A 64,774-nucleotide genomic window follows, 5' to 3' on the forward strand; every position below is an offset into this window, starting at 1 on the left:
AGACTGAGGTTTGCCCCATGGCAGGTGTGCAGTGAACACCTGTTCTTGCCCAAGCCTGAGTTAACCACACCAAGGGGTTTGACTGTTCCTTCATCTACTCTAGTTCTCCAAACTTTTACCAGCAGTTCCTAACTTCCGGGTCGAGTTTTGGACATCGGGCATACTAAGATACAAAAAAAATATAATCCCTGTCTCAAGGCATGCAGTCTGAAATTCCTAAAATTGTTGTTTGCCTGACCACTCAAATATTAATACCAGTAGTGATGATGCTAATAATAATACTAAACACTGTGTGCCATTTATTAAACAGTTCTCACATGCAGGCTCCATGCTGGACACTGCATATATGTTGTTTCTAACACTAAGTACAATCCTTTGGGAAACTGATGAGGGAGACTGAGGCAGGAAGAACCGACTGACTCTAAGGTTCTGCTGCGCTAAGTGGTAGAGCTGAGATTCCAGTCCAGGTGCTTCAGCTTCTGAGGAAGGTTTCTCCCTAGGCTGCCTTCACCGCACTCATCCCCAGTCTTCCCCCAGGGCATAAAGCTTTCCAGAAAGGCTGGCATTTTCATAGGACCTCATTCAATCCACACAACCACCCTGGGAGGTAGGGACCTTGATTGCCAGACCCATTTTCCACAGGAGGGAACAAAGAACAGGTGAAAGAATTTTTAGCTGTAGCTCAGCCAGTGAGTTACAAAGACATTACATGTCTTAAGATCAAATACAAGGCAGCTCTGAGGCTGCTGCTTGGTGAGAAGCCTTTTGCAGAGGCGAAAAATATGTGCAAACAAAACCAACAGCTTTCTTTATGTTCCCCAAAGTTGCTAAAAATGCCTGCGGGTTTGCACACAAGCAGACGCTGTGTTCACAATGCGGTGTGGCTTCTGTCGTTGGCTCTGGCAAGAAGAGACCTGGCAGGTATTTCTCACATCTTTGTTAAACATATATACCGACAAGGGAAGGAGTTCCAAGGTAGTCCGGGGTGTGGATCTCTGCCAAGTCTCCTTTTATTTGTTGTTAGATTGGGGGGTTGGGGGGAGACACTTCACGGATAAGCCCACGATCCCGAGAGGTAACTGTGGTGTGGTGAGAAATGCATTCCTCATACTTGGAGTCAGACAGTCCTGTGTCCCAATCCTGATTCTTTTACCCGCAGGCCCACGTGACCTTGGTCAGGTTGCTTAGCCTCTCTGAGCTGACCTCAGCTCTACCCATCTGTAAATCAGGCAACCCCTTCTGCAGGAGTGTAAGCGCCCCGAAGGTAGGAGGATTTTTGTTTTGTTTTGTGTTTGTCTGTTCTGTTTCTGTCTTCCGGTGCCTAAAACAGTACCTGACATGGAGTAAGTGCTCTTAGTAGAATGAATGAGTGAGTGAGTGAGTGAACGAATGAGTTGCTCTCTTGCAGGGTGGTTGTAAGATTGAAATAAGATCATGAATACGAAATTACTTTACCAACTGCAAATTGCTATACAAACATGAGGATCTATTACTATACAGAACACGGTCTGGGTTCTATCAAATACGTGTGTTCAGGCAGTCAGTGATTGCTTGGTGAGCTTTTCCTTGGGTCTGGCATCAAAGAAATATGAGACTGGCTTCCTTCCTCCAAGTGCTCATGGTCTAGGAGGAAGATATACAATCAAGTATAAGTCAAGCACTAAAATACAATACAGGTGAGCACAGGGTGCTGTGGGAGCAGATAGGAGACAGTGACTGATCCCACACTGGAAAGGGGTGGGTCAGGGAACTTTCTGGAAAAGGCGTTCTAGGACAGTTCCAATTTCAAATCTGTTGTCAGAGTTTTTCCCAGCAAACTTAGGCCTTTGGGCCACTGGGTGTCCTTATGACACACTCTCACCTCTCATACTGTCATTTTCATTATAGTCACTCCCCGACATACAATTTCTCTTGTTCCCACTTGACTCATTACACTGTTGGGCAAAACCCCAACTCTGGTTAAAGGTGACTCTCCACCTACTCTGCTGTTGCACCTGTGCGTTAACCATGGCCTGAGAAAAACATCTAAACACGCTAATTACTGCCTGGCAAGCTGCTCTCATTCTCTCCAGTCACTGTCCCGCTCTCAGCTGTTTCAAACTTTCTCCTCCACACTTCCTTCCCCATCATCAGCTTCAGCTGAAGACCTTACTTCCCGCCTCCCTGGAGGAAATAGAAGCCACCAGGAGAGAAGCTCCAGGTGCTCCCAACCCTGTCCATCGTGATGGAGCCCTGGGTGGGCTGGCCTTCCTCTGCCCATGGGCAGAAGCCTAGAGAGACTTCTGGAGACAGAGGACACTCCTCACCCAGGAAATGGCCTCCACCCCGTCTGGAGGTGTGAGAGAGAGCCCTCCTGCTGACTCACAGGGCACCTGGCAGGGTGAGGCTCGGGGTGGAAAGGTTACCGAGGGGCAGAGAGAGTCCAGTGGGCCAGGGCAGCAGGTGAGGCCTCAAGGATGTGGGGGAGCCTGTAGGTGGACATGGAAAGACCGCGGGGCCTGGGGCTGTGAGCGGCAGCCTCCGGGCCGTGGTGGGGAGAAGAGCAGAGGCCACATCTTCCCAAGTCGGAGCCCGCATACGGGGCCTGACTTTGAAGGCAGTGACCAAGAAGCACCTGGAGGAGGATGCTGGTTTCTGAAGAACATGACTGATGCCGCCCAGCATGATCTCTGCTACAACAGAATTCTTCACGTAGCTATTAACGTCATTGTCCATTCTCCTGACAAATCCTCACGAGAGGCCGTAGCAAGTGCCTCCCTGGGTGAGACCACGCAGAAGGCGCAGCTTCTTGCCTCACAATGAACAGAGGCAAACCAAGCCAACGGACGATTCATTCACTTACCAGACACTGACTGCACGCTACGTGCGGCTGGCAGTGAACGAGACTGTCCTAAGCTCCCATCCCACTGGCATGGAGCTCACATCCCAGGGGGCTGCCGGGGAAGCAAGTGAGGGAAGCACCCCATGTGTCAGGAAGGTGCAGAGCCAGAGAGGAAACTAGGGCCGAGCGGGGCAGAGAGCGTGGTGGGGTGAAGGTGTACATGGGGAAGAGAGGGGCCAGGTAGGGCCTCCCTGAGGAGGCAGCCTGGAGCGAGGATAGAAGGGGGAGCCGGTGAGCCCCTGCACAGAGCCCCTGTTCCCCTGGAGGGGAACACCCCGGAAGCAGCACAGAGCAGGGCGGGGACTGGAGTCTGTGGGGTGCCAGGGAAGGACATAGGTCCCACACAACCTTATGAACTATTATGCCAACTCTGGCTTTCATTCTGATTGTGACAGGAGCCACATGGAGGGCTTGAGCAGAGGAATGACATGATCTGCCTTATGTCTTAACAGGATTTCTTGGGGGCTGTGCTGGAAACAGCCAAGCAGGATGTGGATGGCAGCAGAAGGATCCTCTGTGAAGACCTCAGTGATAATCCAGGTGAGGTGGTGGCCTCAGATCAAGGGTAGGAGGGCTGCTAAGATACATGGTCAGACTGACCATCTTCTGAGGAGAGAACCAGCAATATTTGCTGCCAGACTGGAAAGCAGCACAAATGGGAGAGAGGAGTGGAGATGAATCCAAGGATTTTGGACCTGAGCAAACCGAAAGATTGAATTGTCATCAATTGAGATGGGAAGATGGCAGGTGAAGCAATTTGGGGGTGTTCGCTGACGGAGGACTGATGGTGAACACATTTGATATGGATGCCTAAGGACATCCCTGTGGAGATGAGGAGGTGTGGAGTGGGTGAGGCTGGGCTGGAGACAGACCTTGGGGAGCTGACTGTGTGCAGTGTATGCATGGTACTTGAGGCCGGGAGGCTGCAGGAGGTCATAGAGGAGAAGAGGGCCAAGGACTGTGCCTTGGGCCTCCTGTGCAGGGTTTTCGAAGGCAGGAAAGTGGGGAGGAACCAGCAAAGGAGACTGAGGAGAAGCCACCAAGTTGGGAGGAGAAGCTAAAGGCTGTCAGTCCTAAAAGCCACCCTTAGATCTTCACAGAGGAGGAAGTGCATGGTGTGTCATGCTACTGCCTGGTTCATTAAGATCCAGACTGGGGCTCAGTCATTGGCTTGACGGGGAGGACTCACTGTTGACTTTGGCAAGAGCACTTTTGGAGGAGGGTTGGGGTACAAGCCTGACTAGAGCAGTCAAGGTTTTGGAGGTAGGGTGCATATTCAGCTCTTTTGAGGAGCTTTGCTATAAAGAGGAGCAAAGCTGCAAGGTGGAAGCTAGGGGAGGATGTGGGCTCAAGTGTGTGTGTGTGTGTGTGTGTGTGTGTGTGTGTGTGTGTGTGAGCCAGCATGAGCAAGGGAGCATGTCTTCATGCTGATGAGAATCATTAAGCCTAAGAGGCAGAAATGGATGATTCAGACCAAAAAGGAGACAATCGCTAGAGCAATGGCTTTGAGGAGGTGAGAAGGGATGAGATCTGCTGCCAAGTGGGGAGTAAGTGTTTGCGAAGAGCATAGACGTGCATCCATCGTAACAAAGGAGAGGTCAGTGTAGAGGGGCCAAAGGGGCAGGGAGGTGCATTCTCAGCGCCTAGCACGGAGTAATAGAAACTGACACTTGTGTGGCACATCTTGTGTGCCAGGCACTGCTCTGAGCCATATATATAAATATATAAACTTCAAATTCTCATAGCAACCCTGGGAGATAAACACTGTTGTGCCCATTTTACATGACGAGTACCGAGGCAGAGCGATGTTAAGAATGTTGCTGCAAATCCCACAGCTGGTAAGTGGCGTGGCCTGGCTGATGACCACTATTCGCTGCCATGGTACAAGTGAAGGGATGATGGAGGATTGGGCAGGTGAAGAGAGGCAGATGGTTTTGGTGAGTCCGGGGCTGGCCTGTACTAATTGGTTTGTCCCTCAGAGATGCCTGCCCATTTGCAAAGCACTTTCCAGTTATGACCTACTGAGTCAGCAGCCAGTATAGGAAGAGGGTGGGGCTGGTTCAAGCTCCTGTCCCGGCCTTCATACGCTCCGGAAGGACAGACTTCTCCCTGCTGCTGCACATCTTCCATTGACACCAACAGGGAAGATCGAGATGTTTCCTCTCCTTTCTCTTAGAGACACCCCTGGGATTCTGAGCACCTGAGTTGCCACCATCCTCAGTATTCCTGATTCAGAGAAGGGAGGGAGATAGGAATTGGGGTGGCAGTCGACCTACTTCTGACGGTGGCTGGCCGACAGACTGTGACCAGGCCACCTCCATCTTCTGGGCCTCCGCTGTGAAAGGCAAGAGAGGCTAGGATCATCTCTTACTTTATGGACTCAGGTCCCCTCAGCATGCAAGTCATGGGTACCACTGTATGCTAGACAAGCACAGGGCACTAGAAATAGGACAATGGGCAGAAAGGACCCATCCTGACTTTGTGGAGATTGTCATCTATGAGGGAGGAGAGGAAGACTGACAACCACGCAACTATAAACCGTAATACAAGCCTTGAAGGAACATTCTGGGGTGCTACGAGAGCACCTTCTCCTAAGCGCTTTTGTAATTTTCAGAAATCTGAGGCCTGACCCATAAAACAGAAACTGTCTTTGTTCATTGTTCATTCATTCATTTCTTCAACAAATTTTAATGAGCATCTATAGCAGTGGCTTTGCATTTTACATTCCTGAGGAGAGTAGAAATTAAGGCAAACAGAAAGCTATAACACAAAATGGGACTGGGAACCAGTTATTTATTCCACCAAATTGAAATCTGACATGTGCTGCTGTGTGCCAGGTCCTAGGGACACAAATGTGAAAGGGTGGGAAAGCCCTGAAAATTCCCTGAGGATCCACGGGAGCCATGTATTTGGGGGTGAGGAGCAAGGTGGACTGGGGTGAGAGGTTTGAATTTGGCCTTCAAACCTAGAGGTTTGAATTTGGCCTTCACCACACAGGAGCCTAAGAATCAAGGGGGAATTTTGGAAGATTCTGTAACCTTAGTTTTCTCATCTATACATGAAAATTATATTTCTGAGCAGGATTCTACACTGTGTTAAGCACTGGGCATGCATTATTTTTTTGGTCCATGAAACAATCTTATGAGGTACATCCTTTTCTATCTCCATTTAACTGATGGGGAAATTGAAGCCCAAAAAGGAGTAGTACTCCTGACATCACAGGATTGTAGGAGGCCCCCTTTTATTATCTTAAAACTTAGGATAGATGCCTGACAGAAACCTTGGGACCATCTAGCAGAATGGTCTCCAGACTTCTCTGATTGCTCCTCCCTCTAAATAATATTAAACATGTCCTCGCTCATCATATTTATTCAGACATAGTTGTGTTCTACTAGCAACCTAAATAGCACACGCTGGTAAAGACCAATGTCTTGGATCTTGAATAAAATTAAATATACATAGATTAAGGATTAAAGTACAAATAAATAAAATTGATACTTGCCCCCCCCTCCATTGAGTCATTGAGCACGTGGAGACCACTCATCAAGATTGTCTCATATGGGAGGGCAGTGGTACCCAAGGCCATGAAACTTGTCCAAGTTGCTCAGTTAGGAGACCAGCGGGGAGATTTTTGCCCCCGTGCAACATTGGACAATGTTTGGAGACCTGTTTGGTTATCACAACTGGTCTATGTGTAGGAAGAAGGAGGTGATTTCTGGTATCAGGTGGGCAGAAGCCAGGGATGGTGTTAAACACTCTTCAGTGCTCAGGACAGCCGGCCCAATGTCAGCAGTGCTGAGGGTGGGAAACCCTGGCATCGCCCCTGAAACTTGGATTGAAATTAGGCAAGTGAGTGGTCTCTGGGGCCCAATGACCTGAGTGTACACCTGGGTTCTACCACCGGCTGGCAACTGAGGGCACATTACTTACCCTCTGACCTCTAGGTTTTTAGCTGAGAAGGGGGTTGATAATAGCACAGTGGGGAGGTGGTGGCCAAACCGAGATTCCTCTCTTAGGAAAGGCCAAGGGCTAATTCTCATCTTGTTCTCCCACGCCCTTCTCCTCAGTGGTCTCTACTTTGCAGTGAGGCTGACTGATTGCCCAGGGCCACCAGGAAGGGTCAAGACAGCTGGGAGCCCCAGAAGCACTCCACATGCTAAACATCCAGTCTAGTAGGATTGAGAACTTCCAGCACACACTGGCGGTCACTTCAAGATCTGAGGCAGTATCCAGGGTAGGGCGTGAGCTTGGGGTACTTGTGGAAGGGGTAAATTCAGTCTGCACTGCCTCCTCTAGCCCCACTGCCTGTCTGCAGCTTGCAGTTCCACCTCTTGGGAACCTTTCCCATCCTTCCTTCCTTCAGACACCATGATGCAGAAACAAGAGTCCTGGCCATTCTTGACAAAGACATGTCACTAGACCCTGGTGATCAGTATTCCAGTACAGAGGGGCACCAGGAAGGAGCTCAGTGGTATCTGTGAATGGAGGGAGGTTTGGGAAGAGGCACCTCGAAGGGGGTTGATGGAGCTACAGGGTACCCCAACCACCACCACCATGCCTCCACGGCCAGACTGTCAGTAGACTACAGGTGTCCTGTGGTCAGGGACTTCTCTTTTTGTTCCTGAATGTAGCCTCAGAGTCTAGAACGGTGCCTGCCACATCATGGGCACTCAATACATATTTTTAGGGTGAAGAAAGAGTGTTTTGAAAGATGACTGGAAATTTGCCAAGTGGGTCTGGGAGGGAAGGGAAGGGCATTCCAAGCACAGGGAATAGAATGAACAAAGACAGACTGATGATAAGAATTTTGAAGGATACAGGAGGAAAGCATGAGGGTCTTCAGTCCATGGGGCCCATGGGATGACACTGGGGCTGCTAGGAGAGGCTCTGTATGTGTATAGCAAGGCATTCACAGTTATCTCAGGATTGGAGAATTTGGGGCAAAGTAAGTGTAGATTAAGAAGTAAAGTGCCTGGAGAGATCATGACAGCACTCATTCAATATTTACTGAGTACATATGAAGCACTGGGTGCTGTGCTGGCCTCTGTTCTTAAAAGGTTATTGAGCTAGCCCAGAAGAGAGGCAGAGGGGCCCAACACAGGGGCAGGAAACTCGGGAGACAGATGCACCCACTACTGAGCACTTGCAAATGTCCCGATCAGGGGTGGGGATGGGCCACGAGGCAGAAGGACCAGTCAAAGAGGACTCTGTGGTGTTAAACCAGGGGAGCTGCCCGAGTGCTGGCATTACGGCTGAAAACAGAAGCTATGGAAAGAAAAGCATGGGTTATACTGGACACCATGTGACCTTGGGCCTGTACCTTCTGTGAACTTCAGTTTTGATTGTTATTATTAACATTACTGTGATTATACACCAGGCAGTTACTGGCAGCTCTATGTACCCATTTCATTTAATCCTGTAACAGTTCTGCCAAGGAGATGTTATTTTACCAATGGGGAAGTTAAGGCACAGAAGTTTCAGTGATTTGCCTAAGGTCATAGAGCTAGTAAGGGGCTGGAAGAAGTGGTAATAGAATTGATCCCAGGACAACTGACCCCAAACCCATTCCTTTCTCCTTCCATGCAACTCAAAGCAGGAGGCCTTAGGTGCTGGCCTCCCAACCTGCCTTAATCCTGAGATGGCCACACAGCCTTTTGGCAACCATCCAAGGTCCCTAGGCCTGAGTGGGCATAACAGGGCTGAAGCCCATTGCAATTGGATACACACAGTGTTGTTCACAGGACTAGGTTATTCCCCACAGACTATTTCTTCAGTTGAGGCTTAAAAGAAAGCAGGTTAAAGCCAACCTTCGTGCTTTAATCAAGACACTCAGCCTAAATGAGGTGGTACGAGTCTCTAAAACAGGGGTGATCGTAGTACATTCCAGGATCATGAGGAGGGTTAAGTAAGCATTGCATGTAGAACACCTGCTTTGTGCCTCTTACATAGTAAGTGATAAATAAATACAGGTACAAGGCAGTGGATGGGGGTGGTTGGGTGGGGTACATGGCTTCCTGGTGGTGGTTTGACTGGATAGGGACCTCAGCTCCATCTCAAATCCTACCACCCAGATTACCTGCCCTGAGATTGGGGGTAGATCCTTACCTCTTAGTGCTTGGTTTCTTCACCTGTAAAATCAGTGTAGTAACAGAATCTATTCAGCAGAACAATTGTAGAGACTAAACAAGCAGAGGTGAAAGACATGCAGAGCACTTAGAATGTTCTCTCTTACCTCCTTCCCCGCTACAGTTTTGGATCCTAAGAATCCCAAAAGAATCCTGTCTCATGTTCTCTGAACCTAAGCACCTGCCTGCCAAGCACTTGCTGAACGCAGGCTTGGATAAAGAGGAATGGAGTGGCTTGAGAGGAGGCTTGGATTCATTCTTTTCTCCAACATTTCACTGGGTGCTGAATTTGTATCCTGTCAGGCACCTAGTGCTTGGGGATGCCTAATTAAGTAAGAGATTCCCCAAGGAGCTCAGGGTGGAAAACAAGCAAGACAGGAAGTCCGTCAAGAGCAGTTGCAATGGAAGCCAGAGGTCATTCCATGGCTGCCCAGAGGAGGGCGAGTTTAATCCTGCCTGAAGGGGCAGGTGGGCTTGTGACCTCCTGGCAAGCCTGGTCTATTAGCTAACAGGTGGAAGAGAGTCAAGAATTCTAGTTAGGAGAAGAGCATTTGCAGATAACTGAGTGTTAGTACATTCCCTTGCCCGGTTATTTGCATTCAGTAAGAGGAAGTTGTGGGTTTTATTACCAAAATGATGAAGATAATGATGTCCTTGAGAAGGACTCAGCATGTGGAGGTGGGGGAGGGGAGAGCCATGGGAGAGGAAGCTGAGAAAGGGCGATGGGGGGCAGAGTCTGGGAAAGAAAGGCCCCAGTGAGCCAGGTCAGGGAGCTTGGGTTTTACCCTAGAGGCAACAGAGAACCTGGGTGAGGGTTTCAAGCCAGGAGAGGCAGAGGATTGGGGCTATTCTAACAAGATCATCTTGGAGGCTGGGTTGAGGTTGGGCTGGAGAGAAAAAAGCCTGGGGTCTGGGAACACATCTGGAAGGTAACTGGCAGCACTGCAGGGTGCCCCACCAGGGGGGAATGCCCTCCCTTTTTTTTTTTTTGGTGGGGAGGCCCTTCTTCACCTGGGACTTGACCTGAGCTGTGTCACATCCAGGCCTTAGTTCTATCAATTGAGAAATGCACATGGTGGCATTGATCTAAGTGTCTGAGTCTGAGAGGGTGTGATGTCTGCCAACCTCTCAGTTGTGTCCAGGGATGGAGGTCGGCAACCTAATCTCCTTTTCTGAGGCCCCGGGGAAGCCAGGGGGCCAGGATCCTGGGCCTGGATGTGGTGGACAGAAGAATGGCCCCTCCAAACACATCTACATTCAAATCCCTAGAACCTGTGAATACGTTACTCTCCCTGATATAAAGGACTTTGTAGATGTGATTAAGATAAAGGTCTTGAGATGGGGGATCATCCTAGATTTTCTAGGGCCTCCTAAGCGGGAGACACAAGGGCCTGAGTCAGCAAGAAGAGATGTGAGGACAGAAGCAGAGATCAAAGAGAAGATCCTACGTTGCTGGCTTTGACGGCGGAGAAATGGTCCTTGAGCCTGGGTTGGTGGGTACCTCTGGAGAGTTTCTACTCCCATGCAAAGAAAGGGACTGTCTCCTAGATCTCTTCCAGAGAGGACCAGCCCTTGCTAACACTTGGCTGTAGCCCAGTGAGGCTGATTTGGATTTCTGACCTCCAGGACTGCAACAGGGTCAAGCTGTGTGGTTGTAAGCCACTAGGTTCATGGTGATCTGTTACGATGTTTGAGCTTAGACAGGAATCCAGAAGACGATGGTCTTCCCCTCTTACGTCCTTCTAGAGCTAGGACTAGGGGGAGGGAGGTCATTGAGGAAAGGTCCAAAGCAGGTTTGTTGACAGAGACTGGAGTAGAGGGTGAATCGGTGAGTAAAGAACAGTGTGAATGCACAGTGAATTGTAATAGCTGACAGGGACAGAATGCTTGCTCCGTGCCAGCCTTTGTGCCAAGCACTCTTATGTGTTATGTCCTTTCATCCTCTCAATAAGCAGGAGGAAACTGAGGCATAGAGGATTTAAGTAACAGCAATAGCAGGCAGAGCTGAGACCTATACCAGCCTGACACCAGAGCCCATGCTCCTGACCTTGCACTGTCCTCTAGGACGAGCCAGTGGTGGTGGGTATGCATTGTTGGGGTGTTCCTTGAGTGGAAGCTGTGTGGCCAGCAACCCAAACTTCAACCCACACCTTCTCCCAAGGTGTGTCGTATGTTCCCTTTTCAGGATGGTGCTAAAAGAAGGGGGAATTTCCCTGGCCTATAGTTTTCTAAGTAGTGCCTGTCGTGTGTATGTGTGTGTGTGTGTGTGTGTGTGTACGTGTGCATATGTGTGTGTGATGACTGGAGATTTCCAGAAAAGGGAAATGACCCAGGATGAGATATCAGGAAATCAGGTGTGTCTGGGTGGTATTTGACCCTCAGTAGTTCTGTGGCCTTGACTTCATCCTAAGCTATCAGAGTAGGCAAGGATATTTTACAGATGGGGAAACTGAGACCCAGAGTAACTTGTCCAGAATGGTTTTTGTTTGAGGTAATTTTTTCTACCCACAGGAGGCTACTGACAAAAGAGGTATGATGCTTGTGTATAATCACGTTCTACGGTGGTGTCTGGTGCAGCTCTCCTGGCTCATTCAGAGATTAGGGTAAGAATTCTCAGTTTAGCCACTGTACCTGGTTGAGTAACCCTAGACAAGTTACCTAACCTCTCTATGTCTCAGTTTCCTCATCTGGAAAATGAGGATCACTTATATAGAGCACTTACAACAAAGTTTGGCAAAAATATAAGTTTTGACAGAGCATTGAGTGGGTAGGTGTACAGGGCAGATTCTGAAGTCACTAGTTAGTGGGCAGGTTGCTCCTCCAACAGCCAGATCAGAATAGAGAGACCAAATGGTGGCCTGAGAAGACTAGATGGTGTGACCTTGACAATGTCACACAACTTTATCTATACAGAAGCCTGAAGGGCTGCTCAGTGAGGAGTCAATGCCAGGTACCCTGTGTGCTGTTGGTGCTCAGCAAGCCATAGCTGTTGTTGGTGATGATGGTGGTGGTCGTGTTTGGTCCTTGGTTCTGTCCCTGCCTTCCAGGGGCTTCCAGAGACAATACTGTGCTCCCAGAAGTGGTTTGGTATAATGGGAGGGGTGTGTGTGTGTGTGTGTGTGTCAATCTGGGCATAGTATGGTTCTGGCACCACCTGACTAACTGGTGACCCTGAGCAAGTCCACAGCCCTGTCTGGGCACATCTGTCTCTGTGGGAATGATGAGCCTTCTGGCTCTGACTTCAGGTCTAGGATGCCAGGCCCCTGGAGGAACCTGGCTCATTTACCTGCTGAAGTGCAGAGAGACAATAATGATAATACCCAACCTTCCCAGATCAGGGACCACTCAACTGGCTCAAATTGGGTGCTGGACTTCTCTGGTTGTCTTCCCCTCTCCTTAGTTCTTCTCCCCAGACATTGCATAGGAATTCAGAATCCTAAAAAGAGAGTTTGCTCATATCTGGTTCCACCTGTCCCTACAGGTGGGTGGGCGGAAGTGGAGTAAGGCAGCCAATGTGGAGGGAGGGGAGGAGCTAAAGGGATGCCTGCCTCCAGGAACCATGGGTTGAGCCTCCTCTCTGGTCTCCTCTTTCACTTCACTCTGTGCAACCCAGAGACACCCCACAAATGATCGTGCCCTCCTGTAATGACCATGGCCACTGGTCATTACAATGACCACCCCCAGGTATAGGGAGTCAGACAGTATTCCACTTGGGGGCCTCACCAGACCACTGAGGCAGGAATGACCAGCTGGTCTCACCATGGAGGAAGCAGTAGACCATGGTAGTTTCTTGCTTTGCTCAGTACCACACACATACTCTGACCTGCTGACTCCAGAGGTCCTGCTCCATTGACTGCACTGCATCCTGGCCTCTCCCTCTCCTTCCTAGCCCATCCCACATCACGCCCCTCCTGCTGGTCCCACAGAGCCCCTGAGCTTTGGTCCTCTCACCCCCAGTTCGTGTCTCCTACCCCTGCCTTGCCTCCCCAAGCGCCTTCTTTAAGGTCCTGTTTAAAATTCCCCTCTCCCCTCTTCCCTTCCTGGGCAGCTCCTGTCTCCATCCTGGACAAACCTTTCATAGCCACTCCCCCTGGATTGCCGGAAAGGACAGCATGGCTCTATGAAGGCTTGACACTTACCATGATGCCTGCCATGTGCCATTTACTGTGCAAAGCATTTTACAGGTATTACTTCCTTTAATTCTCTTAGGGGCAAGAACTGTGATTATTCCATTTTGCAGATGGGGAAACTAAGGCTTGGAAATGTCAGGCAATTCACCCAAGGTCACAAGGCCAGGAACTGGCCAAGTGTGGAGTCAATCTCAAGTCTTTCTGAACCTAAAGCTTGTGTTCTTTGCCACCCAGCTTGGCCTCCTGTTTCCAGCCTAGATGTCCCTCACAAGCCAACCCCATCCCTTGCAGGTCTCATCTCCCATGGCCCCTCCTGTTATTCACTCCAAGTAGCTCACCACACATGCTCATTCTTCTGAGCCTTTGCACGTGCTGCTCCTTCTACCGGGAACACCTTTCCCTTTCTTCTGTGCCACTAAAAGCCTGCCTGTGCTTGGATCTCAGCTCAGCATCCCTGGCTCTGAGAGTTCCTCCTTGAGGCCCTGCTTGCTCTAGCCTCAGATCATTGGAGAGATTCCCTCTCTGCTTTGCTCCTGCAGCACTGGGTGTGGTTCTCCTTGTGTGGGCTGCCCTGTGCTCTAGGCTCCGGGTGGCCGAATTGGTGCCAGCATCCAACTGCCTTTGCCACACATTTACCAGGCACCCATTATGTGCCAGGCATTGGGCTGGGCTCTTGGAACACAGGGGTAAGCCAGACAACTGTGTCTCAGCCTTTACAGGGCTTGCAGCCTGGTAGAGGAAACAGGCCAAAACTCAGAGCCATGTGGAGGGCTGAGTTCTGTAGGGGGGCGGGAGGGGGGAGGGCAGGACAAGGGACAAGCTTTGTGGAGCAAGCAATAGTAAGTAGAAGTTAGATTGAATCAAGCCATGAGGGGATTAAGGAGGAAGGCAATATTCCAGGTAAAGAAAATAGCCTGTGCAAAGGCCCAGGGGTAAGGGAAAGCTGAGTGCTTAGGGTATCAGAAGTTGGCATAATTGGAAAATGCAGCCTACAGGGCCAGTGTTGCAAGACCACTCTGAAGAGGCAAGTTCCAACCCTTTGTAGAGGGTTGCGTGAATCCTGCCTCTCTCTCCCACTCATCTGTGGGTTCCAGCTGGCATCGAGGACAGTCTGGCATGGTAGTTAATAGCCTGGCTTGCAGCCAGCAAACTCGGGCTTGACAGTAACCTTAGCAAGCTGCTTACCTATTGTGGGTCTTACTCTCATTTTTTAAGTGGGAATACTAGCCACCACCTCCTAGTTGCTGGAAGAGGGCTATATCATTTAATAGAATGAGCACAGTCTCTGGAACATAGGTAGAGCTTAATTGTGTGATTGTTGCAGTGATAACAATCGATAACATGTTATATAACATGCAAGTGTTATCACTTACTCTTATCATTATTCTATTATTGGATCTGAGTCATCTTTGCCTCTCTTATGGGTGGCACTACAGGCTCCTGTCGCCTGCCCAGGTCTTGGTCCTGGGGAGGAGCAGGGAGGATGGGTGAGGTCTAGGATCATAGGACAACCCCTCTGCCCTCTGCCCTCCCCCCTGTGCATGGGCCAGGGCATGAGATGTCTGGCTGTGTGGATTGTTCTGGTAGGTGTGCCAGACATAGAATCTAGGTGCTATGTGAACACTCTGGCCTGGCTGGGAATGCTGCCTGTCAGCCAGGCTCCTCTTCTCCTTACATGGCATATTTTTTCTTGGGGAAGAGTTGACCCTCTTAGGGTTGGTCGTTCTCATTTTCCCCGCAGGATGCTGGGACACTTGCTGTGCTGGTAATGCTTTTTTGTGGTCATTCTTATCTAATTAATTTTCTGCCCTCATAGCCTGCTCATAGCCCTAGAGGGCTGACTCCTAAGAACTACATCACCCAGACTCCCTTAGGCTCTCAATTCTAGCTGGATCTGGCCAAAAGGCAGCCGCAGCAGGAGAGTGCAGTGTGGGAGGTTAGGGGTCCATCCCTCTCTCCTTCCCCTCCTTTCTTCCACAGTCCTGGCATTGGCTGTGACTTGCATGGCCACTAGAGCACATTCCTTCTCTTCTCCTTAACCCCTAGAGGGGTGTGAGCTGCCTGCTACCCTAACCCCTGGGTTATCTTTACCTATCTTGCTGGTTTCATAACCCTGCCCTCCCTTCCAAACACAGTGTTGCAGTTCCATTCTTTGCAGCTCCGCCCTCCTATGTGCATTTATTTCATGCTATAATTCCAATCAATACCCTTAGAGAGGCTCTCCAGAGTTCTTCAGAAAACCCCGCGCTAGCCAAGAGCAGGACACTAGTCTGCTCCTAGCCTCACCTTCTCATAACCTTGATTATCTTCTAAGACGGCAGGTGGAGGTCCCATTTGGACACCTGTCCTGGAGGAATAGGAGCTGCCTAGCTTCCCAAGGCCCTGGTGATCTGCCTATGGGGCTTCCGTCGAAGTCAGAGCTCCATTGTGAAGAGCCCCAAGTGCCATGGGGGACGATTTGGTATTTTATTGTAAGAACAATAAGTCTCAACAGATTTTAGGGCTGGAGAGGATGCCATAATCTGGTTTATAATTGTGGAGGATTTATCTTCTGAGTGGTTCTAGAGGGTTGAGTGTAGACCCATGGAAGAGATTTGGGGATCAAGTGTAGTTGTTCCCATGTGATGTTACAGCACTGCCACCTTTAGAGACATCTGTCACCTCCCCATGAAGCCTTGTCTGATCACCCTTTCCTCTGGTGTGCATAACACTTTGTTATGGCAACCATCACAGCCAGCTTCAGTGTTCTCCTCCTTTCTGGGGGTGAGTTCTTCGGCCTCAGGGTCTGATCATTCCCAGGGTCCTAAGCTGAGTAGGGGGCTGGCTATCCCTGAACTGGCTGGTGCTCTTTAGTTCAAATGCAAATGCCTTTGAAGGCACATCTCATTTTAACATTACCAACTGTTAGCAGAGGTCTAATATCAGATCAGCCTGCAGCATCTTATGAAGCAAGGAAAGAAAGCAAACATCTGCCAAACATCTGCTCCATGCTGAGCAATTTCCCATACAGTGCCTCAGTGCCTCCTTCAACCCACGCACCAGCCCTGGGAGTCCCAGGACTGTCCCTGTTTTACACAGAGGCTCAGAGAAGTCCTCTCACTTGGATTAGTCACCCAGCGGTGAGTGACAGCGGGATGCAAACCCAGTTCTCTCTGTCTACTAAAGAGGTGAATGGAGAAATATGCTATCAGATGAACTGGGCCAATCCTGCCGAGGAAAGTGGGCCAGGAAAGGTGTGTGTGTGTGTGTGTGTGTGTGTGTGTGTGTGTGTGTATCTTATTTACTTATTTGAAAGTGTGTGAGAGAGTACAAGTGAGGAGAGAGACAGAGGGAGAGAGAGAGAATCCCAGGCAGACTTCCTGCTAAGTAGAGAACCCCACCGGAGGCTCAACCGCATGATCTTGAGACCATGACCTGAGCCGAAAATCAGGAGTCAGATGCTCAACCATCTGAGCCACCCAGGCACCCCCAGGTAAGATATATTTGAAAAATAAGAAAAACAATAACAATTCAGCAATCATGATATCTTAACTTTACACACTTTATAGGCATCAACTATCACCCACTAGTGCGTTAGGGGAGGTAACTGCTTGAGTCTCAGTTTCTCCTTAGTAGTGGCAGGACTTTGCACATCCCCTTCCCATCAGCTACTCAGGTTCAAAGTCTTTCCTCCAAAAAGACTCCTTGTCCTTCCAAGTTTTGGTCAGATGCCTCTTATATGTGTCTATGTAGTTCCTCATAATTGCCTACATGTGCACACACACATAATAGTACACATATGCACAAATATGTGCTTGTATGTGGAAAGCCTTGGAAATTCTGGAGGCACCTCAGGGAAGGCCCGGGAGCTTGATTCTCTGAAGAAGATTGCCATGGGGGAATGGCCCTGAGAAGGAAGTGCCAATGGTTGAAAGTTCCAGAGAGACCATTTTCAGACTCTCTTCAGAGTCAACCTAAGGAAGAACTTTCTAGTGAGAATTTCTCCAGGGAGCGGTAGGCTGTCTGGAGAACCTGCAGGCACAGGATGGGAGGCAGCTGCAGAGAGACCTCACTTGGGGTAGAGAGGGGAGTGAGAGGTACTAGATGCATCCTGATGGGCTCCTTCATGTCTGGGATTGGAAGCTCTGCTATCATGGCAGAAACCACCATTGAGTAGTTCCTTACAAAGTACTTGGCCCATCACATACATGAACTCATTTAATCTTTAGATTAGCCCTGCAAGGTTGGTATAAACCAGTTGATGGAGGAGGAAACAAGGTTCAGAGAAGTTATGTAACTTGCCCGTGAGGAGACAGCAGAGCCAGGATTTGAACGTCAGCTCTGTCTGACCCTGGAATTCTAGGTAATAAGCCAGGATTTAGGCTCATATAAGCCTCACACATGTCACCAGCACAACTTAGTTCATTTTATTTCATTTTCATGTGCCTCAGTTTCCTAGCATTGCTACCTCTTTGATGTTGGAAGTTGGCCAGAGGACCAAGCCATCTAATTACAGTGTGCTCTGAAGAGTGGAGACTTGGCCTATGTCATGGACACTTCACAGACTATTCAAGTCTCTTTGGGGCCTTCCTTTGTCTCCTTCTAGAAGGAAGCCATTGCTGACCAACTTATTACCTCTAGACATATTTATGGACCCACATGGCCTGGGAGGGATGAGCAAGTGACATGAAGCATGACAGCTACAGCTGAGAGTTATCAGAAAGGCCTGTAGCTTTAGTTTCAGGTCGGATGAAAGGAAAAACAAAACAAAACCGTAAACCCAAACCCAGTAAGCTGCCTTCCAAGAGCCTAAAACATGGTTCAGTAAAGCCAATGTCGGCCAAGAGGGAAATTACAGGCCTGACATGGGAGACAAGTCTGCAGAAATCTCCTAGGGTTGTATTTGACGTATGTTTGTTTGCAAGCATGTGTATTCATGTGGACCTATTTTTCAAAGTGTGTGTCTTTTTTACTTATGTACTTAGCCCTGAAACCCTTAAAAAAATGTGTGGAAACTGTACATTAAAATACTTTACCACTGCATGATATTGGGGGCAATTCCACTGAGTTTAGTTAAAGCCAGCTAGTATTTAGTGACACATGCTAGGCACCTAGGATCTAAGGATGCAGAGGCGCTGCCCTGTCCTGAAGTAGCTCAGTGTCTGTCATAAGAAAAGAGATACATGCACAAAGGAGGACCCCAAAGTACTCACAGGGCTGGGATCATTTCAGCTGGGTGTAGCTGGGACCTAAAGGAGGGAAGATCTTAGCTCTTGGGATAGAGGGGGGCCAGCAAGTGTCCTACCAGGCAGACAAAGATGAAGAGGGCCCTTGCAGGTAAAGAAAGAGATCAGGGGGGTGGGGAACTCATCTGAAGGTCAGAGATATGTGACTTGTCTCAGGTCACACAGCTAGAAAGTAGCATCCTGAGGATTTGAACCCAGATTCTTCTGATTGCTTCTCACCTCAGCAAAAGCTCCTGAATACAAAAGCCCTATGACTTGGCAGGAAGACTGTACCTAGTGTTTTTAAACCCTTTTCATCCCTAAGGACCAGGTGAGTCTTATATGGCCCAGGAAGGCTACTTTAATACCCTAATTGATTAATTGATTTTATACTTCAGGTTAATACTTTGATACATGAGTTCTTGGAAAATATATGCCTTGATACAGCTAGGTACATTTAATAGAGCTATGTGTTTCTCTTCCACAATATAAACACCTATATTCATTTATTTATTTGTTATAAAATCTGTGATGTCTGTGTCATGATTGTGCTCAACAAAGGAGACAGAAACAATGGAACTATCTTTGAGGGCAGAGATGACTTTAAATTCCTTTTTATTTCCCATGAAGTACTCAAGAAATACTTGCAAAACTGGCCTGGCTTGGCCATACTTTTTTGTGGAATTAGTATTAGTCAGATTATGGCCACAATAGTGCTTGGTAACAAACCGCCTAGTGCTCAGTCACAGCTACAAGTTTTTTTTTTTTTTTTTTTTTTTTCTCTCGCTTACGGGTTTGAGGGTTGGCTGGCTTGGGCTCAAGCTTCAGGTTTGGTGGGGCTTTGGGTCAGGTTTGTGTCTACTCTGTCCTATTCTGAGGACTAGGCTGAAAATTAGCCCATGGTTGCTCTTCTCATGGTAATTGAGCAAGGGAGCAGACAAGAACATGAAACAGATAATTCCTCTTGAAGTCTCAACTCAGAACTGCCATGCTATCATTTCCAACCATATTCCTCTGCGCATGACAAGTCAGATGGTCAAGCCCAGTATCACTGGGCAGGGAAATATATTTGCCCACTCTAGTGGGGGGCCCTACAAAGTCAAACAGCAAAGAGTATAATTCTAACATGAAAGCATGAAGAATTGGGGAAAGGTGCTGGGTGTAAGAGGTAGATTTAATTTCATATTTGAGTGACCATTTACCTGCTTTGGAAACTAGAGAAATCACTTGATCCCTCAGTCTCTCTTTCCTCCTCATACTGAGTGCTTATAATATGCCAGTCACCAAGCTTAGAATTTTAGGAACATTGCTGTACATACGGTAAGTAAGGTAAGTTACCAATGAACTTCACCCAAGGAATAGCCAGCTGATGTGACTGGCCACCAACATCCAAGTTTCAAAGTTCATTGTTGGTTAAAAAAAGTAAGGGCTATTATTAGCAGGGTTGGAGGGCAACCACACTTCCCAGTCACATGCCTTCAGGAGGAAGGAACTCGAAGCCAAGCCTGGATGGTGATGGTGGTGCAACATGTTTAGTGTGGAGGCAAATTTCGTAATTGCCATGGCTGTCAGGTGATGCTGAGATCTCTTCTCCCCAGATATCTTTCCATTCTGAGGCCAGGTGCTCTGACATCGCTGGGGAAGGACAGCTGGCAGCTTTTTGCAAGACTTAATTCATGTGTCGTCAAAGATACTAGCAAGAGTAAATCTTGGATCAGAAAGACCTGATTTGAATCAAGGCTGAGTCTGACTGGCTGGGTGGCCTTGCCCCCAGCAGTGCTGTTCCCTGTGCCTGCAGTGAACGCCTCCTTCTCAGGGCCAGCTTTCTGTCTCCATGTCCCTTCATCCCAGAGGTCATCCCTGACCCTCTCTAGCCCTTTGGCCCTTAACACACTGGACACCTCCAAGCCCTGCACTTTGGTTCTCCTAATTGCTTGCTTGATTAGCTCTCTGCCACTAGAATAAATACTCTGGAAGCGCAGGCCCTGACCCTTGTTTCCCCTGAAATCCTGCTTCCCACCATTGTGCCTAATACACTCTAGGCCTTCTATGAACATTTCTTTATCTAACGAATTTGACAATAAGTCACTAAAAGTGGGCTGTTGCTTTGTAGTCATTATGTAGTGGACTCATTATAGTCTGTGCTATGGGAGCCACTCGGCTCTAAATTCCTGTTACCCAAGAGAGGGCCTTGGACCTGCCTGCTCTGACAACTTGGAAAGCAACATCTCAGCATCACCTCCCTCCCCAGACCTACTGAATCAGAAGCTGCATTTTAACTACATCTCAGATGATTTATATACACACTAAGGTTTGAGAAGCACCACTTTAAGCAACTTTTAGAAATTTGCTTTAAGCAACTTTTAGAAATCAAATCTGACTGCACAGTCTTGCCTTGATATATTGAAAGACTGCCCCAGCCTCTAAAGCCACTTGCATTGGTAGTTGCAGCCGATCGTTATAATGCTGTGTGTTTTACAGATGAGGAAGCTGAGGACCGAAAGAGCTAAGTGATGCCCCACTGCTCCATGGCTAGTGAGCAGCAGAGCCTGATGCTTTTTCTTCCAGTCCAGGTTCAAGTTAAGAGCAGAGGAACTCTGGGTGAAATGCCAAGTGCCTTGACTGCAAGGTCACATCTCATATTCCCATGGAAAGTGGCAGAGCTGGGGTCCAAATGCAGTCTGGCTCATTCCCAAACTCTGAGATGCCTGCTTCCTTTCTACCAGCTCCAATCCTCTCTGCCTTATAATTGAGGAAGCAACTTGCCCCAGGTCACATGGAGAATTAGAGGCTCTGCTACATAGACAGTGTCTCTCCCTAAGACCACACCACCTGTCTGCCCTCGGCATCACCATGGGAAGGAGCTTCCAGAGAATAGCCTCAAGGCTGACAATGATCCCCAGGAGACGTGGGCTTCTTATGATTCTGAGTGAGCCACTTTGGGGGAGGCTTCTGACCCAGCTTTGAAGCACTGTTTCTGTGTTTAGTCTGGCCAGCCTCCAGGGGCAAGATGATGAAATGGAGAATTGCCCTGGACAGCATCTGTCATTTGCATGCCAGTCTGTCCCTGTGTTTTTCTTTTGCTGGAGGGTCTTCATAACTGGGCTGAAACCCATGAGATAGACACTGGAGGGAAAGAGAGATTATCTATAACTCAAGCTGCTGAAAAGGAAGAGTTGAGGGGACAGGATGGCTTCCACAGAAAGCCAGGTAGAAAAGTCCCTGCATTCCCAAAGATCAGGGAATGACAGTCTTAGGAAGATTCTTAGAAAGACTTAAGCAATTGCAGCTAATAGCTGGGTTGCTCTCAGCCTCTTTCCACTACACAACACGATACCTATTGTGTAGCATAATGACACTGACTTAGGATTGTTGTGATTTTAAAATGAAATAGTGTGTGTCCTATGCCAGTCCAGAGAAGACAAGCAGAGAGCAAGGTGTGTGTGTGTATACATGTGCACAGGCATGTATATTTGTCCCCTTACCTTGTTTTATTTTTTTTTCCTTTGTATTTTTTTAAAGGGCGGGGGGAGGTGTGAGGAGGGGCAGAGGGAGAAGGGGAAAGAGGGAGAGAGAATCCCAAGTAGACTCTGCACTGAGAGCCCAAATAGAACTCTGGGCCTTGATCTTACAACCCTGACATCACGACCTAAGCATCAAGACCAGAAATCAAGATTCCAACACTTAACCAACTGAGCCATTCAGGCGAGCCACCCCACCCCTCTGTGTAGACATTTTGTAGACCGAGAACTAAGAGCCGAAGACAGAAGTTGTCATGTACACAGACACATAGGAATTAATGACAGAGCTGAGAGTTGAACCCTTTTTTCCAGCCTCCCAGGCCAGTATTCTTTATTTCATATAAAAATATTAATAATAAGGATGAAATTTGTTAACCATATTCCCAACTTCTGGGCCATGGAAGCACAAAAAAACAGTAGTTTTCTGAAAGCATACGCATACACAGAATACAGTAGAATAAAATTGTTCTTCAAGCTTTCCAGCATCTGAAAAGACCATTTCTGTAAGGGCAGGGCTGTAGGTATGTGATCAGACTTGATCCTTTTCACTTAGGGGCAGTTAGACTCAGTGCTGACTTCACATCCACATTGTCTTCCAACACTGTAGAGTTTCAGCAGGATGTGAGCCAAGAGAAAGTCAAGGGCAGGATATAGGCACGCTTGTATGGGCCCTGGAGACAGCTGGGGCCAGCTTTATCTGTGAGATAAGGACTGTGAATATACCTTATAAATCCTGAGTTAGCTTCAGCAATTCTCTTCTTATTATAAAGGCATATTCCAGAAATGCCTTTATTCCCTCACTGGTCTCTGAGACCACATTAGAGGCTGAATCTTTTACAAACACATTGATAATTTATATCCCATAACAATATAAAGATGTAATTTGTTAAGCATATCACTAAATTTATAATTTGAGGGAATCAACACGCATAATTAAGATTCAGATGTAGGGCCATAAAACTCTTTGGTGCCTTCTAAGCCATCAAGGCAAGGCCCAAGCATGGTTTCTTTCAGCTCATTGACCTTCAGGTCTTTGTTCAGATGACACCTTCTCAGTGTAGCCTTCCCTGGCCACCCTAACTAAAATTGCAAACCTACCACCAACATACTCTAGCCCCATTCTTCCCTTCTGATTTATTTTTCATCTTCACACTTGACGTCATGTAACATGCTACATATCTTACTCTCTTATTGCCTAGGTTCCCCCACTATTTATTTAGCAATGCTCATGTATTCTAAATCCTTTGCAAATACCAGCTTCTGCAGTCCTCATAACAGCTGTAAAGGGAGATACTACTGTTTGCCCCTCTGTACAGAGGAGGAGACGGAGATATGGAGAGGTGAGACAATGTGTTCATGGTCACGCAGCTTGCAAGTGGCCAGAGTAAGATGTGATCTCAGGTATCCAGCCCCGGAATCCTCACTCACGCTCGCCACACTGCTCCACCCATAGGATGTGAACACACAACAGTGGGAATTTGCCCCACTAATTCCCAGTGCCTAGAATAACGCCTGGTGCACCACGGCACCCAAGAATTGCTTGTTGGATGGGCGAACGGTTAAATGGGACTAATACCATTCCATTGCTTTGAAAGTTCCTCATTCCAGATGCTGTGTTTAGGCAGCCACTCTCCGTGCACCAAACATCTGGATTCTAGGAAGGCAGTGGGGCAGGTGGAAAGAGCATGGGCGTTCATGTCAGATAAGAAGGAGATCACAGTCCTAACTCTGTCAGTCCCAGGTATACTATTACCTGAGCTGTGCGACCTTACCAAATTCACCTAACCTCTCTAAGCCGTGTGTAGCCTCCTCTTTAAAAGGGAGAAAACAGTGGGTTCCTCACAGTGTTCCACATGATAGTGAAAGTTCAGTGCAGGTACAGGGCCAGGCAGAGAGCAGATACTCAGTAAACATCAGTTCCCTCCTGTCCTGAGAGGGATGGGGAAAAGCGAAGTGAAACTCCATCTTCCTTTTTGCTGAGCAAGCTCTTACTTTTTGCAGAATGAGTGTGTTAGGGTCAGGGTACAGGGAATGCAAAGAAGACCAGGGGAGATGGAAAAATTTCACTTTTCCCTTCTACAGCACTTATGACTAGAACAGCTTCAGTCAGGTCAAAGACATATTTCATTTGATTCTCAGATAAAGCCATATTGACGTCACTTTTTTTTTTTCTTCTGTTACCTTATTAAATTTGGCTGTCTCTAACGTAAAACACTGGCTCCTCAGAAGTGGTTTCCATCGCATTATTGAGCCGTCAGGAGGATTTCAATCTATCTCCCACCAGAAAACAAAGTCTGCTTTAAATTAGAACGAAGTTGCACATCTGAACAAGTTAGAACAATTTTCCCATTCCCCCTAATTTGTAGACTGAGCTTTTAAAAACTCTAAATATTTGTCTTTACTTTTAAGACTGTTTTCTTCCAGTCTTAGTCAGAGATTCTATGTGGAACCAGCTGAGCGTCCTGGGCTCAAAGTTGAGTTGTCGTGCTTGGAGGTTGCTTCTGCTATCTGAATTTGGCAAGTGCCTTGACCTCTGGTTTCACTGGAAACTTCCAGAAACTGCTTTCAGACAGAGGTATCTCCTGTAGGGGGAGGTTCAAGGTCCAAAAACCTCTGGCACGTGCTCTTTCTCCTTCCTGGACTCTTCTGCTGCTCAGGACATGAGCGTTGTGGTGTCAGCCGTGTTGAATTCCTTGTAAATCTCTGCACATACTGTTCTCTCTTCTTAGAACACCCTTCCCTCACCTTCTATGAACTCAGAGCTCCCACTCAATCCTCAGGACTTGGCGTGGTTCTCCTGGTGGGAAAAGGCCTCTGAGGGGCTCATGGTAGCAAGCTCTGTGTTTTGTTTTGTTTTAAGCTATTAGCTCCTTAATCATCTATACATGTTCTTGTTTCTCACTGGGCTCTCCTTCGGAGTAGGAGCAATACTATTCATTTAAATATCTGCAGGTCCTGGCATGGGGCCTGGTCTCTCGCAAGCGCTCAGTGAACAACAGGTTTAAAGAAAAGCACTAGAGTTTAAACTTGATGCTGACATGAACAGGGAGCTGGGTCCTTTGCACAGAGAGTAAGCAGTAGGATGAGGGGTGTGTGGGCTTCTCTTTAGAAGATCCCTCAGACCAGTCTGGTTCAGCCTTTTTATTTTGCTCATGAGAAAGTGGAAGCTTAGAGATATCCCAGACACTGCATGCACTGCTGGCAAAGCCAAGGGCTGGCATTCAGTCCAGTGCCCAGCCTGTGATATATGAATGTCCTCATCTTCCGGAGAATGAGCTTTGGCAAGGACACAGCTGGTGCAGTGGGGAGAGACATCAAGGGGGAAGATGCTGGGAGTGAACAGGCATCACGAGATGTGGCCTGCCAACTTGGCAGCAGGCTGCCTGGTGACCTGAATGATGCTGATAGGTAGGAGGCCACAAGGAGGTCAGTGAGGAAGGGTTTGGGGATGGAGACTTGGGTTCTCTGTCCAGGCCCATTGTCCTGAGTCAGTACAAGAATCAGGAAAGAGTGTCACGGAGCCACTCCCATATCAAAGGCTGCATCTTCCCCACAGCTGGGCATCTGACCAGATGTTAAGAAAAAGGGACATTGCAAAAAATCTCTAGTCAGAGGAAGTGGTTTGAGTTTCCTGCTTGGAGGAGGTGGCTTCATTTAAATAGAATTCAGTAGAACTAAGAGGAAGGAGGAAGTATCGTAAGCCTTCCACTTGGACCTTGAGTCTGTCTCCTGTAGAGAAGAAGGATTCAGAAATGCCTCTCAGGGAGCCTGAGGGAGGGTTCCACCAAAGAACCTCACCCAGGGTAGGAATGGATGTAATAGAACATGTTTCCACTTCTACTTGTTCTGTGCTAGGTGCTTACCTCAGCCAGTCCTTCTGACATTCTCCCCAGATTTGGGCGGAAATTCAGGTTCTTGGAGGGAAAGCGATTTGCCACAGAAGACACAGCAAGGCCGGACTTGTGCTCGGATCTACTCCCCCAGACTGTTGGCTCAAAGCCGGCTGCTGTTCCTCAAGCCCTTGGGGCCTCAGTCTAAGGAAGCTCCTCTCGTCTATGAGCTGGCAGTCACCAGGCCGGCACCCCGGACCTCCCCAGGGGCCAGGGGCTGGGCAGATGCTCAGAAAGAATGGCTTCCCTGTGCCAAGATCTTTCTGCACATTGGCTCATTCGCTTCTCACACTGCAGCAGCGAGGAGGTCCATTGGAGGTGGGGAAACTGAGACTAGTGAAGGGAAATCATTTTTTCAGGATACATTGTTTGATCACCTTTTAAAAGTAAAGGTATTTCCTGAGTATGGTATAGGTTAGATGTTTTAAGATACTTCAGTGCAAGAAATACCCTATTTATTTGTATTTCTAATCTGAATCAATCTAGCTTGCTATCCTCCCTGCATTTGGCAGAAGATTCCATCTCAGCTATAGGGGGTAGAGGTTGTCCCAAACCCTGGAGGCCTATCAGGAATGGAGTTTAGAAAAGAGTCTTCCTCTGGTCTTCAGCTCCAGAAAGTTCTAACCACAGGAATGATATTAATGAAGCCCAAGCTTCAGAGCCCCTCACTTGCATGGCCCTTTCTGAGAGGGATCCTAGAATGTGCCCACAGCCCAGATATTATTATAAAATTTGCAGAAGTATGATTTTTTTTAAGCTCAGTATGGTTTTCGTAAGCAGTGAAAATGCTGCTGCTTCTCCATCATGCTTCCCCTGTTGGGTAAGTTGGAGTGGTCACGGACATTTTATATTCATAATTATTTTTCTCAAGGAAAGCTCCCACCCCTCAAATGCTTCAAGCTCCACAAAACTTAGATCCGTTCCTTCTGTGCTCTGTGCCAGCCTCTGTGCCATGGCTCCTCCTGTTAATTCTTATGGCTTTTTCTGCCCCTCCTGGGGAAGAGGTACTATCCAGGAGTGGGATGTAGGTCCTCCTCTTTGGAGACCACAGCTGCCACAATTTATTTTGCCAGAATCGGACCAACCCCCCTTTGCAGCTTGGATACCAGTGTTGGCCCAACTCTTCCTGCTTCGGAGTGGTTGATCCCTACTTAACTAGGGAAGTAAGGGAGAGGATGTGTAAGGGCTGCTCAGACCTTCTGAAAATCAAGAGCTGACTCCCTTTCTCATGGGAAAAGGTATTCCACAATACTTGAGCGAGCACATCAAAAACTAAATGTATTTTTTCACCTCCCACCAGGTTGCCTGGGTTAAAGGAGAGAGGGCTTCCTGGAAGATGTGGCATTTGAGCTAAGCTGAAAGGAACAGAAGTATTTCTGCTGAGTAACAGGGTAGGGAAGCTGTGACTGATAGGAGTCCTGAAGTATAGATGCTTTTGCAAACGAGGTATCACAGTTAAAGAACAGAGGAAAAGCCAGCAGGGAGAGAGCAGTCATGGTGGATGTGGTTGTTTTTAGTCTCTTAGATGAAGATCAAAGCAAAGGCCTCTGATAGCCTCTGAAGAGAGAACATCCAGGTTGTTTTCCTGCCTAGAGCAGAGTAAACAGGATTCCTGGAACCTGTGGTAGCCTCTACCAGACACACAGACTGCTGCCCGGCTGGCCCAGGGACACAGGGCAATGTGGAAATGGCTGGGACAGGGAGCCGCCCTGGCCTCTGGACTTGAGTCCCCAAGGAAACGCCTGTTAGGAAAACCCGTCCCAGGCACTTGGAATCTATATCTCAGGTCAGAAAATATGCATAGCCTTTGATCCAACAACGCTGCTTCTAGGAATACAATGAGAAAAAATATTTGCAGATATGGGTGATGACGCATATACGAGGACATTCAGTGTTGCGTTATTCATAATAGAGCATAATCGGAAGCACCTTAAATACCTAGCAATGGGGATAAGTTAGGAAACATACTGTGCATCTATATGATGAAAGACAGTAGACATTAATAATCATGTCATATGTACTGGCATGGAATATTCAGGATGTTTGGCCAAATGAAAAAAAAAAGCCTGTAAAGCCCTAAGTACTGTCTGCTCTCAGTTAGGTAATATGTGTTTTGCTGATACTAACTGAACACTTAAACTGTGTGCCAGGCATGGCTCCAAGCATTTAAAATATATTAATACATTTACTCCTAGGGCAGCTCATGAAGAAGATACTTTTGTTATCTGTATGTAACACATAAGGAGACTAAGACACAGAGTGTTTAAGTCATTCACCCAAGGACACACACTGACGGGTGTGAATTCAGAACCTGAATGTGAACAAGGCAGTCCCCAAAGCCCCTACATAAACCACTAAACAGGCCGTGCTCTCTCTTTCTGTGTCTGTGAGCATTTGTAGACCTTTCTTTCTCTTTCCCTTCCTCAGAGGACTTACATGGAATTGGTGGCTGTATTTTTAAGTCCTCTCCTCCTGGAACAGGATCCAGCAGTGATTTCCTGATGCAAGAACATTGCAGCTAGTGAGGCCAGGTGCTGGCGGACATCTGTACTCTGAACCTAGAGACCATGCCCTGTGCCCACTTGGATCCTGCACGGCTCAGACCTAGCAATTCCTCAAGTCACTGATTCAGCAAAACAGGGATTAAGTGTCAGTTCTGTGCAGGCTCTGTTCTAGGTTCTGAGAATTCAGCCGTGAGCAAGACAAGGAACATGGAAAACTTCCATCCTAGCTGGAAGGCAGAGAGGTGACCAGCAAATAGTCAAGAAAAATACCGGTATTTGTTGAGAATGTCAGTAAGAATGGTGTGACAGGCTGGGGACGTGGATTTAGGGGATTAAATGGTCAGGGAAGGGGGCCTTTCAGAGGTGGCATTTTGGCTAAAACCTGAACAGCCAGAAGGAGCAAGATCTTTCTAATCTTAGAGACAATAAACTGTTAACATTTGGGAAATCTTTAAAATATTTTTGTGTGTTGCAACATTCCTATTGTATAACTATTTTAAATTATTTTAAAATAAAAGGTTGACCTCCAATTGGCTTATTTTACTCAGCATCATGCCCTCCAGTTCCATCCATGTTGAAGCAAATGGTGGGTATTCATCTTTTCTGATGGCTGAGTAATATTCCATTGTATACATAGACTACATCTTTATCCATTCATCTGTCAAAGAACATTGTGGCTCCTTCCACAGTTTGGCTATTGTGGACGTTGCTGCTATAAACTTTGGGGTGCAGGTGTCCCAGCATTTCACTACATCTGTATCTTTGGGGTAAATACCCAGTAGTGCAATTGCTGGGTTGTAGGGTAGCTCTCATATGGGGAATATAAGAAATAGTGAAAAGGATTATAAAGGAAAGGAGGGAAACTGGTTGGGAAAAATTAAAGAGGGAGACAAACCATGAGAGACTCCTAACTCTGGGAAATGAACAAAGGGTTGCAGAAGGGGAGGTGGGCAGGGGGTGGGTTGGGGTAACTGGGCAACGGGCACTGAGGAGGGCACATGATGGGATGAGCACTAGTGTTATACTATATGTTGGCAAATCAAACTTCAATAAAAACAAATATAAAAAATACAAATATAAATAAAAATAACTGTAATTGATCCTAAAAAATGTTAAAAATAAACTAAAAGTTTGAAAATATATTAAAATAAATATATTAAAAACAAGTGACCACTCTACATAGAAGGAAGCAGTCAAAGGGCTTGCTGAGGAATGACAGCAGCAGGGGAGGACACCAGTGGGTAGGAAGATGCTAATACCTTTGGCTGAAGTGGGGCAAGGCTAAGGCTGGGGAGTGGAGATTAGCATTCTTTTTTGGCTCTGAGATGCCTGATAGCCATGGTTATCAAACTACTACACGTTCATCTTCTCATGGGGTCTTCCCCTCTCTACCCATGAGTTAGTTAGCATTGGGATGACATTTCTTTTCCACCAATGAAGACAGTGAGGCCAAGAGTGGGAAAATTATTTTGCAAGGTCTCGTGGTGAGTGAGTAGCAGAGTGAGGAGCCAAAATCAGATCTTCTGAATCCACTAAACACAGTACTCCCAAGGTTTGCAACACAGGAGACATTCCATATGTATATGACATATATTTTTTAAGATTTTATTTATTTATTCATGAGAAACACAGAAAGGAAAGCAGGCTTCCTGTGGGGGATCTGATACGGGATTGATCCCAGGACCCTGGGATCATGACCTGGGCCAATGGCAGATGCTTAACCACTGAGCCACCCAGATATCCCCACATATATTTTCTGCTGCTTCTAAGAATGTATAGACATTGAGAAGGCTAGAAAAAAAAAATCCATCCATTGAGGATTCACATGAGTTCAGACTTAATAGCAATGCTCTTTCAGAAACTGCTAGGGATGTCCAGTGGCCCATGAACCAGTTTAATCCCTAAGACATACAATGTTATGAAGTGCAACTTAACTTCTCTTGTTAAGCTATTATTCCATTTTTATTATTCTGAAGTAAAATCATCTGTCTCCACACAAAGATAAGTATGAGAATTAGCATCCAAAGAACCCCATGCAAAGAGAAAGGGCTTTGTGGTCTTCCACATGCTGCTGGACAGAGCTCCAGAGTAAGTCGTGGTGCCCTGTTCATTGTCTTCAAGCACGCCACAACTGTTCGGGGTGCCTTTGGCAGTCACACCTTGTGACTAACTCCACTTCTGCTAATATGGAGACCAGTTTAAAATTAGAAGACATAGAAAACAAAACAGAGTGGAGGAGCTTAGAGAAATAATGGTGACTTTATCACCAAAGCAGCACCTACAAAGGCCCTATGGCCCCATTTAATTCCTCCATTTAACAACCTCTTGAGGCAGCTGATGGCCTGGTTTCAGAAAGGAGGAAACTAAAGCTTAAATCACTGAACTTTTTTTCATGACTTTGAACCCATGCAGTCTAAGACCAAAATCCATACACTTTCCACTACATCATATGGCCAGATTGACCCTCTCTACCCCCAGAGACAAAAGCTAACCCAATCACAGGGTGTAAGAATGAGTTGCCTTGGAGTCCAAGCTGTTTGCAGGTCCTTACCACCCTGAATCAACAATCTGAATTATTTCATTGGGATGGTATGCACACTTGATTTATGTTGGCATGGAGCAAGCTATAAATTGTGCCCATGGACCCACTGAAGCCTTTTCTTACATTGAAGATGTTTATAGAAACAGGAAACATGGCCTCTGCATGAACATACTGGTCCTCTCTATGTCAACATCATCATAAATAGATGTATCCAGGATCTCTGCCTGGGCTGTTTTCCACAGATACTCAGCAAGCCCATGAGGTGGGTCATTATTACTAAGGAGGAGGAAAGAGGCCCTCCCTTGTGTCTAGAACTTATCCTGACAAAAGGCCCATTAAAAAAATGTCCCACCTCCTGCTCCACCCCTTCTCTCTTGCTAGCAGCTAGGTCTTTTCCTTTTCTACATCCCTTTCCTTTTTTGCAGCCTTGATCTGCAGGCTTCTGACCTGGGAATTCAGAGTTGTAGACTGTCCTCCACTCCTGGAAAAGTGGGGTCCTTCTGGGGACTCAGTACCCTTCTACTCTCATTGCTCTTTCCAGTTTGCAGAGCTGCTCTACCCTCTATCACAGCAGGTTATGGGCGGGTCATTCCCATTTTGCAGATGAGGAGAATGAGGCACAGGAAGGGAAGGATGGGTTATTTGATGTTGAATTCATCACAGAGTTTAGTATTACACTTTGCCCTTCTTGAGGAACTTTATAGTGGTTGAAAGTTATTTTCACCATAGTTATCGATGTCTGTATCCATGAGAGACCTGCCAGAAAACAGCCAGCACACTTAGAAAGGGTTCAAATTAAATAAACTAGCACCCATTACAGGTTAAATTGTGTCCCCCTCCCCAAATTTATATGTTGAAGTCCTAACCCTTAGTACTTCAGAATGTGACTATTTTTTGGAGATGGGAGTCTTTAGAGAGATACTTACATTAAAATGGGGTCATTTTGGTGGGTGCTAATCCAATATGACTAGTGTTCTTTCAAGAAGAGGAAATTTGGACACAGACTTCACAGAGGGAAGGCCATGTGAAGACACGAAGAGAAGAAAGTCAATTACAAGCCAAGGAGAGAGACGTAAGAAGAAACCAATGTGGTCAAAATCTTGATCTTGGACTTCTAGCCTCCAGGACTGTGAGAAAACAAATGTCTGTTGCCTAAGCCACCTAGTTTGTGGTACTTAGTTATGGCAGCCCTAGCAAGCTAATGTAGTTTCCTCTAAGCTTGAACGTGGGAGAGGGGAATAAATAGCTCACTTCTCTCTTCTCCCAGCCTCTGATCTGCTGCTAGGGTTTCCTATGGGCTGAATCCTGCTGAAAACCTGGTAAAAGAATAGTATATGATCACATTAAGAGCCCTGGATAAGGGCTAAGTTCATTTGTTCATTCATTCATTCATTCATTCATTCATTCATTCATTCATTCATTCAAAGAATATTCATCAAATGCCTACAATGAACCAGGAGCTAATCTGAGAACTGTTGATCCAAAGATAGATGAGATACAGTGCCCTGCCCCCTGGGGGCTCTCAATGCAGCATGGATAACAGACCCTACTATGAGTTCTAGTCTGTAAAAGCCCCACTTGACAATGCAGTCTACAGTACAATTGCTGTTTGAGCATGATGCTACGGCAGCCCAGAGGAGGGGTCACTCACTCAGCCAGGGAGGTAGGACAGAACCACAGAGGATAAACATTCTGGAAGGCCCTTAAAGGACATGTAGGGTTTTTTTTTTGTTTGTTTGTTTGTTTGTTTGTTTTTTAAGATTTTATTTATTTATTTATTTATTTATTTGAGAAAGAAAATGAGTGAGAGCAAGTGAGAGAGAGAGAGAGTGAGAGAGAGAAAGAGAGTATAGAAGCCGGGCAGCAGGGGAGAGGGAGAAGGAAAAGCAGACTCCAGCTGAGTAGGAAGCCTTATGTGGGGCTCAATCCCAGGACCCTGAGATCATGGCCTGAGCTCAAGGCAGACGCTTAATGGACTGAGCCACCCAGGCATCCTGGACACATGACGTTTTACATAGGGAGGGAGGACAAGATCATGGTGGGCTGAAGGACATACAAAGACCCAGTGATGCAAAACGGGGATGACCTTAGAATCACTTCTTAACTGTGATGCCTCACAATGCTAAGGTTTATGTTGTGAGTACTTGTGGCCACATGGCACAGCGTTCTAGAGTCTTGTGTTTTTTTTTTTTTTCCATACCTCCTTGTTTTATTTTTTGGAAGTTGCTCTAGGGTTTACACAATATACATTAAACTTAAAACAATCTCCTTGAAAAATATAGCACTTCGTATGTATTTTAAGAAACCCACAGTAATATGCCACATTTTCTCCGCGCCTTTGTACCACATTCAAATATTTTCCTTCTACATGTGCTTTAAACCATAATACATTATTTTTTTCTTTTTTTACATTATTGTTTCTTAAATGCTTTTTAAAAAATATTTTATTTATTTAACCATGAGAGCATAGAGAGAGAGGCAGAGACATAGGCAGAGGGAGAAGCAGGCTCTCTGAGGAGAGCCTGATGTAGGACTTGATCCCAGGATCCCGGGAACAGCCCTGAGTCAAAGGCAGATGCTCAGACTCTTAACTATAGAGAACAAAATGATGGTCACCAGAGGGGAGGTAGGGCAGGGTTGGGGGAAATAAGCTGATGGAGTCTTGTGTTTAAGCTCCAGTGCCAGCATCTGCTGCCCATGTGACCTTGGACAAGTCGCTCAACCTTTCCAAGCTTCTGTTTTCTGTCTGGTTAGTTAATCCACCAACCCTGTTGGATGCCTTCTCTTTCCAAGCTCCAGAGCTATAAGGGTGCATGGTTCTGGTTTTGGCAGCCTCTGTAAGAGCAAGGGGAAGACCCTGTACTGAGCCCCCTTGTGCCTATGGAAAGGCTTCCAGTGCTGTGCCCAAAGTGCTCTGGGAATACACCAGTGACTGCACTGCCCTGCATTCTTCCCAGGGACAGGGCAGTAGTCTGGAGAAACAACAAGAACAAATGTTTATAAGCTGCTACTAAGATTGGGTGGCAGCTTGTAACTGCTGACACGTTATGTAAGGGTTCTTAGTGTTCTAATTGCACTCCCTAATCATCTCTACCTTCACGCCTTGGCTCACACCATGTCTACTTCATGCCTCTATTTAAATCCTACCCATCCTTCAATGTCGAGGTCCAGATCTACCTTGTCCAGGAATTCTACCCAGAAAACCTCAGGCCACAAAGGTCTCTCACCCTTCTCTCAACATTGTCATGTCTATGGGCTCATTGGGCATTAATCTATTAGACAGATTTGTGTTTTGTTTTTGTTTTTGTTTTTAGAATTGGTGCTTGTTCCAGGGTTGTCTGGATCAGAGAATTCCAGGGTCAGAATTCCAAGGCCACCATCAAGCCTCTAGTCTTACCCCTCCCAGTCATCCACATAGCAGCCAGAGTGATCACCCTACCACATAGACTGGAGCATGCTCCTCTCTTGCTTAAAACCAGGTGGCTCAAAAAACAAACAAACAAACATACAAACAAACAAAAAAACAGGTGGCTCTATAATTTATTGCCCAAATAGGGACACTTTGGAGGGCAAAAGAAAAGAAACTGCTATTATTGTAATGCTAGGACAACAGGCCTAACCAGGGTGATACCAAGCCAACCAGGACAGACGGTCCCTGTGTAACATGTTTACCTCTCTGGTACTGTGGCCAACATTCAGTGCCCCAGTATCTCCTGAACAATTTATAGTTAACCAAATGTCCCTTGCTTGTTCTGACCCCTATGATTGCACATGCTGTTCCCTCTGCCTGAAACGCCATCCTCCTCACCTTGTCTATTTCATCTTAAAGTGCCAAGGGGCACCTCCTGGCCAAGGGGCACCTCCTATGTGAAGCCTCCTGATGCCTAGGATGGAGGCCATTGTTTCTAGCATCCTTTTTTCTGTCTCCTAGTACACAGCTGTAGTCACCTACCAGCCCATTGGCCTCTCTCACTAGACCCTGAGCTCTCAGAAGTTGTGCCTCAGGTACCTTTGTCTCCCCAGCCACTTGTCCAGTGTCTGTGTATGATGCACAGTAAGTACTCAGTGTGTGTAATTATTATTATACAGATAAGATAGCTCATATTTGCATTTGTTGCTCTGTATTGCTATTTTATACTTACCCTATTTTATTTCTGATATGTTGGTTAGACATCTGATGAAGGCAGACTTCTCAAACATATCACATCATGAAGGTCAAAGTTTAACTCAGGAAAGCTGCTGTTGCTCCAGATTTTCCAGGAGCTTCGGAACCAGAGGCATGGCCTTCTGAGTGTCCCAGAGGGGTAAATCTTCATCCCATTGGGCCTGTGCACATTGTATAAAAATAGGCAAAAATCTTTCAGATACATATGAAGAAGATGAGTGAGGGAAATACTAGGTGTTCCAGTCCATGCTTGCTAAAGAAATGAGTACAAAAAGGGGAAGAAGGGACAGAAGGAAGAAGAAACTAGTTTTCTTATTTGCCTTTTAAACTGAAATGGGACTTAACTGAAAGGGAGTTGACAGAGTAATAGAATCATAAGAGAAGGAGAAGGAACCAGGTTTTTTTTTTTTTTTTGAGTGTTTATGTTGCCTTTACTAGATGAGACGTTTATTTATACCATCTCATTTTAATTTAAATGGAACAGTACCCCACCAGGGAAGAAACTATCATCTGAGCTTTACCCTTGAGAAACTTAGGGCCAAAAGAAGTAAAAACATTTCCCCAAGGTCACACGATCTAAGCTGTGGGTTGAAGGGAGGTTGGAAGGTTCTATGAAGAACAGATTTTAAACCCAGGTCATATGACTCTACCTCCTCTGCTTCTCCCCCCACCCCCCACCCCACCCCCCATCAATGAGAAGCCTGGTTTCCTGGCAGGATTTTTTCAGAAGAGTCACACCCTTTGGAAACATTATTCCAAATAATTTTGTTTCTAAAAAATCAGTCTCTACTTCATAACAGCTTATAGATACCATGCAGACAAGTCCATACTTCTTCATCCCAGTATCCCAAGAAATTATCACAGTGCCTGTCTTCATAGGGGTTACTACTCAGTACATATTTATTGATCAATTATTACATTTTTATCTAAGAAGATAGGGCTCCTTGGCTTTCTGTGGCCAATCACCCCAGCATGCGCACTTTTCTGAGACTTTTGATCTTTTCCTCTCTTCTTTGTCCCGGTGTCCTTTTCCTACATCACTTAGAGTAGGCACTTTACATGATCTTCTGCAAGATCCACACAGCCAACCTCCTGGCATATTGGGAATGTCTCTCAGTGTCCTTGCTGTGTGTTAAATTCTGTGTCTGGGCAGAGTGCTCACATATCAATACACTCTGTTTTCCCACTGTCTGTTGCCCCTGGATCCAGTCCCATACATGGGTGCCTAGCACCGGCCAATGCAGATGGGCTTGGCCCTGCTGCTCCTTTAGGATATAGCCTCTTTCCTGAAGGCCCAGCATGTCCATGGTAGGATTATGGGGTGGCTTGGTCCTAGTGTTTAGTCTGGTGGCCTGGAAGGGAAGTCCTGAAGCAGATATGTGCTACCTTGGTGGGCAAAGTTCTCTGTTGTTATCTTCAAGCACGGGGGAATTATTAGTCCATAATTGGGAATATTGGGCCACTTCTGTAGTCTGGAAGCTCTAGCACAGAGCTTCAGTGTCCCAGATTCTCAAGTGTGTCAACACTGATGTGCTCACCCCATATCTGAGGGTCCCACTCCTTCCTAATCAGGGTCCTGACCTTAGTCACATCAGGGTAGAAAATGATAGTTTCACTGAATCTCTGCTATCCTTTTAATTAAGTCCAGACTCAGTCCTCAGATTTTCTGCTTTCCAGCTGCAGGAGAGGAGAATCTCTTGATATGCTGCCAAGGAGGCCCTTCCCTCTGACTTTCATAGTTTGTCTTAAATTAATGATTAATTACTTCCAGCCTTTCATTGACTTTCTCCAATACATCAATCACACTCAATAGAGCCATCCTTTTCCATAGTCTTAATAATAACTATTTTCCCCAAAGCTCTCAAACGTTCCCCAAAGCACCAACCAGTGCTTTCCTCTTACCGTGATCCCACCCCAGCTCACAAGAGCAAAAGTCCTTCCTGTTTCAGGGCTTGCCAGTGCTCTCAGCACTCTTCATGCCCTCATCATGGGATCCAAAATCCCATATAGAGCCGTCCTGCTACCAATAGTCTCCAGTTGGATCCTCTGGGAAACAGATTCTGAAGCAGGGATTTGAATGCAGAAAGCCATGAGGGAATAAGCAAAGCAGGATTGGGTGGGGATGAAGTTGAGCTGGGACTCTGTAGCTGGGATGGCCTTCTAAGTTCTCACAAATCAGAGGAAGGGGGCCAGGCTCTTGAACTGTCCACATCAATCCTTTGAATATGAGATGCAGAAAGCAGGCACGGCTTAGCTTGAGACAGTACCCTTCAAGTAGGCAATTCTTGGAGAGGAAGTCAGCTGTGAACTGTCAGTGGCCAAGACTCCTGGTGCCTGGGGAAATGGCCTTACTGGGGCATCTGAGCAGTACACCAGCATCCACTACATTGAATGAATGAATGAGTGAATGAATGAATGTTCTACCTCTCTTTCTAACTATCTTGAAAATCCTTGAAAAAGAGGCTCTTCCATCCTGTGGGCCTTTGCAGACCCAGTGGTGCTGGCTGCCCAATGTTATGCTGTGTATGTTATGTTATGCTGTGACACCTTCGTGTCAGAAAGAACCTTTCTTGAAAATGCCCTTCTAATTCAATCTACTTATTTTCCAGATGAGAAAAGGCCCAAAATGCTTAAACAACTTGCCTGCAGTCCCATAGGGAATTTCTGATTGAGCTGAGGCATCATAAGTATTGTTTCAGCTTTAGAAACAGAGGCTTACCTAAACCAGAATTTCCTTGGTCATATGAAAGAATTCTGACAGTGCAGAGTTGGTCACAGGCTCCGTAGTTATCAGGGGGCGCCATTTGAATATGTGGCTTCCATCCTCAAGGTCACCTCAATATCCAAAATGGCTTCTGGAGTTCCATGTAGCACACCTGGTTCTAGCTTACTAGCAGGAGAAGTCAGGGAAACAAAGGGCACACACTCTATCCCTTACCAGGAGCCCCCTCTGAAACCCCACTTGCCCCTTCTACGCATGTACCATTGGATAGAACCTTCTTCAGCCATGAGGGAGACTGGAAAATGTGTTTATTCTGGATAGCAATTTGCCCAGCAGAGAGTAGGAGTTCCACATATAACCATAAAGGGGGAAATGGATATTTGATAGGTAACTTATAATCTTTACCTCATTGGTTACGAGACTATAAAAAAGCATATATTTGGAGATTATACCTGGATCGGTCCCTAACTAAATGGAGAATTAGTTAAAAGTTATTTAACCATTAGAAGTTACTTAACCTTAGACCTTTAGTTTCTCCAAGTGTAAAATAGACAACTAATCCCTAACTTCATGATATGTTGTAAACATGTGGAAAGCACGTAGCGTAATGTCAGATACATGGATTAGAAGAATGTCCATCCCTCCTTCTCCCAAATGACCAAAAAACTTGGTTATAATGTAATAGAATTACACCCCGTTACCTTGTTCAAATCCCCCTCAAAGAATAGCTCCCATCTTGCTCGCAGAGGATAATTTTGTTGAGACATGTGTCCAGCATCCCACCAATTTGTTGGGAATAATGGAGAAGAAAAGAAATGTCTGTCATGAGGCTTTCAACAGGCTTCTCCATGAATTCAGCTGGTGGCAGACAGACATAAAACCAAAACAACCCCCAGAGCATTTCTGAAATAAAAACCTTTCTTCTCCATTTCCTCTTACTCAGGAGACCAGACCCAGCCTCTAATTATTGCCACACACACTCCCTGGGCATCTCTTCCCGATGCAACACAGCCACAGCCTGCTCTCCACAGGCCTCTCTGACCCTTTGGGTGGCTCAGCATCTCAGACAGCTTCTGTTCATTGAGTCAGGCCCTGTGGGAAGAGCTGGGATATGAAGTACATAAGGTAAAGTCCTTGGTTATGAGGATCCGCAGTCTGAGAAGGAGACAAATACATAAATAGATCACTCATATTAGGTGAGTGCTCAGTAAAAGGAGCTGGGGATACAGAGAAATACTTAACCCAGCTTGGGGTGGGACTTCACTGAGGACTTCTCAGAAGTGGTGATATTTGAACTTCAGCTTCAAGGATGAGTAGGTATCTCCTTAGGTGAAGAAGTAAGGAGAGTCCCCAGGAAAGAGAACAGCAAGAACAAAGGCTCAGTGGAATAATATAACTTGGAGGGGATTGCAGACTGCAAATGGTTTGATGACTGTTGTGTTATAAAGGAGACCGAGGCCTCATTTTTTGGAAGGTCCACTGGGTCTGACATTCAACATTTCAGGGGTCTGCTTCAACTCACCTCTGTCTATGAATACACTCTTCTGGCTTCGTCTGTGCCAGCATTCAAGCAGTGGTGGGCAGTGAGGATGTTGAGGACTAAATTTGGTGTAATTATTCTGTAATTGATAATTACTAGAGTCACTTTCAGTTTTAGGATACTGTGATGAAAGATGCTCCCAGAGTATGTTTCTCGTAGATGTGTTGGCTGGAAAACATCTGGCCCTAAGTTTCTTTGTATTTTCTTGGCAGTCCCTGACTCTCTTTAAATAGAAAACATGCGATAAAAACAATGGGTAACTTGGAACACCTTCACTGCATTAAACAGCCATTTTCACACACCATCTCCATCAAGCCCCACAAGTCATCGTGAGTAAAAATGATTAACCTACTTTTTTATAACATATGTTTAAACAAACGCAGAGAGGTTAAGTTTATTAAGTTCATGCCTAAGTTTACACGGTAAGTGATGGAATGAGGAGTTGACTCTAAGACCACCTGACTCTGAAGTCTCAGCAAACTCGTCTGTCATCCTAAATGTCTTGACTTGGTTGAATAGCACTTTGTTTTACTCCATTCTTTTCTTCTTCCTCTCAGTTTTAAATCCCTGTTCTTCTAGGAAACTTCTCTCCAATCTGACTTTGAAGTTGGGATAGTGGGCAGTTGTAGTAGTCCCCTCATCCACAGTTTCTCTTTCCACGGATTCAATTACCCCCATCAACCATGGTCAAAAGTCAATGATTCTCCTTCTGGATGTACCATCAGAAGGTCAAGAGTAGCCTAATGCTACATCACAGTGCCTACATCATTCATGTCACTTTATCTCATCCCATAGGCATTTTATCATCTCATGTCATTATAAGAAGAAGGTGAGTACAGTCTAATGGGCTTTTTTTTTTTTTTTTGGAAGAGAGAGGGCCACATTCACATAATTTTTATTATAGTATATTGTTATAATTGTTCTATAATTGTTCTATTTTATTGTTGTTGTTAATCTCTTACTGAGCCTAATTTATAAATTAAATTTTAAGGGCACCTGGGTAGCTCAGTGGTTGAGCATCTGCCTTTGGCTCAGGTCATGATCCTGGGGTCCTGGGATCAAGTTTCATGTTGGACTTCCCACAGGGAGCCTGCTTCTCTCTCTGCCTCTGCCTCTTCCTCTCTCTGTGTGTCCCTTATGAATAAATAAGTAAAATATTTTTTAAAACTGTAGCATATGTATGTATGTGAAAAAACATAGTATATATAGGGTTTGGTACCATCTGCAGTTTCAGACATCCACTGGGGGACTTGGAACATATTCCCCGGAAGATAAGTAGGGACTTCTGGATTCCAAAAGAGACATCTGAATATGCTGAGGTCAGGTTCTCCCAGGGAGAATGGGCCTTTGTTTAATGGTTCATACTTTTATAAGTGAATTCTTGCCACAGGTGGTTTGTAGTAGCCCAGCATCATAGAAGCTTAGATCTAGAAGGGACCTCAGTCTACTGGAAACCAACCTCCATTGTTTTATAAGTGAGGTCATTAAGGCTCAGAGTGGGGCAGTAGGTTGCACATGGTCACTCAGAGAATTTAATGTAATTTTGTGAGAATATTGTCTTTGGATTCATTCTCTCTCTCCTCTTTATGGTTTTTTGGCTTCAGGAAGAGATGCAGCAAGCCAGGCAGGAGCCTAGACATGCAGACCTGTGGCAGGAGTTGCTAGTTCAGAGACTGGTGTAGAAACTGTAAAGAGTGTTGGAGAGGATTGTCAGGTTTCTGCTGACTTGGGATCATCCTCAGAGAGTTGACTCTTCTTAGTGGGAATGCCCTAGACTGAAGGAATGTATGAGGCTATAGAGACACTACAAGAGGTCTGTGTCTTTAGGAAGACAGGGGGCTTCCAGACCAATGAGTACAATCTTCTTATTTTACAAATGAGGAAACAGGGGCTCAGAGAAGAGAAGTGATTTGTCCAAGGTCATAAAACAAGTAAATGGCAGAGCCAAGTTTCACACCTAGTCCTCATGAAGCAGGTCAGTAAACAGAGCACCAGACCCTTGAAGGGTCGGCCTCTGACTCTGCCACTTGCAGCGTAGAAAGCATAGCTGTGTGTCTTTAGCAAGTCACTTAACATCTCTGAACATCGACCTCCTTGTTTATAAAATGAGGTCACTGGTCTGTACTCAGTGTTGTGAAAATTAAATGTGACTATAACATAGGAGAAGAGTCTGGCACACAGTCGCTCATTTGCACGCCAAGCCTCGCACCCCACTCCTGAAGCCTTGGTAATATTATGTTGGGGCGGGGGAGAGAGGGAGTTGTCACAGTTGTGTTAAATATAAAGGTGTCAAAGGAAGTCAGTGTGTGAAGACGCCTGGTGTGCTGAGGGCGAAAGGAGCAGTGTGGTATGTCTGAAGCACAGATGCTAGCAGAATACACCTGCCTCAGGAGGAGCCAACAAGGGCCAGGGTCTGGAGGTGTTTTACTGTTGTCATAGAGAGTAGCTTACACTTCATTTTGTAGGCAGACGGAAATCACTAAAGGTTTTTAACCCAGGAAAATACTACCACATACTGCTTCTGGATAAAGTGTAAATGTTTGCAAAAGAATAGAAAACATAAAAACCAGAATAGTGGCCACATCTGGGGAGTGAGAGGAGGGATCTGAGATAGGCTCACAAGGAGCTACATCTTTACTTCTGCTTTTAAAAAAAAATCTGAGTCAGACATGGTCAAATGGTAAGATTTGAGGAGCAGAATGGAAGAAACAGGACTGTTCATTATTATTACCCTTTATGCTTACCTGCATGGTGAATATCTTATTTCTCTAAACATAATGAAGAGGTACTCAGGGTCCTAGGGAAGTGCAAAAGCCTTGGCAGGAAGGGAAGAAGGTTCTGTCTTGGAGGGTTTCCTGCAGATGATGCTAATAATTCTTCAACAGTTGCCACAGGCCAGGCAGTATTGTAAAATAGTAACTTCTAGAAGTGGTGACAATTATTTCACACAACAACCTTAAAGGTACATACAACTAGTCTCATTTATAAAGGAATAAACCCAGAGAGGTTAAGTAACTTGCTCTAGGTCAGGAAGCTAGTAAAAAGGGAGCTGGGATGGAAACTAGGACATCTGGTCCCAAATCCTGAGCTGGCCACTGTGAGAACAGCCCATTGCATCTTGGTGTGTGATGAATTGATTCAATCTCAGTTTCCAGTAATTTCTCTGGGTATGGGAGACTATTTAATTTGGGTGAGGCTGGGCGCAGAGACATAGCAGGGTAGTACTGCCTAAGCCTCTTTTTCCTTACTGAAATTATATTAATATATAAGTATTTAAAGATTTTATTTAGTTATTTTAGGGAGGGAAGGAGAGAGAGAGAGAGAAAGAGCAGGGGAGGAGCAGAGGGAGAGAGAATTTTTTCCAGCAGACTCCATGCTGAGTGCAGAGCCTGACATGGGGCTCGATCTCAGGACCCTGAGATCATGACCTGAGCTGAAGGCAGACTCTTAACCAACCAAACCACCCTGTGCCCCTTATATATATTTAATACAAATCTTCGTTTTATAAATTCTTCAATACATACCTGCTTTTGCCATTCATGGCTCATCTATCCCCTTTATTTAGGATGGCTCTTGTTGTACGAAGTTTTCAATTTCCTCTCAAAAACAAGACCTCGATTAGTGGTAAGAGAGAGGAGGAGAAAAGTTTTAGAGAGGTCAGGAAGTTGGCAGAAATGGCAGGATTTGGAAAAGCTTTCTACCTCCTCGTCACTTGCAGAGCAGGCTGGCTAACCTGTGGGACACTTAATTTTCTCTGTTCCGTGCCTGTTCAAATTGCCCCCAAGGTCAACTTGCACTTGGCTTGGTATTTCCCACAGCACCCAGCTGAGGGCCTTCCAAGGTTGGGTCACTTGCCATCGAGAAGAAAAGGACAGTTACAGTTTGGGAAACAGTCCTCACTACTGGGGTAGGACAGTAGAGTGAGGTTTTCATTTTCATAAAGCTAAGTTTATTAAGTTGGATAAACTTTATTGTGTGTGTGTGTGTGTGTGTTTTCTGAAGGGTGTGTGGTTAAATTTTCTTCCTATGCAAGAATAGTGACATTATGGCAAATTCATTGCTTTCCAATGGTCTTTGTTTTGCCAAATAAAAAGTTGGCAAGACTCTTTTGGTGCCTCAAAGTTATTTTTATATATATTTTTTTGCTTAGTTAAATTCAAAAAATATTTGAGAACAACTGTCATAGAGAAAAGAGCATAGGCTTTTGAGTTTCAAAAACATGTGTTTTCAGTTTGTCACATATAATAGCCCTAGAAGTCACCAAACTTTGGTGAACTAGGTTTCTTCCACAATAAGATACCACCTCACATGGGTACTATTAAAACAAAACAGGGATCCCTGGGTGGCGCAGTGGTTTGGCGCCTGCCTTTGGCCCAGGGCGCAATCCTGGAGACCCGGGATCGAATCCCACATCAGGCTCCCGGTGCGTGGAGCCTGCTTCTCCCTCTGTCTATGTCTCTGCCTCTCTCTCTCTCTCTCTCTCTGTGACTATCATAAATAAATAAAAAAATTAAAAAAAAACAAATAAAACAAAACAAAAAACCCAAAACAGAAACTAATAAATGCTGGCAAAGATGTAGAGAAATTGGAACCTTTGTGCACTGTTATTGGGGAAGTAAAAATGGCACAGCCACTGTGGAAAACAGTATACTGACTTGTCAAAAAAAAAAACAAAACATAAAATTATCACACACAATTCATCAATTTCACTTCTGGGCATATACCCAAAAGAAATGAAATCAGAAACACAAACAGATGTTTGCATACCTATGTTTATATCAGCATTATTCATAATATCCAAAAGGTAGAAGCAACCCGTGTCCATTAACAGATAAATGGATATACATAATGTAGTATATATATGCATGGAATATTTTTCAGCTTTAAAAAGGAAGGAAATTCTGACACACGCTATAACATGGATGAGACTAGAGGACATTATATAAGCAAAATAAGATAGCCATAAAAGGGCAAATATTGTATAATTCTACTTAAATGCAAATTCTTAGAGACAGGAAGTCGAATGGTGGTTCCAGGGTCTGGGGGAAGTGGGAATGAGGAATTCATGTTTAATGGGCACAGAGTTTCAGTTTTGCAAGAGGAAAAATTCTGGAGATGAATAGTGGGGGTGAGTGTGCAACAGTGTGAATATACTTAATGCCACTGAACTGTATGCTTTAATATGGTTGAGATGAAAAAAATGTGCGTGTTTTTCCTACCATAATTAAAAATAAAAATCTAAAAATTGTTTGTTAAATGAAAGAGCCTTGGGAAGAACAGAACGTTGAGGATGCCTAAAGCAAGAGCCTCGTGTGCTCAGTTTGTAGAGAAGCAGCCAAGAGGCCTGCTGGCCTGCAGTAGGCCTAGTGAGGGAGAGATTGGGTGCTTAGGGGCTGTAGGGAGACTGTGGGTGAGGGGCAGCCAGGAAGCAGATCATGCGGGCTTTGTAGGACCTCGCATTTTATTTTCCTTGAGTATGATGGGAAGCACTCTGGCAGGGAACACAAATGTGTGGATGGAAGGAAGGAGGAAGTCACAGAAGCCCAGAAAAGTATCAGGGCTGCTGTGTGTCTTTAGCAGAGCATCAGCATCCCTCCTCCCCAAGCCCACACCTGCTCCTGGGACCCAGCGACCTGAGGAATCTGCAGGCGTACCCGGGGGCTCATGAGGTTCTCTGATCTCACACCTCCACCTCGAATGTCCTAATGGCAAATTTTGCCTGGAGAGGAGGAAAGAAGTGTGTGTCTTTCCAGAGACAACTGGGGCTCTGCATGACTGCGGATCTTTACTCTTAGTTTTTAATGTGGGAGGAGGAAGTGCGAAGGGTGGAGGAACTATTTCTTTTATCACACAATTAGATGAGAAAGTGGCTGGCTGCTCAGGGTGGGGACCCACCCAAACTAGGCCTGCAGGGGAGTTGCCCCACTGGGTGGCCCAGTTTTGCTCTGGAGGGGCTTAAATTTTCTGGATCTGACTTCATTAGCTCTACGTATTCTTGAGAAAAGGCCTATAGTCTGCTTCACACGAAAGCCCAGACCAGATGGCAGAAACTGACTTTTGAGTCCTCATATCATTCCCATATCCCCTTGCTCATTCATTCACTCATTGGTCATTTATTGAACACATACTATGTGGACTAGGCACTGAGAATACACGTGTGGACCGTATAGTTGAATTGCTGAAAAAAAATCAGTGTGGGAAATCAGACAAATACACCTTGACTTATACTATAACATGTTAAGTACTATGATATAGTGATAACAAAAAATAAAAATAGATTGGCTAATATTAAGTGCTTACTATATGCCAGGCAGGCACATTTCCGAGTTGCACATATTGACTCATTTAATCCTTAGGAAAACCCTGTGAGCTGGGTGCGATCATCACCCCAATGATACTGAGGCACAGAGAGGTTCAGTGGCAAGGGCACAGTGCCACTTGGAAAGTGTGGCTGAAGGGCACCTGGGTGGCTCAGCGGTTGAGCATATACCTTTGGCTCAGGGTGTGATCCTGGGGTCCTGGGATCAAGTTCAGCATCAGGTACCCCATAGGGAGCCTGCTTCTCCCTCTGCCTATGTCTCTGCCTCTCTCTCTGTGTCTCTCATGAATAAATATATATTTTTTTTTTTAAGTGTGTGGCTACCAGAAATAGCATGCTGGGCAGGCTGGCTCCAGAGCCTCTGTGGTAACAACACTCTGCCGCCCCTATATGAGAACTTAGTGGGAAATGGGTAAGGCGCATTGCCTGAAGGAGAAGATGCCCTGCCTTAGTGCTGGGGGACAACAAGAAGTCAGTAAAGCCAAGAAGACAGGGATGGAGGATTGGTAAGGACTTTTGCCCATCACAAGTTTCAAATAGAACTGCAAGTGCAAAGCCAAGAAGCTTGACAGGACATGGGCCATTCAGAAGGTGCAAATAGGGAAGAGATAGGAGATAAGCTAGAAGAGGGGGCTTGGAACAGGATCCCAGGGGTGGAGGTAGGGGAATCATTCTTTTGGGCAGTGGGGAACAACATAAGAGTTTCTAGGCCTGAAGTGATGTGATTGCCATCATCACTTTAGGATTTTTGCAAGAGTTTTGTTTATGGTTTAGGTTGAGTAATACTAGCCAATATGTAAATCACAAGGAATTCCGCTCTCTGACCAGCCTGGTGATTGCATCCTCTTTCCACTGGTATTTATTCTCTGGTCTGCACTATGCCCTGGGAAGCTGCCCCTGTGATTGCACTGTGGGGGTGGGGGCAGAGTGCCTCATCTGCGTCTTCCAGCTGAGCTCGGCCAGTGACAGGGATCACAAGAGATCAGAGGGTGGAAGGAGAAGAGATGGGGGTATCCCGCCCCCCCCCCCCCAGCTCCCTCTCTGCTTCTGTGCTTGGGTCTGTCCATGGTCACATTCCTCTAAAACTACTGCTCCTACAGTGGCCCCTCTCCTAAGGCTCTACCCCTAACTGGGCTCCAGCAACACCTGGCCCTCTTCCTTCGCCTTCAGGTACAGGGGTACTGATAGCTCCCCACCATGGCGGGGCTCTGGGTACCTCAGTATCCCTTATTGGGCCCCTTAGCCCCACTCCATCCCTATATGTTACCCTGTTGTGAAGTCCTCTCCATGAACCCAGCAGAGCAAGCTTTCTTTTTTACTGATAATTAATTAGGCAGAGAACATGATAACAATGAGCATTTATTAAATTCCAACAGTGTGCTTGAGGCTCTACATGCAGTCTATCTTGCTTCTTTTTCACCACGGTGCATAAGCTCTGATCCATTTCAAGACAAGGAAGCCTAGGCAAGCACGCAGATGTTAATTAAGTTCTTTGCCCGGAATCACCCTGTTGGGCAAGAATACAGTCAGAATTCAATCCCAGGTCTCTGGACTCCAAAATGTATCCTCTTCTACTGCTCCATGCCACTGAGTAAATTCTTGCAAATGCTTAATTTGTCCCACTCTGGAAAGTCAGTAAAGGCCACAATAGTAAAATCTCCAGGGGAACCTGGGATGGGGTTTTCTGTGGAGGCATGTGTGTCTGGTGAGGAGCAGGGTGGCTCTTTAAGTAAAAGTTCTGGAATGTTGCCATTCCTGAGTTGACGGAAACACAATGGTGGATGATTACCCAGAATCTCTCTGGCTTCATGATGTGTGGTTCCTCTGGGGAGGGGAATGTAGCCCTTAATTAGTTCAAAAGAAGAGGAAACTCATCCCTCCAAGACCCACAGCAGAAAGCATAAGGGTTTATTTATAGAGAAGAATTTTATTATTTTTTAAAATCACTTGTGGGCTCCTGCACCAAAGCTTAGGAAAAGGGACATATTCATGGCCAGTGGTCAAGGGAAACCACCCTGTTTTCTTGGCAGTGCTGTGGCTGAAACAGCCCTTCCCAAAAACAATACATGGGGGAAGGAAAGGCAAAACCAACGGGAGGTTTTCAAATGCTGTGGTTTACTTTTTAATATTGTGTGTGTGTGTGTGTGCGTGTGTGTGTGCGCACGCACGCGCCTTTGGGGGTGGAGAACGCAGTGGGGGGATTCTACAACTGGCCAAAAATGTCATGCCTCTTGGACTGAGAAGTCCTGGAGCTGCCCTCCCATGACTCATGCCTTCTCCTACCTCCTACTGCCTTGGGCCTTCTGTCCAGGCCCATCTGTGAAGGGTAGTAACAATAACCCAGCAATGATAATGCCTCCACTTTAAAGTTCAGTAGCTCTTTCTGTTTCACAGACCTTTTTCATATTGGAACAAAAATGGCTGTCTTTATCCTAAATGCCTGGCTCCTTACCCTAACAATTTTATTTCATCCTAACAACGCTCTGGAAACATAATTCTTATCCTTGTTTGATGAATGAAGAGTCTGAGACTCAGAAGATTAAATACCACACTACACGTCACACGGGCCAGTAAGGAACCAAGCTGAGATTTAGACCCAGGCTCATGCAGAGTTGGTGGTCTTGTGCTTCAGGAGGTTCTGGACATTCACATTGTCTTCCCATTTTCCAGATGAGGAAGCCAAAGTAGAGAGAAGTGGAAGAGATGCTGCAGACCACTGGGTAAGTCGGGGGTGAACCTGGACTGCAAGCACACCTCAGGAAACCTCCTAGGCAGTGTCCATCCGCAAGCACCTGCGTGTATCTCATGGATGGTACTAGCTGGTCAGGGGGACAGCATATCACAAAGCTTCTGTTTTTGACCCAAACGAGCACCTTCATTGGCTCAGATATATCCACAGCCTGCCTTGTGATACCATCAATCCTTATGTATATGTTTAAAGCTAAGGTCTCAGACCCTCCCAAAGGCCCAGAAATAAGTGTTACTTGAGTGTGACAGAAAAATCCAGCCTCAAGAACAGATCTGAACTCACGTTCAACTCCAAGAGGACTCAGAACTGGAGAAAATGTTCTTGTTTGGGATTCATCATAAAGTCTTGCCCAGTGTGCTTGGGGCCCTGAACTCTGATTCACTGTTACTCACTAGCTGTGTGTCCTCAGGCAAGTTACTGAAACTCTCTGAGCTTCACTTCCCTGAGAGCACTGATTGAGGTTTCCACAGTCAGGAGTTCATGCCTTCTAAAAATCTGATGGGCTGTGAGGAGATCCAGGAGGGCCTCCCAGGCCCACAGAAACACAGGATGAGACTGGTGCTGAAGAGCAAAGTGGATGCTAAAACTTCCCACCCCTCCCACCAAGATTCATGGTTTATTCCAAAATGTGACAATTCTAAGCCATTACAAAGAATAGTGCATATGTTTAGAGTTATAATATTTTTCTCTTCTTTCACAGATTTTCAGGGTAGATAGGTCCATGCAAGCCAATTTATCTGACAAGCCCCATATGATACATATGAGTTGATGGTCTAGGAAAGGCAAGCCCTGCACTGAAACCTTACAAGGGCTTCAACCCAAACACTAGTGTCCTTTCCAATAGGTACAACTGCTATTTTAAAGAGTTCTCTCATCTGTAGACAGGAATAGTAAGCATTAACTTCTATTGTTTTTCTGGGGATAATACAAATTAAGGCACATGAAAATGTTTTGTACAGTAAAACAGCATGCCTCTGACAAGAGTTATCATTAATCTCAGAGTCATGCCAGTGATGCTGAAGATGCACAGTGATGGGCCTTGGGGACATCTTGCTTGAAAACCTAATTGTGCTTTGATTTGTTTTCAATCAGTAGATTGACATTACTTAGAGATTATAATTAACATGGAAGATGGAAGATAGAAAATATCTGATTTTGGTTTTCCAAATGGATGTCTGCATGTTGGAAGATACTGTTTTACTAGAACTCTCAAACTCACATGCCTCTAGAAGTCTGGAGATTCATGCCTTAAAGTGATGAGCTTCTGTCCTTTCCAATGCCAGCTGATTTTGCCTGGCGGGAATGAAAATACACCCCCTTCACCACGCTGATGGCTTTTTTTTTTTTTTTTTTTTTTTTTTTTATACGTAGCTACAGGGATCTGCTTCAGATTTTCTATAAAGCTTGGTTGGGTCCTTCCAAAAATACACATGTTATCTCAATACAGGCTGTGGGCCACCAGTGTGCAGCCATTGCTAGCTCAGGTGTTCATGTTTCTGTGCTAATGGTTTCTGTTCCTCTGCTTGTTGCAATAGGGGCCTCTTCTTCCCTAAGTACACTGGACACCATGGTCATGGCATTGTGACTTACCCCAGTAATCGGGGTTGCAAGCCAAGTGCACAGGCTCTAGACAGGTGGCCCAAGCTTGGATATCAGCTCTGCCATCTACCAGCTGAGAAAGGGATATAAACTCTCTGATCAAGTCTCAGTTTCTTCATCTGAAAATGTATCATATCCACCACCCCAGGTGTAGCAAAGAGCAATGAGATGGCAGGAATAAAGGGCTTAGCCCACAGAAGATGCTCAGATAGAATAGTTCCCTTCTCTTCTTAAAAATATTAGCTAATGTTTAAAACTCATTGCAGGCTGTGGTCCTTCCAGAAAGGCTTTCATGACCTCTTCTGCTCATAGGACCCTTGTCTCTTCCAAATTCCTATTTCCCTTCAGGACTTGGCATTTAGTGGACAATCTCTGGTATTACTAATCATTTTTCTAATGTATGCAATACCCTCAATTAGGTCATCAGCTCCCCAAAGATACTTTTCTCCTTTTTGCGAACTTAATTCTTTGTACTTGACTTTCAACCAGGCATTGCCTTGTGTTAAGCTTTCTCATAAGAACTGCAGAAGGGAGCGTCACGGACTGGATACTCTAACAGGGCAATTGGCACACAAAGTGGAATAACTGGAAAGAAACAGGTGGGTATAGTGTTCATGGTCACCAAGGAGATGAGGCAACAGAAGCAGATGACCAAACTCAACCCTACTTTTGCTCCTGGAAAAATAACACAAAGCGCAATTTTCAAGGGGGAAGGCAAGCATGGTGGGCTGAAAATTGTTTCCCAAAGATATCAGGTCCTAATCCTCAGAACCCACAACTATTACCTCACATAGGAAAAGATGTAATTAAGTGAAGGATCTTGAGTTGTTGAGATTATCTTGGATTAATCCGATGGGCCCTAAATGCAATCATAGATGTCCTGGTAAGAGGGAGGCAGAAGAAGCATTGATATCAAGTGCAAGGAAGGTAATATGTATGGTTGGAAACAGAGAAGGGGATTTGACTACAACAAAGGGAAGAGGCCACGTGTTGCAAGAAGAGTGAGGTGGAATCAGAGGCTACGCTGCGGCCTATCAAAATGGAGGAAGGGGCCATGAGCCAAGGGATACAGGAATGCAGCTGTAGACACAGAGAAGGCCAGGAAATGGATTCTCTCCTAGATGCTCCTCAGGGTATGCGGCTCTGCCAACAGGATGATTTCAGCTCAGTGATACTGGTTTCCAACTTCTGGACCCAAGAACTAAAAGAGAATGTGGTGTGTTAAGCCACCAGGTTTGTAGTAATTTGTTATTACAGCGGTTGGAAACTCATGTAGCAAAGTGAAGGAAAGAAGTAGCAGAAATGAAATAAGGATGAGTCATGGAGTCAGTATGGGTGCTTGGAAGAGCCCTTCAGAAAATATCAAAGACCCCAGTGTTTGTCCTGATTACTTCATCATCTGGCTGCTTCAGCTTGGGCAAATCTCTGAACCAGGATCTCCTCATCTGGAAAATGGGATAATAACGTACCTGTCATATGAAGACATGGGGCAGCTGCTATTATCTTACTGTTAAAGAACGACAAAATATCATGGCAGGGTAGTTGGCGCGGGTTCCAATTCTGCTTCCATAGAAGACAAGCTCTGGACTGATGCAGCCTACAGAAGTTGACTAGGAGTCCTCTTTACTCATATCACAGGGAGACAAAGGAGTCAGAAGGGACAGTTTTATTAGTTTGTTGTTTTGTTCTCATATTTTGATTTAGGGCTTTGTTCTTTGGCCATACCAAAAGTTTAGCTTGAGAAGAAGAGGGAACTAGAGTGTTTTGATTTTTTCCCTTTTCTTTTGAAAAGTCGAACAACCCTGCGACTTCATTTCAGAAATCTTAAACCAAAGGCCTTTGGTCTTTGGCATATCAAAATCAATTAAGGGATCCCTGGGTGGTGTAGCGGTTTGGCGCCTGCCTTTGGCCCAGCGCGCGATCCTGGAGATCCAGGATCGAATCCCACCTCGGGCTCCCGGTGCATGGAGCCTGCTTCTCCCTCTGCCTGTGTCTCTGCCTCTCTTTCTCTCACTGTGTGCCTATCATAAATAAATAAAAATAAAAAAAAAATCAATTAAGATGCCACCCAACGTAGTGCGAAGTTATATAGTTAGTCCTTTTAGGTCAAACAAAACAAAACAAAACAAAACAAAACAAAACAAAACAAAAAAAACCCACCTCCCTATAGGTAACATTCTGCAGAGACCCCAAGACCCTGATCTTTTACATCAGAACCAGTGTTAGATCACTTCTAGAGCCTAGATGACACCCGGAGATTATTTTACCACTTACCAGTGAGGTGACCTTAGGGAAGCTCTTCACCTTCTCTCTGACTCAGTCCAGCTCCAAAATGGTGATACCACCTTCCTCAGAGGGTACTTTTGTGGGGCAGTTGAAATTACCTATGCGAAGTGCTTACCCGGGGCATAGTAAGTACTCAATAATCGGCAGTTTCTTAGCAATATCATTATTTGTTAGGACTCTTTGCTACCCAGTCCTTTTTAATTTAATTTAATTTAATTTTTTTTTTTTTTTTACCAGGTTCTTAATGAAGCTAATTAACTTTAGTAAAATTGGATCTCCTGTATCCTTCAATCAGTCAGTTAGCTACCGCCCCTACCAGCAGAACCTGTGTTGCCGGAAGAGTGGAGCCAGCTTCGTGGTTAAAAGAAATGGAGCTAGAGGCAGACAGAAGTTGGCATCGCAACCACATTGCTGGCTGTGCCATAGTGGGCGGGTCGTGCGGACTCTCTGAGCCTCAGTGTTGTCATCTGCAGGAGAATAAGGACATTTATGATAATGGTATTTATCTCGTTGACATGCTGTGAGGATTACACAAGACAATGCATTTACAGCGCTGAGCTTAGCCAGCAGACAGGAGGCTCTCAGTCAGCTTTGGATGAATTAAACTCCCTCGCTTTCATTTCCGTCTGAAAAGGGAAAGAAGTCTGAGGTCTAGGCAATGGATGTCTTCGGGCTACTAGGTGAATGTGAGGACTGTCACTTCACACCTGGTGTTTTTGTCACTTTAAAAGGCCTCAGGTTCTCGGTGACTCTGGGTGTCATTTCTAGGCGGTTGACTTAATAGGAAACAGGACTGTTCTCTCCCAGAACCCTGACGCGTTCCTTTGCCTGGAGAAAAATCCCAAAGCCTTGGGAGGCAGTTCAGTGGTGACCTTTCACAGGCAAATTCACCTCAGGCCTGGGCGGGAAGAGGCCCGGGGAGGGCCCCTTCCCCCAAGCCGAGCCCCGCGCTGTGGGAATTTCCTCCCGCCTCACTGGGCCAGCCCTGGCTGCGCCTCACTGGGCCACCGGTGGTTTCTGTCGCTGCTGAAACTGCTGTGGAAAGTTTAGCTCGAGAAGAAGAGGGAACTAGGGTGTTTTGATTTTTTTTTTCCCCCTTTCTTTTTGAAAGTCGAGCCACCCTGTGACTCCATGTCAGAAACCTTAACCCAAACCAAATGCTTTGCCGATGGGGTGACCGTGTGGCGGGGCCAGGCCGGGGCATGTTGACATCGCGAAGACAGTGACACTGGGCAGGGGCCAGATCTCCTCAGAAATCAAACGGTACAGGTTCACACGCCACCAGGGACGGCTGGAATGTTGCTTTGTTTTGGACTCTGGATTAATAGTCTAACCCCTCCCTCCTCACCCCCCACCCTACCCCCAAACTTGATTTATGGTTGTGCAGACCCGGTGGCTCCCCTCCAACTTTATTTCTTTCTTCAGAAGTAAACAAGGATTTTACAACTCCATAACCTCCCCAAAGTTTGTTTGTTCTTCCCTCTGTACAGTGTGGGCCATGTTTGTTCCCTGGGAAAGTCTCTTCTCTAATTATTTTCACATTTCAACAGCTTTTGTTTCTTCTTCTTTCCCTGAGGTTTATAAAAAAATTGCTGCAGGCTAAATTGTACCGTAAACATTTTCTCCTCGGCACATGGGAGCCTCAGTGACTGGGGGGCCATGTTGCCTTTTCGTACTCTGTAACGTGCCAGGAGGAAATTTGAAAATCCTGAAGTGTGCTCCTTTGGAGGGCTGGAGGAAAAATATGTAAATTGGTAAAAACGGAGGAAATTCAACTGATCTTGTACAAGGAGCCTTTGACAACACTGGGTGTGCAAGCCTCAGCTGAGGAAAAAGGCTGCCTTGATGACTGACTTTTCATCTTAAGTTGGGAACTTTCTGCCTCTAAGCACAGATGGAAATTTGGTGCATTTTAAGGAAATAGGATTTAGAAAATCAAAAGCTAATACACCTCAGCAACATCTTGGGTTACCGGACAGGTAATGGCTTGCTTTAACCAAAAACTGCGAATCTAACCTCGATGTTTATGTATTCGGTTTGAAGACTGAAGGATCTCTAACAATGGCAGTCGTTGGTTCTGGGTGAAATCGGGGCTCAAAGGGATCGTGCATTGTTTGTTTCTCTCCTCCCTTCTATGGCCTGATGTGTCTTGCTGGTTTCACTACAACCTTTCCATACAGCCCTACTTGACTGTAGGTGGCCCGAGAATCTCCGAGTCACACGTCCCATTAGCTCTTGTGTGAAATTCCAGAGCTGCCCCTGAGCATCTCTCCCGGTATCTGACAGGAACCCTCAAACCTAAGTGTCTAAAATGGAATTGTGATCTGACCTTCAGTCTGCACTCCTCTCAAATTCCCCACCTTAGTGTGGGGTGCCATCATCCACTGAGGCCCCTTGCAAGGGAACCTGGAGTCATTCCACCTTCCCGGGTTCTCTTACCTGATCAGGCCGTGAATATTGTCCATTCTATCTGCCCTCTGTCTCTTGAATAGGATCACTTCTCTCCTTCCTTACAGACATTTGCCTCATTCAGGCTTTGATCGCCTCTCACCTAAGACCACCACTACGGCCTTCTTGTCGGTCTCTGCTATGGTCTGAACATGTGTGTCCCTCAAAAATCGTATGTTGACATCTCAATGTCTAATGTGATGGTATTAGGAGGTGGGACCTTTGGGAGTGCTTGGGTCATCAAGATGAAACCCTTATAGTGAGATTAGTGCCCTTACAAAAGAGGCCCCAGAGAGCTCCCTAGCCCCCCTCCCACCATGGGAGTAGCAGTGAGAAGTCCACGGTCTACAACTCAAAAGAGGGCCTTCCCCAGAACCCAACCATGATGGCACCTTGGACTTCCAGCTTTTAAAACCATGAGAAATAAATTTCTGTTGTTTATAAGCAACCCAGTCTACCCGTATTTTTTTTCAACAGTTCAAATGGACTAAGGCAGTCTCTATGCAAATTTGACTCCCTCACCCCCGTTAAAGGAATCACCTGCCAAGCTGTAAGAGTTTTCTGACAGCAGGATGGATATTACCTTGTCCCTTTCACCCCATTGTCCAATCAGGCTGTCCAATACTAGGCCTCCAGCACTTGATGCCCTCCGGGAGCCAGTTCCAGTCTCCTCCCCAGGCTTGTTCTGCTGCTCAGAGTCCATATCTGCCCACCCATCACATAGCTTGTTAGTCTCCCAAATATACCCCATGCTCTTCCATGGTTCATGCTGCTCCTTGACTTTGAGCACTCTTCTGTCATAGGCTACAAATTGTGTCCCCTTCGGAGTCCTCCTTTCAGAATAAAGGGGAAACCAGCTTGGATCTCACCTAACCTCAGGTATCGCACATTGTCTGAAACCTTCTGCTGCCATGCATCTCGACCATCTTGGGCTCTTTGGCACCAGGTTCCAAGCCGGGATTTGCTGTATCCCTTACAACATGGAGAATTGAACTGGGGACCACCCTGGCCCAGGGTCTTTTCTTCCCTGACTTACCCAGCTTCTGTCACTCTTGAGGAACTCCCAGCGTGTTTCAAGAATGATCCCACTATAGCCTGTTGGCACTTGTCTTATCTAGGAATAGGGCAAAGAAGAGGCTATGAGGTTAAGGGGAATGTCCCCTCTGCTAAGACTTGAATGAGACTAGGAAGATTCTAGAATCTGAGAGGCTAAAACTACACAACTTTATTCAATCATTTAACTCACTTTTCAGACAACCTACTACATGCCAGAGATTGGAGCTAGGTGCTGAGGTTACAAAGATGAATTCAACAGAGTCCTTGTCTTAGAAGAGCTCTTAGTCTGGGAGGTTCCCATCTGGGGCCTTCCCAGCACCAGCCCCCATCTGAGGACTATGAAATCGCCTGTGCTCAGAGTCAGGGTGTAAGGGTATTTATACAAGATGGATTGGTCTGAGTATGGGGGTAAGGAAGAGAGAGAGTTGAAAGGTAGGTCCTGGGAAGACCTGAGTCTTGCCATTCTCTGTGGCCCTTACTATCTCTAGGTCTCAGCTCCCTTGTCTATGAAGTAGGGATCCTCATCCTTGCAGTTCACAGTACAGGGTGCGAGGACCTGCTATGTGGAGCCCTAAGTCAAGGCTCAGGATGCAAATACACACCCAGTACAGTGTCTATCAGACCAAATGTGCTCAATAAATATTGGCTGGATAAATAGAATAAATGAATTGTTTCTACTCTCATCCTTAATGAGAAAGGCCAAAGAGCACCTGCTGTACTTTACGTCATGAGCAACAGAAGCCAGGTAAGAAGGAGGCTGTGAATCACAACATGGCACATACAACCACAGCTAATAGGACCAGCATGAGCTGAGGCTGCCTGTGGGGCAGACGGTTTGCTTTTCTTTTTAGGGTATATACGCAAGATGGATTGGCCTGAGTATGGGGCTAAGGAAGAGAGAGAGAAAGTGACTTTTCAGAGAGTCGTTTCTCTTCCTGGATACTTGAGAAGGCTCTTATGGAGGAGAGAACACTCAAAGCAGCCCTGGGGTAGAGTCAGACCATATGTTCTTGACCCCTCCCTCCAGGATCCCTTGGGTATATTGGAGCTTCTGTGGAGGGTCTCTTTCTATCTTGGCTTCCTTCTTCCTGAGCACAGCAAGAAGATGCACAAGGATAGTACAACCTGGAGGCAAAATCCTTCCTTGGGATCCTCTGCAAATGCAAAGATCTCTGCAATAGGGAGACAATTTGGCCCTCTTTCTTTGTTTCTAGATTTTTCATCACATTGTTGTCCTGGATTTTCATGTGATTCTGACTGTCTCTTTCTTGTTCTCATGATCTCTTTCCTCTCTACCCACTCCTATTCTGATTGGAAGTGTTCATCTCTCATTTTCTCTTTCTCTGTCTCTGTCTCTTTCTCTCTTTCAAAATGAAACAGCTTTGGAACTGATTGAGGTTTTAACTTGGAAGTTCTATGATCATACACCCCTCAAAGGCAAGGATCCACATCTGTTTGTTCACTGTAATGCATGTACTTCTAGCATAGCGACTATACTCAGTAGTGATGCCCAAATATTGTTGATCAAACACATGAAGAAGACACATTTTCTTCAGAAGGCTGAGGGGGGTCAGGACAGGGCCAGGAAACCTTGGGAATAAAAGTTATAGTTTTGGTCTGGCTTCATTGAAGCTTTAAGAGGAAGGGCAGAAAAACATTTCTTGAGATTTTTAGATTGTCCTGCTTAGCTTCCCATGAGAAGTGAAAAATATGACAGATTCTGAGTAGAAGTATCTCCTGAAAATAAAGAGGCTGTGTCTAGAAGCACATTCCCAGTTTTTATCTCTTAGAAACATGAGGACTTGGGGAACAGAAAGCCCCGAGGAAGCCTGGTGCTATGGAAGCATGTAATGTGGTGTCCCTGTCCTCAAGGAGTGGACAGTCCCCTCAAAAGGATCTTAAGTGCACCAGAGATCCCATCCTTATCCCATCTCAGGATGGCTGTCTGAACCTGCACAAGTTGCCTGCAACTTTGGCTCAATCCTATCTGTAAAGTGAAGGATGTGAGTTGGGTGATCCCTAAGGGCTCTGTGTTCTTAGATTCATGAAATAAGGTAGGAGATGGGCTGGTGATTTGAGCAAGATTTCATGTCAGAAGCTGTTATTCTCACAGGAAAGATGGGAAACCATGATTTGATTGATCTGCTCATTGCTGGAAGCACTGAATTTGCCTCTAATCTGCATGCTGACTCATCCAGGCCCTTCTACAAGGGTTTCCTGGCCCAGGTAGGATGTTACCTTCACTATGAATGTGGTAAACAGCACATGTGAGTATAGAACACAGAAATCCAGGTCTCTGAGTCTTAAGTGTCCATATGGGGGATAAACCAAATATTTCACAACTTGAATTATCAGGAAAACAATACATGGTTATCTATGCCATCTTTGTATTTCCCCCCTAGGGCCGTCCTCCCACCTCTCAATACACACATACATACACATGACCACAACTAATGAGATCACACAGTGTATGCCCCTGAACCACACACAAACATAGCCATCCATGTGGACAGCCTACATATATGTGTCACACAGACACACCTTAGACATGTATAGAGATTCTATTGGTTCCATATACATAAAAACCCACCTGCATATTCAGATACTTTATTTTTGCCCTTGGACTAGCCTACACAGTGTGTTTGGGAGAAGAGTGCCCCCCTAGAGATCCCTAGGACCTGTGAGTGTGTAATGTTACATGGCAAAGGGAATTAAGTTGCAGATAGGATTAAAATTGCTAATTAGCTGACTTTAAGTGCATAGGACTTTAAATAGGACTTTAAGACAGGAATGGTAGCCTAGACTGTACAGATGGGCCCAACATAATCACAAGATTCCTTAAAAATGAAGAGATGAAAGAGTCAGTGTCAGAGTGTCATAATGTGAGAAAGGCCCCATTGGCCGTTGATGGCTTTGAAGATGAAGGAAGGGTCCTTCAGTCAAGGAATGTGGGCAACCCTCTAACTGGAAACAGACTCTACTCTAGAGCCTCCAGAAATGAATACAGCCTCCCCACACCTTGATTTTACCCCAGTGAGACCTGTGTCAAACTTCTGACTTCTAGAATTTGTAAGATAATTAACTTGGCTTGCTGTAAACTACTGAGTTTGTGGTGATTTGTTAGCAGCACTAGGAAATGAGTACACACAGAGACAGACGTAGTCCTATAGCCTTGACCTATGGGCTAGTAGAGGAGACAGGTGCAGAACCAGAAGACAGAGTATCCCGCCAGAATACACAGTAAAAAGGCTGTAATAGGAGTAGACCAGGCTGTAAGAAACTACACAGGAGAAACTCCAGCCCACGTTTGGGCATGAAGGGAAAGTTTCCTCATGGAAACTCTATGAGGGCAGGGACCAGTGGGGGCCAATGTCAGCAACACCTACCACTGTGCCTACTTATACTGGGGACCCAATAAATACGTGTTAGAGAAGGGAAGAGGGAAGAAAGATGAAAGAAAGGTCAGATTTAGGGCCTGATAAATAGGACAAATAGAATAGAAGTCCAGGGAACGTGTTCCAGGCAGAAGGGACAGCATGGACAAGATTCGAGGGCTATTTAGAGAACTAAATAAAGTTTAGTTTGGCTGGGACACAGTGCCCCATGGGGAAAGGGGAAAGATGAGTCGGGCAAGGTACAGATCATAAGGGGCCTTATCAGCTATAATTAGACATTTGGCCTGTATCCTATATGCAATTGGCTGGTTCTCTCTCTCTCTCTCTCTCTCTCTCTCTCCCTGCCTCTCTTATTTTGGTTTGTACTTTAATATCTTTTAAGTGGAGTATGTTTGTTCAATCTCAGTTATGCATTATTTGACATAACTTTATTTGCCTTATGGAAATATCTCATCTCTGTCTCCTTAAGTTGTATTTCAGTCACTCCCTCCATTTTAGCAATGCTTTATGACCTAACTCATCAATTTTCATTTGGGATAAGATGGGATGGTCCAGTAGACAAAGAGCACTGGATAAGTAATCACAGGCATCTGGGTCCAAGTCCACTTCTCCATTTACCAGCTTGTATTTGACCTTTATAATCCCTACTTTCCCAGTCTGTAAAATGGGACCAGAACAGTGCTTTCCTTATGGACATGCTCTAATTATCAGATGAGCTAATCTACGGAAGTGTTTTCAAAGGGCCAAGTATACAGCAAGTAGTCAATGACAACTATCTATCCAAATCATTACTCTTTGTACAGTTATTCTCAACCAGCCATAACCCTTGTCCTGGTCATTGTCCATGTCCCTTCCCATCACTGCCATCCTTTTGTACTCTGTACCCCATGGACCATGTCGATAACCCCCCTGCCCTCTAGCTTCCAAGTAAGTCCAGCCTATGGGAGGCACCAGCAGGTACACAGAGTGGAAAGAGTGTGAGATTAGGGTTTTTTTTCTCCCTGGCTCCCTCCTTTCAGGGCTTCTAGGGCATGGCTGATTTCCTCTATTGAGAGCAGGCTCTTCTCAGGAGGTTTTCTCTCTACTGTCTTTGGGTTCCAGAAACTGCTCCCTATCCTTGTACCTACGTGACCTAGTGATAGTAGTGGCTCCCTGCTGTTGCAAGCCCCCAAATTTCCCTTGTGCTATCTGATGATTCTTTCCTTTGCACCTAAGTAAGGGTCCTTTCATTAAATGCCCCCCAAATAACCCATTTGAGCATACTTTCTGTTCTTGCTGGAACCCTGACTGACAACTTTTTCTCAGGTTTTGGGGCTGATGGCTTAACAGGCTGAGGAGACCTCATCCTGATAAGGGAGTCCTTGTCCCTCTGGTCAGCTATGGAACATTTACCAAGGTGACCACATTGTCACAAGACCCCTTCTCTTCCACTCTACAAGAAGCTTTGAAAGTATGAAGAAACTTTTAAGCTTAATATACATTATGGCCATACTCTGTACTAGAAAATGAAACCAAAACCAAGTGGCCCAGGAAGAAAACTGGGTCATTTGGATTTCCTGCGGCCAAAAGGCCATGAGTCAGAGTAACCAGCTTGAGGCCATGAGAGAAAGTAGACCAGCAGGTCTAGGAACCACTGTGGCAGCCCTGCTCTCTCCTGAGTCAGCTTCCTGCTTTTCCCTTCTGTCATGATCCAAGGATGTGTGGACCCTTCATCTATATACTTTTCTAGCCCCCATAGGTGAGTGGGCGATCTTCTGCTGGCCACATCACTGAAATAAAAGTTCCAAGTGGCCCTTCTCCCACTATAGCGCATGTTACTCTGAAGAACTAGAAGCTCAATTGCTTTTCTATTCACCCTCATTCAGGGATGCAGGACACAGCCCTCCTCCTTTTCCCCTTCAATCCCTCCTCATACCTGGGTTCCTTTCTTATGCCAATCATGTCTCCCTTTTTCAGACTATGAGCTTGCTATGGTCAGGGAGTTTTCATATCCTTGGTACCCAGCTCAGAGCCTACTTTTTAGAAAGTCCTCAATCTAATATGGTGGTTAGGACGAAGCAGATAAATCTTTGTTCCTTTGGTCTTTTATCAATCACTTCTCAAATTACCCTGTTTGTACCTTCTGATTCTTGCCTTGGTACCATTAACTTTAGGTATGGTATTTGTCTTCTCAAGTTTTATTTTCCTCATGTGGAAAATAGAGATACAATTACCATGCTCATAGAGTTGTTATGGGAATTGAGATGGTATATACAAAGCTCTTAGCATATTAGCACACACAGAAACAATTATTGTTACTACACTGGTCAATAAAACTTCTTGAACTTAGAGATCCAGATGCCTGGTTGCCTATAATTTAAAAAATAGACAAGGAAACAAGAGAACCATCAGAAGATCTGAACGAAGTAGAAGACGCACCACGTTGCCTTCAATGTATCTGCTTGCACTCATGGAGCAGCTGTATCCTACAAGGCGAGAGGCCTGGGGTTGGAGGAGGGCTTTGGGTCTCAGATATACCAATTACAAGTTACCCACAGAAGACATGTCACCCCACATCCATGAGCCTGTTTCCTCATCTCTCAGATTGGTTTAGTAACACCCTCCACTAAAGGTTATTTTCTCCCTGGATGATAATTGAGCACCTACTATGTGTCAGACACTATTCTAGCTATAAATATAGCCACAAACAAGGCAGGCTTTGGAAGCCCCTTGGCGGGGGGGCTGCCATCATGGGGGTCACATTTCAGTTGGGGAAGGCGCAGAGGGAGACATGCAATAAACAAGGAAATAAATACATCAATAAGCTAATTTCAGGCATTAAGTATTACAGAGAGAATAAAAGAAGGTCTGGAATACAGAATAACCTTGTTGGAGGGTCAGGTCAGGTTCCCTAAGTGAGCTGATCAGGGTGAGAGTCTCAGAGGAGGTGATTTTGAACTTGAATGAAGAGAAAGAGCCAACCATGGAAGGATCTGGGGATAAAGTGTTCCAGGCACATTAACAGCCAGTGCAAAAGTCAGAGGTTAAACAAGCTTGTATATTTAAGGCATTAAAAACAGCCCAGTGTGGCTGGAGCACAGTACAGGAGAGGGAGAGACAAGGTCACATGGTGATGAGGATTAAGTGAGGTGGTGTGACTTCACTGTCCAGAACAACACCTGACCCAGTGGGTATGTTTGATGGATCCTATCTTTCCCCTGACGTCCCCTTTACCTGGAAGGGTAAAGGCACTGGCACTGTGTGCCAGTGTAAGATGCAAAAATTTATAAATCATATCTCTACCTCCAAGGAGCTCATGGTTTAATAAGAGAACAGATACCCACTTTAAAAATAAACAAAGCCAAACCAGGCAAATTATGGGAACTAAAACCAACTGATAGTACAGGGGCGATGATATAAATATAGAATAGATGTAGATGTGGCTGTGGACCTGTTGTGCTATTTATACTTGTTTGATTAGCAGACATTTCTATAGCACATACAAGGCATGTCTGCAGCAGATCTGATTTATGTGAGTATATTTTATTTCCCCAATTTTCCCATAGGAAAGCAGGAGTGCAGAAAATGGTTTCCACCTGCCCTTTCTCTGTGACCATTTGAGATCAAGAACTGTGTCTTCAACAAGCAGTGAAAGCATACACTGAAAAAAGCTCACGGAAGCTCTGACGGGGAGAGAAGATGGAGGGGCCAGTGATAATGTTAGAACAATGGCATAAGTTTATTTCTGGATCTATAATAAATATTTTAAAATTTATAAATCAGATTATGAAACAAAAATCATGAGGATTCACTTGATAAAGTTCTTATTGATGTCAAAATTGGGGTGGCATAGGAACAGAAATCTGCAGGCTATAAGGAACTTCATGATTTCCACCAGTGAAGTTTCCACTTGATTCTGTGCAGCTTCATGGTCAAAACAAATCACAGAGTGACACCACGGAACTCAACACAGATGATCTTCTCGTGGGAATGTGCTTGGCAAAGGAAGCCCTGAAAAAAGCCTGTGTATGCCAGTGAATGTAGTCAGAATGATTCAGACTTGAACATTTTCAAAGCAGGGGTTGCCAGTTGTCGACTAGAATTGCAGAAAAGTTTTTAACTGTATACTATGGAGCATGTAGTTTTGAGCAATATAACCTTCCAGTGAGTCTTCTAGGTTAAACTACTTACAAATTATGTAATTAAAACTACCTTAAAAATTTGAGCCAATAAAAAAAAATTGAGCCATTGAAAGGGTTATGGACTATGTAATACTTCCATTTTTCTAGAGGTTGTCAGCCCAAAATAGTTTTAGAAGTGTTGATATTAAGCTGCCCAAGCTGTCAATGATTAGATAGATCATTTGCCCATTGAAATAATAACTTCAGCCAAAGAGATCTTTTCCCCCCAGTTGCTATGGGAATGTGGCATGGGGCACATTAGTGAATTATCTGATGATGATAATTCTGATGGTAGGTAGGATCCAGTGCTGGCCTGTGTAGCCCTGGGATCCACAATATTAAAACATACTGAGTGCAGGGCACCTGGAGCTCAGGTCATGATCTCAGGGTTCTGGGATCAAGCAATGGGCTCCCTGCTCAGTAAAGAGTCTGCTTCTCCCTCTTCCCCTCGCCCTGCTCAGTCTCTTTCTTCCTCTCTCAAACACAAAAATCTTTAAAAAAAAATATTGGGTGGGGCACCTGGCTCAGTTAAGTGCCCAATTCTTGATTTCGACTCAGTCTTGATTTCAAAGTCTTGAGATCAAGCTCCATGTCTGGCTCCATGCAGGGTGTGGAGCCTGCTTAGGATTCTCTCTCTCTCCCTCTCCCTCTCCCACTCCTCCATACCCATTCATGTGGGTACATGCTCTCTGAAAAAAAAAAAAAATCGGGTGATGCCAAGAGAAGTTTGCAGCTCTTTTTTTTTTTTAAGATTTTATTTATGTATTCATGAGAGACACACAGAGAGAGAGAGAGGCAGAGACACAGGCAGAGAGAGAAGCAGGCTCCATGCAGGGAGCTTGATGCGGAACTCGATCCCAGGACTCCAGGATCATGCTCTGGGCCAAAGGCAGGTGCTAAACCGAGGAGCCACCCAGGGATCCCCCAGTTTGCAGCTCTTACAAAAAATAACAATTGAATCTTGTTTTGTTTAGAGAATGTAATGATTTGGAAGAATTAAAAATCAGGGAGTGAGTCCATTTTCTTTTCTTCTGCTTGGGTCAAATTGATTTGCCTTTGAGGCACATGAAGGCTAGGGGTATAGCCCTGTCATAGGTCTTGAGTCAGCCCTGTGTCCTGCAGTTTGACAGAAGCAGTCTGTCCCATCCATGCCCCCAGATCACTGCAGAGGCAGTAGTCTGAGGTTTGGCACTTAGCCCAGGATTTCTACATGTTCTAGATCATATTTCCTACATTTCTCTAAAGGGCCCCCAAACCCAAATGTCCTGTTTTCCCTTAGGGCATTGAAACACAGAGTATCTTCACATTTGGAAGCCCAGGGACTGTGGAGTAGAAAAATATGACTCCTTCCTCTCCTTCATATGTTTTGTTAGGTTCAAAAAAGCAGGTGCAAATCACAACTGAATTTGAAACCCCAAAAGAAGCCAAAGCAAATCAACTTAACAACACACAAAAAAAGCTTATTATAGCAAAACCTCCAAGCAATTATCAACTCCCTGGCTGATTTCAAAGCCCCCGTAGGACCTCATGTGGATTGA

The 64,774-nt window shown here is 45.6% G+C and overlaps 1 long non-coding RNA gene across 1 annotated transcript; it reads left to right on the top strand.

The window, feature by feature from the left end:
• Nucleotides 1–3,307: 3,307 nt before the first annotated feature.
• On the top strand, nucleotides 3,308–53,628 carry LOC140624731 (uncharacterized). Its single transcript, XR_012024216.1, has 3 exons — nucleotides 3,308–3,421; nucleotides 48,214–48,263; nucleotides 52,415–53,628. It is a non-coding gene; the product is annotated as an uncharacterized lncRNA (long non-coding RNA).
• The last annotated feature ends 11,146 nt before the right edge of the window (nucleotides 53,629–64,774 follow it).

The sequence above is a fragment of the Canis lupus genome, chromosome 3 (genome assembly GCF_048164855.1).
Source record: "Canis lupus baileyi chromosome 3, mCanLup2.hap1, whole genome shotgun sequence".
Classification (NCBI taxonomy): domain Eukaryota; kingdom Metazoa; phylum Chordata; class Mammalia; order Carnivora; family Canidae; genus Canis; species Canis lupus.